This window comes from Mustelus asterias, chromosome 25 (assembly GCF_964213995.1).
Source record: "Mustelus asterias chromosome 25, sMusAst1.hap1.1, whole genome shotgun sequence".
Taxonomy (NCBI): domain Eukaryota; kingdom Metazoa; phylum Chordata; class Chondrichthyes; order Carcharhiniformes; family Triakidae; genus Mustelus; species Mustelus asterias.
Window position 1 is genome coordinate 4,033,301 of NC_135825.1, and position 72,089 is coordinate 4,105,389.

The window sequence follows — 72,089 nt, forward strand, 5'->3', positions numbered from 1 at the left end:
TAAGATGTTAAACCAAGGTCCGTCTGCCAATCCAGTGAAGATAAAAGATCCCAGGGCACTATTGTGAAGAAGAGTAAACAGACAGACAGAGTAGGCGGCGCGGTGGCACAGTGGTTAGCACTGCTGCCTCACAGCTCCAGGGACCCGGGTTCGATTCCCGGGGGCACGGTGGCACAGTGGTTAGCACTGCTGCCTCACAGCTCCAGGGACCCGGGTTCGATTCCCGGGGGCACGGTGGCACAGTGGTTAGCACTGCTGCCTCACAGCTACAGGGACCCGGGTTCGATTCCCGGGGGCACGGTGGCACAGTGGTTAGCACTGCTGCCTCACAGCTCCAGGGACCCGGGTTCGATTCCCGGGGGCACGGTGGCACAGTGGTTAGCACTGCTGCCTCACAGCTCCAGGGACCCGGGTTCGATTCCCGGGGGCGCGGTGGCACAGTGGTTAGCACTGCTGCCTCACAGCTCCAGGGGCCTGGATTCGATTCCCGGGGGCGCGGTGGCACAGTGGTTAGCACTGCTGCCTCACAGCTCCAGGGGCCTGGATTCGATTCCCGGGGGCGCGGTGGCACAGTGGTTAGCACTGCTGCCTCACAGCTCCAGGGACCCGGGTTCGATTCCCGGGGGCGCGGTGGCACAGTGGTTAGCACTGCTGCCTCACAGCTCCAGGGGCCTGGATTCGATTCCCGGCTTGGGTCACTGTGTGTTGAGTTTGCACGTTCTCCCCGTGTCTGCATGGGTTTCCTCTGGGTGCTCCAGCTTCCTCCCACAGTCCAAAGGTGTGCGGGTTAGGTGGATTGGCCATGCTAAACTGCCCCTTAGCATCCCGGGATGCATAGGTTAGAGGGATTAGTGGGATAGATATGTGGGGATACGGGGATAGGGCTTGGGTGGGATTGTTGCCGGTGCAGACTCGATGGGCCGAATGGCCTCCTTCTGCACTGTCGGGATTCTATGATTATTATTTGTGTCCTGGTCAGAATTCATCCTTTCACGAACACCGCAGTCAACAGCATCATTGGTTCCGTGGCTCAGTGCTGGTTGTGGGAGCTAGCTGTGCACAAATTGGCTACTGCGTTCCCAACAACAGGTGACCAAACCTCCGGAAAGCACATTGTTGGTTGAGAAGCACCTTGGGACATCCTGCGATATAAAAGCAAATCCTTCTTGGTGAGTTGGAATGAAGAGAGTCTCCATGGGCACAAAGTGACTGAATGGTTAGACCACCCCACTGCTTCGCAACCCAAAAGGTGCACAGGGCATTTAAATCACTCTTTGGTCACTAATCACAGGTCACGGATTTAAAATAATTGTCAAAAGGACTCGAAGTGAATTGAGAGAAAAACATTCAACATGAGTTGGTGACAAAAGCTTTGACAAAGGGTCATCTGGACTCGAAACGTCAGCTCTTTTCTCTCCTTACAGATGCTGCCAGACCTGCTGAGATTTTCCAGCGTTTTCTCTTTTGGTTTCAGATTCCAGCATCCGCAGGAATTTGCTTTTATATTATGAGTTGTTGCGATCCGGAATTCACTGCCAGAAAGGGCGGTGGAAGCAGATTCAATAGTAATTTTCAAAACGGAATAGGATTAAAAACAGGAAAGAGAAACATTTGCGAGGCTATGGAGGAAGAATCAGATATTCTTTTTAAATAGCTAGCACAGGGATGAGGGACCGAATGGCCTCCTTGTGTGCAGTCTGATTCTATATCAGTGAAAATGGCAGGTTCCCATAAAAACACACTCTGGTTCTGAGATGGAAATGATCAGTGATCGGATTAAATGCTATTAGCAGCTCTCCTGCACACTATCTGGTTACATCAAAGAGCTGGAAGATTGCAAAGCTTGACCTTCACATTGTCTTTCAGCCCCATCTTCTGCTTTGGTCGTGTCCTAAACCGATGTATTTCTTCTGGGTTCAGAGCTGCACACTGCAACAAACATCCTGCAATTCTGCCCGGCAACAAATAAAACAGCTTCCATTTATATAAATATTCCAAAGCGGTTCACAAAAGTGTAAATCCAACAAAATTTCACACCAAGCCACATGGCAAGACGTTAGGAAAAGGTGACTAAAATCAAAGAGACAGGTTTTAAAGAGGATCTTAAAGGAGAACGGAGAGAGGTGGAAAGGTTCAGAGAGGGCGTCCCAAGGTTTAGTGTCCAGCCAGGTGAAGGCACGGCTGACAATTAAAGAAATTAAGCTCTGGGATGAACAAGAGACTAGAATTGGAGTCATGCAGAGATCTCAGCGAGCTGGACGGGGTTACAGAGGTAGGGAGGAGTGAGACATTGGGGTGATTTGTAAATTAGAATGAGACGTTTGGAACTGAGGTGTTGCCAGGACTGAAAGCCAGGTGGATCAGCAAGTGCAGAAAATAAATGAATCTCTGACGCAAATTGAGGTTAATGGGAATGATCTTATAGCCACTGCAGAGGCACAGTTACAAAGAGATCAAAACTTGGAACTAAATATTCAGGATTATGTGACTTTGCGTAAAGACAGGCAAAAGGAAAGGGTGGTGGGATCGCTTTGTTAGTAAGAGATGGAATAAGCACAATATGATCCGTAGGGAAACATATCAAATCCTGATTGGACTGGACAGGATAGATGCAAGAAGAATGTTCCCAATGTTGGGGAAGTGCAGAACTAGGGGTCACAGTCCAAGAATAAGGGGTAAGCCATTCAGGACTGAGATGAGGAAGAACCTCTTCACTCAGAGAGTTGTGAACCTGTGGAATTCCCTATCACAGAAAGCTGTTGGGGCCAGTTCGTTAGATATGTTCAAGAGGGAGCTGGACGTGGCCCTTGTGGCTAAAGAGATCAAGGGGTATGGAGAGAAAGTGGGAGTGGGATACTGAAAGTGCATGATCAGCTATGATCATACTGGATGGCGGTGCAGACTTGAAGGGCCGAATGGCCTATTCCTGCAGTTATTTTCTATGCTTCTATGTTTCTATAAGAAATGATCTTGGATCAGAAGATGTAGAATCCATATGGGTGGAGGTGAGAAGTAACACGAGGAAGAAGACACTGGTGGGTGTAGCCTATAGACCCCAAAACAGTAATTATATCGTAGGACTGAGAATAAATGAGGAAATAATGAGGGCATGTAAAAAGGCAGTACCCATGGGTGACTTTAACCTTTATGTGGATTGTGAAAATCAAATTGGAGAGGTAGACATGAGGAAAAATTATTGAGTGTATTCGGGACAGTTCCCATAAGGCAATATGTTGTGGGTCCAACCAGGGATCAGACTATTTTGGATCTGGTAATGTGCAATGAGGCAGGTTTAGTTAACAACCTCAGAGTAAAAGGTCCCCCAGGAAACTGTGAGCATAACATGGTAAAATTTAAAATTTAACATTCAGTTCGAGAGTGAGAAACTTGGATCAGAAATAACTGTGCTAAACTTAAGTAAGGGTAATGACAACGGAATGCGGGCAGAGTTGGCTGGAGTGAACTGGGAAAAGAGTTTAGCAGAAAAGACGGTCGATCAGCAATGGCAAACGTTTATGTAAATATTTCATGACTCGCAACGAAGATATATCCCAGTGAGGAAGAAGGATTACAAGAAGGGGATAAATCAATCATGGTTAACCAAGCAAGCCAAGGATAATATTAACCTGAAAGAAAAAACATATCGCGTGGCAAAGATTAGCGGTAAGCCAGAGGATTGGGAACGTTTAAAAAAACCCAAAGAAATGGCCAAAAAATAAAAAGGAAAAAGATAAACTTTGAGGGTAAACTAGCAAGCGATATGAAAACAGACAGTAAGAGCTTCTTTAAACATCTAAAGAGGAAGTGAGAGGTGAAAATGAACATAGGCTCCTTAGAGAATGAAACCACGGAAAGGTCCACTGGCCTCGGGCGGGATTTTCCAGGAAATGGCAGAAGGGTTAAGTAAAGACTTTGGGCGGGGTTTTCCAGCCGCACTCGACTTCAAGTCCCACTTGAGGTTAACGGACCTTGGTGTGGTCCGTGTCCCACGTGCTACAATTTCCGTGGTGGGCCTTTTGTGTTCGGTAGAAGACATTGTTAACATTCTAAAAATACTAAATAATCAAGGGGCAAAAGGTGGGGGAGAGGAAGTAATTACAGTAACTATCACTAGAGACAAAGTACTAGGGAAACTAATGGGGCTAAAGGCCAATAAGTCCGCAGGATCTGATGGCTTGTGTCCTAGGATATTGAAGGAAATAACTACAGAGATAGTAGATACACTGGTAGTAATCTTCCAAGAATTTTCAAATTCTGGAAATGTCCCACAGGATTGGAAAACTGCCAATGTAACACCATGATTCAAAAGGGAAGGAAAAAAATCAGGTAACTATAGACCAGTTAACTTAACATCTGTCACTGGGAAAATGTGAGAGTCCATTATAAAAGATATAATAGCAGAGCATTTAGAAATACATAATATAATCAAGTACAGCTTCATGAAGGAGAAATCATGCCTGACAAATGTATTAGTATTCGTTGGGGTGGTAACACAGTAGGCTCGATAAAGGGGAACCAGTAGACATAATATACTTGGATTTACAAAAAGTATTTGATAAGGTAACACACAAAAGGCCGCTTAATAAGATAAGAGCCCATGGTTCTGGGGGTATCACATTAGCATGGATAGAGGATTAGAAAAATTAGACAGAGATAAAAGTCAAAGGGTTGGGGGATAAGCGGCGCATTTTCAAGATGTAACCTGTAACTGATGGAATGCCACAGGGATCAGTGCTGGGGCCACGATTATTTACAATATATATTAATGATTTGGATGAGGGAAGTGAATGTACATTGCCAAGTTTGTGCTTTGACACCAAAGTAGGTAGGAAAGACAAGTGGTGACACAATAGAACATAGAACATAGAACATAGAAAGTCACAGCACAAACAGGCCCTTCGGCCCACAAGTTGCGCCGATCACATCCCCACCTCTAGGCCTATCTATAGCCCTCAATCCCATTAAATCCCATGTACTCATCCAGAAGTCTCTTAAAAGACCCCAACGAGTTTGCCTCCACCACCACCGACGTCAGCCGATTCCACTCACCCACCACCCTCTGAGTGAAAAACTTACCCCTGACATCCCCCCTGTACCTACCCCCCAGCACCTTAAACCTGTGTCCTCTCGTAGCAACCATTTCAGCCCTTGGAAATAGCCTCTGAGAGTCCACCCTATCCAGACCCCTCAACATCTTGTAAACCTCTATCAGGTCACCTCTCATCCTTCGTCTCTCCAGGGAGAAGAGACCAAGCTCCCTCAACCTATCCTCATAAGGCATGCCCCCCAATCCAGGCAACATCCTTGTAAATCTCCTCTGCACCCTTTCAATGGCTTCAACATCTTTCCTGTAATGAGGTGACCAGAACTGCGCGCAGTACTCCAAGTGGGGTCTAACCAGGGTCCTATAAAGCTGCAGCATTATCTCCCGACTCCTAAACTCAATCCCTCGATTAATGAAGGCTAGTACGCCATACGCCTTCTTGACCGCATCCTCCACCTGCGAGGCCGATTTAAGAGTCCTATGGACCCGGACCCCAAGGTCCTTCTGATCCTCTACACTGCTAAGAATGGTACCCTTCATTTTATACTGCTGCTCCATCCCATTGGATCTGCCAAAATGGATCACCACACACTTATCCGGGTTGAAGTCCATCTGCCACTTCTCCGCCCAGTCTTGCATTCTATCTATGTCTCGCTGCAACTTCTGACATCCCTCCAAACTATCCACAACACCACCTACCTTGGTGTCGTCAGCAAACTTACCAACCCATCCCTCCACTTCCTCATCCAGGTCATTTATGAAAATGACAAACAGCAAGGGTCCCAGAACAGATCCCTGGGGCACTCCACTGGTCACTGATGCGATGAATTTTCCCGTTCCGCCCACCACAAGAATCGTAGTGGGCGAGGGGCGGACCATGGAAATGTCCGCTGGCCTCGGGCGGGATTTTCCAGTTTCAGGGCGATCGCGGCAAGAAAATCCCAAAGAGTTTACAGAGGGATATAGACAGGTTAAGGGAGTGGGCAAAAACTTTCCAGGTGGAATATAATGGAGGAAAATGTGAGGTCATGTACTTTGGTAGAATCATAGAATCCCTACAGTGCAGGAGGAGGCCATTCGGCCCATCGAGCCTGCACTGACTACAATCCCACCCAGGTGTTATCCCTGTATTTACCCTGCTAATCTCCTCGGTAGGAAAAATCAAAGAGGAGCTGAACATTATTTGAATGGAGAAAGACTGCAGAAAGCTGCAGCACTGAGGGATTTGGAGTCCTCATGCATAAATCACAAAAAACTAGCATGCAAGTTCAGCAGGTAATAGGGAAAGCAAATAGAATGTTGGCCTTTATTTCAAAGGGATTGGAGTATAAAAATAAGGAAGTCTTGCTAAAACGACACAAAGCAATAGTTAGAACAGAACTGAAATACTGTGAACAGGTTTAGTCCCCTGATCTAAGTAAAGAATTATTGGCATTGGAGGCAGTCCACAGAAGATTCACTAGGTTAGCCTGGGTAGGGAGGGATTCTCATATAAGGCGAGATTGAGTAGGTTGGGCCTGTACTCATTGGAGTTGAGAAGAATGAGAGGCGACCTTATTGAGACACATAGGATTCTCAGGCTAGATGGTAAGAGGTTGTTTTCCTTGTGGGAGAGTCTAGGGCCAGAGGGAATAATCTCAGAGTCAGGGGGTCACCCATTGAAGACAGAGATCAGGAGGAATTTCTTCTCTCAGAGGGGAGTGAATCTGTGGAATTCTTTCCCGCAGAGGGTTGTAGAGGCTGGGTCACTCAGTATGTTCAAGGCTGAGATAGGCAGATTTATAATCAGTAAGGGAATCGAGGGTTGTGGGGATAAGGCAGGAAATGGAGTTGAGTGTTATCTTATCTTTCAGTCATGATCGCATTGAATGGCGGAGCAGACTCGATGGACCGAATGGCCTATTTCTATTCCCACGCCTTCTGGTCTCATAGTCTTTAATTGCTGCGGTATGTCCCTATCCTCCTCTCTCCAACAGCAGACAATTCTCGGTGAAATCTCTCCATGTTTCTGAAGGAATGTGTGAGGAACATTCTACAGATACTCTGGTGGAAAAGTGATGCCAAGATATTGAACAATTCCATTTGCTTGTAAATTAACTCGGGCCAGAATTGGAGGAGCGCAGTGATTGCAGGAAGCTGTAAGGATGGAGGGCTCGGGAGGGGGAGGTAAAACCATCGAGGAATTTGAAAACAAGGGTGAGAATTTTGCAATGAGGGTCGACTGCGCAGGTCCGATGACTAATTGTGCATTGGGCGGGTGTCGCTGCAGCGTTGGTGAAAAGCTGGGACTAACCTTGGTGGTTTTGACTTTGTTTCCGGTGCTACAGCTCCAGCCGCTGAGATCTGGGAGAACCTTACACTCCTCACCCTCCAAACATGGTTCCATGTGGCACCACCACTTCTGAACAACGATGGAAGCTGTAATCAAGAGAAAGCACCCACAGTGAGACAGAAACTGAAATGAATTTCTCCCCATCACCTTCTCCCAACGCTGGGCTTCGCAATGAGAGAACACATCCTAAAAGATCCCAAACCTCTCCTGCTTTTACGATGCAGGGTGACTAACACTAATACCCCGTGAACAAACATTATTAATAATAAATTTTCATGGCATGAACACACAATTACAATGCATCTGCAGCCTTGGTACAAACTTCTCTTATATGTGCTATCTGACCTTCAAACCCCAGGTCAAATGATCCAACGTAGGGCAATGTGTACCATACAGTATCTAATACCGGAGTCTATAACCACAATCAATTATTATCACGGCATTTCCTTTTTTCAAAACCAAAAAAAACCCACTTCAGATTAGTTTCTGTTGGAACAAAACAGATTGTGAGTACAGCCTACTCAAGTACACAAAGGCCGGAACTTTACCACGTCGCCCACCCAGGAACTGGGGCGGGGAAAGTTCGCAGAACAGAATTCTCCGTTGGCCCCGGGTGAGATTTTACGAGCCTCGTCCAGGAAAGGTCATAAAATCCCAGCCAAAGTCTCTGATCTATTCTTTCGCCCTCTGTTTTGATCAGTTTGCTTTGCCTTTTACTCATCTCTGTATCTCTGTGGGATTTTTTTCACAATTCTTCCAATGGGTGTTCCGAATGGTGACAGGGGTGATTTTGATGTGTAAGGTTCTTCTCCAGCTCTGAAGCCTGAATGTTAACGGTCCGCCCACCCCGGGAATCGGAGCGGGCGAGGGGCGCGCCATGGAAAGGTCTGTTGACCTCATTTGTATTCTAGTGCCTTTGGTACATTGGCCTTTATAAATCGGAGTATCGAGTATAAAAGTTGGAGTGTTATGGTAAGGTTATATAAGGCATTGGTGAGGCCGAATTTGGAGTATTGTGTACAGTTTTGGTCACCTAGTTACAGGAAGGATGTAAATAAGGTTGAAAGAGTGCAGAGAAGGTTCACAAGGATGTTGCCGGGACTTGAGAAGCTGAGTTACAGAGAGAGATTGAATAGGTTGGGACTTTATTCCCTGGAGCGTAGAAGAATGAGGGGAGATTTGATAGAGGTGTATAAGATTTTGATGGGTATAGATAGAGTGAATGCAAGCAGGCTTTTTCCGCTGAGGCTAGGGGAGAAAAAAACCAGAGGGCATGGGTTAAGGGTGAAAGGAGAAAAGTTTAAAGGGAATATTAGGGGGGGCTTCTTCACGCAGAGAGTGGTGGGAGTGTGGAATGAGCTGCCGGATAAAGTGGTAAATGCGGGGTCACTTTTAACATTTAAGAAAAACTTGGACGGGTTCATGGATGGGCACGTGGAAAGTCTGCAGAGAGATTTGGATAGGCTGAGCGAGTGGGCAAGGATCTGGCAGATGGAATATAACGTTAGCAAATGTGAGGTTATCCACTTTGGAAGAAATAATAGTAAATTGGAATATTATTTAAAAGGAGAAAAATTACATCGTGCGACTGTGCAGAGGGACCTGGGGGTCCTTGTGCACGAATCGCAAAAACTCAGTCTGCAGGTGCAGCAGGTGGTCAAGAAGGCGAATGGAATGTTGGCCTTTATCGCGAGGGGGATAGAATATAAAAGCAGGCAGGTCTTGCTGCAACTGTACAAGGCACTGGTGAGGCCGCAACTGGAGTACTGTGTGCAGTTTTGGTCCCCTTATTTGCGAAAGGATATATTGGCCTTGGAGGGAGTGCAGAGAAGGTTCACCAGGTTGATACCGGAGATGAGGGGTGTAGCTTATGAGGAGAGATTAAACAGATTGGGTCTGTACTCGTTGGAGTTTAGAAGGATGAGGGGTGATCTTATAGAGACATATAAGATAATGAAGGGGCTGGATAGGGTAGAGGTGGAGAGATTCTTTCCACTTAGAAGGGAAACCAGAACTAGAGGGCACAGCCTCAAAATAAGGGGGGGGCCGGTTCAGAACAGAGTTGAGGGGGAACTTCTTCTCTCAGAGGGTAGTGAATCTCTGGAATTCTCTGCCCATTGAAGTGGTGGAGGCTTCCTCGTTGAATATGTTTAAATCATGGGTAGATAGTTTTCTGATCGATAAGGGAATTAGGGGTTATGGGGAGCAGGCGGGTAAGTGGAACTGATTCGCTTCAGATCAGCCATGATCTTGTTGAATGGCGGGGCAGGCTCGAAGGGCCAGATGGCCTACTCCTGCTCCTATTTCTTATGTTCTTATGTTCAAACTGACCTCTGTTGGTGGTTTGTCATGTTTCATTCATTCCCAACACCATCATGGGAATTTTCCCATCCTGTCCGCCATGGGAATCGTAGCGGGGGAGGGGCAGACCGGGCAAAGGTCCATTGACCTCTGGCAGGATTTTCCGGTTTTGGGGCGAACGTGGTTGGAAAATCCCACCCTGTGTCTGGTTTCCATGATGCAGGATGACCAAAACCATCCCTGCGAACTAACTTTATTAATAACACATTTTCACAACATGAACACACAACTGCAGAGCACCTGCAACTCTGTTACATCCTTCTCTTACATGTGCTCTCTGACCTTTGTCCCCCTCAGGTCAGGTGACCCCATGTAGTACAGAGTGCGTCGTATTGTACCTAACGCTGGTGTCCACAACCACATTTAATTATTACCATGACAAGACCTGGCACTAATCTGATTGTGACTCCAGCCTGAATCCTGACTCTAAACCGAACTTTAAACATAACCAAAGTCCCTGACCTCAACCCCAATCCTAACTTGGACACTTTTGAGATTTTGCTCATTTAAAGGCTTCAGTTTACCCCAGAATATTCAGCGGCAGCTGCACTCGATACAGAACAAGGTCCACACAAGAGAATCATAGAATCCCTACAGCGCAGAAGGAGGCCATTCAGCCCATCGAGCTTGCACCAAAAACAATCCCACACTATCCCCGTAACCCCACATATTTACCCCACGAATCCCCTGACACTAAGGGGCAATTTAGCACGGCCAATCCACCTAATCTGCACATCTTTCGGACTGTGGGAGGAAACCGGAACATCCGGAGGAAACCCACGCATATATGGGGAGAACGTGCAGACTCTACACAGCCAATGACCCGAGCCGGGAATTGAACCCGGGTCCCTGGTGCTGTGAGGCAGCAGCACAGACCACTGTGCCACTGTGCCATTTAACAATCATGAGGTAATCATGGTAATTTCCCCCCAAAAAAACAAAATCCATGGTGAATTATCAGAGGTTCCTGAGTCAGTGGGCTGCTTGATGAATTGTAGACAGCGATTCTAAAATCATTCATACACCATGGCTGAAACTCTCCCGTCTTGCCCGTCTGGAGATTATTGAGGGCAAGACAGAAAATTCAACGGACCAGTGGAAGGTCTGTTGAGTTTTGGCGGGAATTTCCAGTCATGGGGAACGGACAGCTGGAGAATCCCACCTCCTGGGAGCTGAGTCCACTAAAAGAACTGCCATGATCTTACTAAATGGCAGAACAGGCTTGAGGGGCCAAATGGCCTACTCCTGCTCCTAGTTCTTATGTTCTTACGAAGCTGAGTGACTTCTGACTGCTGATCACTCAAGTACAGTTACAGGGAGTTATATGCACACCCACCATGAAGGTCATTAATCGGACCAAAGGTCACTGAACTTCTGACAACTGCTTTCCCTCAGATGAATAACTGTGACAGAATTACTGATAAGTGGTAGCCCATTGGCTGCTTTCCAACACTATTACTTGTTAACGTTTCTCTTGGAATCATTATCTTCAGGGTTTATGCGGTGGTTTTAAATTCTGATGTTTGAGCCAATACTCATCCAATATTAGTTACTGTTAGTTACTGGTCGTTAACTATTAGTCACCAATGATTAATTATTGGCTACTCGTCCTTTCAGTTATATTTCGGCAGCAACAAAACAAAGATCAAGGCTCAAGCGCTGATCATCTGACCCACCTCTTCCTTAAAATCCGCCCTCTCTTTATCCTGCTCCCTGCCCACTATCCCTGCGCCAAGCAGGGCAAGGGGAAACTGAGGAAGGCATAAAATTGGTGCAATAATTGCCCATTATATGCAGCAGACAGAACTACTGATTATTCCTTATTGATGATGGAGCTCTGTGAACCGTTTGATAACAGGGTCAGGGCTTGTTAGCAATGACCCTTGATGGATATGTCACACAAAGGTTGGGGGTGTGACTGGATGGAAGCATTAGTCTTGTGGTTAGCAGGGATTCCTTTGAATTCATTCTCAGCATGAGGGCATGTTTGGCCAGAGCAGCAGTATAATGTGCATCCCCAGTTGCAGTGAGAAGCTGGAATTGAGCTTTCTCCTCAAGCCATTACATAGGAACATAGGAATTAGGAGCAAAGTGGACAATTCAGCTCTCCAAGCCTGCTCCGCCATTCAACCAGATCCTGGCTGAACTCTCCCTGGTCTCAAATCTCCTGTTGGAGATTTAATACAATTGGAGCCTTTGCTAAACCACTCCAGATGTCAGTTAATTCACAATTAGGTTGAGACTGGAGTCACATATAAAACCAGAGTGAGTAAGGAGGGAGGTTTCCTTCCCTAAGGGACATTTCTAAAACAACTGGGTTTGTACGGCAATCTGACAGCATCATGGGTAATTCTACTGGTACCACATTTATAAACCACATCCAAACTCTCAAACTGCCATTGTGGATCAGAGCCGCGGGATTACTAGTCCACTAACAGGACCAGTATACTTTGTTTAAATGTAAGTTCCTTTCCCTCCCCCTCTGTGGAAGAGGTTCAGTAATGCTCTCCAGGGCCTCTCTCATTCAACGAGGAACATTGACCTTCACCCAGGCATTTAACCGGTACTTCCTGATAGCCAAGCAGAAATCTATAAGGTTCCCCTTAGTCCCGCAACACTGCCCCAAACCAGCCCCGCAACAAAATGTAAGTAAGATCTCCATTGCGACAATCAAAGAGCATCAAACCATCTTCATCCAACAGCATCACCATCGCTGAATCTCCCACCATCAACATCCTGGGGGTTACCATTGACCAGAAACTGAACTGGACTAGCCAAATAAATACTGTGGCTACAAGAGCAGGTCAGAGGCTGAGAATCCTGCGGCAAGTAACTCACTCCTAACTCCCCAAAGTCTGCCCATCATCTACAAGGCACAAGTCACAAGTCGCAAGGAACAACAAAAGGTTGTGAATGTAGCCCAATCCATCACGCAAACCAGCCTCCCATCCATTGACTCTGTCTACACTTCCCGCTGCTTCGGCAAAGCAGCCAGCATAATTAAGGACCCCACGCACCCTGGACATTCTCTCTTCCACCTTCTTCCGTCGAGAAAAAGATACAAAAGCCTGAGGTCACGGACCAACCGACTCAAGAACAGCTTCTTCCCTGCTGCTGTCAGACTTTTGAATGGACCTACCTCGCATTAAGTTGATCTTTCTTTACACCCTAGCTATGACTGTAACACTACATTCTGCACTCTTTCGTTTCCTTCTCTATGAACAGTATGTTTTGCCTGTATAGCATGCAAGAAATAATACTTTTCACTGTATGTTAATACATGTGACAATAATAAATCAAATCAAAATTTGGATTCTTAAGGGGCTTGACAGGGTAAATGCTAAGAGGATGATGCCCCTCATGTGTGAGTCCAGGAGCAATGTACTCTCAGAATAAAGGGGCGCCAATTTAAGACTGAGGTAAGGAGGAATTTCTTCCCTCAGAGGGTTGTAAGTCTTTGGAACTCCTTGCCACAGGGAGCTGTGGGGACAGAGTCTTTGTGTATATTTAAGACTGAGATAGATAGATTTTTGATCAGTAAGGGAATTGAGGGCTACAGATAAGTGGACATGGGAAATGTTGGGTCAGCCATGATTCTGTTGAATGGTGGAGCGTAGGGTGGCACGGTGGCACAGTATTTAGCGCCGCTGCCTCACATTGCCAGGGACCCAGGTTCGATTCCCGGCTTGGGTCACTGTCTGTGTGAAGTTTGCACGTTCTCCCCATGTCTGCGTGGGTTTCCTCCGGGTGCGCCGGTTTCCTCCCACAGTCTGAAAGATGTGCTCGTTAGGTCCATTGGCGATTCAGGGATTTTCACAGTAACTTCATTGCAGTGTTAATGTAAGCTTTACTTGTGACTAATAAGTAAATTTAAACGTTTTCATTGAGGGGCTGAATGGCCTACTCCTGTTCCTATTTCATATGGTTTTATGGTCTAAGTGGAAATACTCTCCAATTCCTTGGATGGGTGCAGTTCCAACAACACTCAAAAAGTCATCCAGGATAAAGCAGCCTGTATGATTAGCACACCATTCAACACCTTCAACATTCACTCCCTCCACACAATGGCAGCTGTGTGTACCATCTACAAGATGCACTACAGCACCTTCCAATCCCCTGTCCTCTACCACCTTGCTGAACAAGAGCAGCAGACACTCAGGAACACCACAAGCTACAAGTTCCCTTCCAAGTCATTCACCATCCTGACTTTAAAACATATTGGCCGTTCCTTCACTGTTGCTGGGTCAAAATCTTGGAACTCCCTCCCTAACAGCACTGTGGGTGTACCTACACCTCATGGGCTGCAGTGGTTCAAGAAGGCGGCTCACCACCACCTTCTCAAGGGGCAACCAGAGATGGGCAATAAATGCTGGTCCAGCCAGCAACACCGACATCCCATGAATGGGTTTAGAAAAACAAATCACAGTGAAGGAAACTCTGTCCTCACCTCTGGAAAAGTGAAGGAAATAGAGTGACCTGATAGACATCTTAAAAGTTACCAAGAGGCTTGATAAGGTGGACGTTGAGACAATGCTGAACATTTGCTGGAGGAGTCCAAATCTAGTGACGCCACTGTGCCTTTAAGAAATGTACCTAAGAATGTTCTCTGCCATTATAAGGTGGCATGAGCTGCCTGTCCGTTTATTGCAGCAATATTTATTTTTAAATTGGGCCTAATGTAATGTTCTGGAGTTTTACGAGTTTTGTGACCCTTTTGAATTGTCGGGGGAAAGGCTGATTAACAGGTCAAGGTCAGGTGGTTCCTTCATAGAGGAATCCAAGGTTTGCTTTCAGTTTGTTAGAAGCTGTTGGATTCCAGACTAAAAGCAGTGTTTCTGTGTCTCTCCCTGGGATTGGAAATTTAGCTCTTGGTGGCTGGCTGGCTAGTAACTAGAGGCAAGGAGTGCCTTTGTCTCTCAAAGTGAGCTGAAAGTTTCAGGGTCAGAAGTCTTCTGCATTTTCAACTCACCATCCAAAGGAGTAAGCCACAGAGGGAGTTGGAAAGTTGCAAGATCCAGTATCACGTGAGCTTACTTATTTTCTGTGCTAAACTGAAACCGGGGTGTATGTTTGTTAGAATGTTGGTGTCGGACTCTTAGCTGTTAAGGTATGTACAATATCATGGTTGTTTTTTTCTTGCTTGTAATTGTGTGACGTTAGTGTACCTTTGAGAAAGGTTTTTTTAAAATCATGATCTCTGCAGCTCTCGCAGCGTCAGTGATGTCATTTTTGCCGACTTGACTGGAATTGTCCTTTATTATTGCTTCTTAAGTGGTTTAAATGGGATTGTTTGTGTTTACTCTGGGATTAGTTTTACGATCCTGCATTGTTAAGAGAAAAGGTCATATGTACATGGACAATTATTTTTCTTGCCAGTGAGTTTAAGGTTTCAGTTTTGAGAGTTCTGAGGCTGCAGTTTAGTTTTGAGTTTTAGCAGGGGCATCAAGCAAGAAAGAAGCTGAAGTCTCTCTCTCTCTCTCTCTCTCTGTCTCCTTATCGCCCTATTCTATTTGGAAATTCTGCTGGTTATCTCAAGGCAACATTTTGCCTTCCGGAAGGAAAGTGCAGGCTTTGAAAAGACTCAATTCCACTCAAGTGAGATTTTAATCTATGCTGAGTTAAGCCTGTGAAAAGGATTTTGTCCAGAAATGGTTTTGGCTTGTTGGAACAGTTTTAATATTCAATTAAGGATTAATACATTATTGTGATTGTTGTCTTTTGTTTTGTAATTGTTAAAAGGTTTTCTTTCTGTACATGTTAACTATATTCGTAAATAAACTTTGTTTCATAAAAGCTCCCGAGTGGGTCACTTGAATCATACCTGAAGTGAAACATTTCATGCTTATCCTAGCCAAATTCAAGATGCAAAACATATGGTTCAGGCAATCTCCATAAAGTACTTTGGAGTTTCTAGCCTGATCCATATCAATTGGTATAAGTTATTGCTACTTGTCTTATTATGTATTAACTGTATTCTTAAATAAACTTTGGTTGAGAAAAGCTCCCTAGTGGATCACTTGAATCATACCTGACCTGGAGTGAAACATGCGCTTACCCATACCAAAGTTCAAAGCAAAACCTATGGTCTAGGTTGACTTCATAACACACCTTAGACTTTCTGATCTGGAGTCTAACACTAATAAATTAAATAGCGAATTCAGGAGCAACTCTTTACTGGGAGAGTGCTGAGAATACGGAACCCACTATACAGGGAGTGTTTGAGATGAATAAGGTTTAGGGGAAATCGAGATAAGAGCCTAAGGGTGATAAATTGAAAGGTGGCGACGATGAGGGACTGCATTTGTGTGGTGAGAGTAACGAGGTTGGGGTTGTTTTTTCTAGAGAAGAGAAAGTTAAAAGGGGGATTTAATTGAGGCACTCAAAATCCTGATGGGTTTTGATCGAGTAAATAAGGAGAAAGCGAATGCGCTATCAGAAAGGTGAGTAACCAGAGGCCACAGATATAAGGCCATTGGCAAGAGAAGCAGATACAAGATGAGGAGGATGCTTTTACACAGCAAGTTATTGGGATCTGGAATCTGCTGCAGGAAATGGTGCTGGAAGCAAATAAGTTCCACAAGGAAATTAGACAAATACATGCAGGGCTGTGGGGAAAAGGCAAGGTGGGGGGCGGTGGAACTAATTGAGTTCATTTATTAGTTACAAGTATTCTTACATTAACACTGCAATGAAGTTACCGTGAAAATCCCCTAGTCACCACACTCTGGTGCCTGTTCGGGTACATTGAGGAAGAATTTATCATGGCCAATGCACTTAACCTGAAATCTTTGGACTGTGGAAGGAAACCGGAGCACCCGGCGGAAACCCACGCAGACACGGGGAGAACGTGCAGACTCAGCACAGACGGTGACCCAAGCCGGGAATCGAACCTGGGTCCCTGGGCTGTGAGGCAGCAGTGCTAACCACTGTGCCACCATGCCGTCCATTGGATCATTCCTCCAAAGAGCCACAACAGGCACAAATGGGCCAGAGCATTTTATTCTACGCAGAATGATTCAGTTGATATGGTGAGATGGCTGACAGGAGGTTCCTTCTCACTCAGGTACTAGACCCTTAGAGGGCATTGACAACCATGGACTTCCACTGGATTGGTCCATGCTTACGTTTGGTAAAGTGCGGCACTGGTTTGCCATTGCCTTCTTCAACGTGACTGACCAGAAAACTCTCCCACTCTTACCACCTGTCATCGGGTGTATCGGAATGATTAACAGGCTGATAATCAACCTGTTTGGCCACATTAGACACACACCTCCCATGACTTGGAATACTGTGTGATGCGCGATTAAATCACTCGGGAGGCTGGATCGTACCCGGGGAAATAAAGGCTTTTATTAGTAACAAGAATGGAGCACACTATATAACAATACAATCCCAGACTAAAGGGTCACCCGGCAGTGCAGTGACCTTTATACTCCTACAGGTAGGCGGAGCCAACCGGAGTGTACCACAGAACAATACCAACAGGTAGAACACCCCAACCCTAACCCCAACAGTGACAACAGTAACATATGTACAAGTACCCATAGTGCTAACCATCCATAGTTCAGTACCCATAGTGGTAACCATCTATGGTTCACCACACTGTGTGCAATTCTGGTCACCCTATTATGGAAAGAATATTATTAACCTAGAAAGAGTGCAGTAAAGATTAACCAGGTTGCTACCGGGACTTGATAGTTTGAGTTATAAGGAAAGGCTGGATAGACTTTTCTCCCTGAAGTGTAGGAGGCTGAGGGGTGATCTTATAGAGATCTATAAAATAATGAGGGGCATAGATCAGCTAGATAGTCAACATCTTTTCCCAAAAGTAGTGGAGTCTAAAACTAGAGGGCATAGGTTTAAGGTGAGAGGGGAGAGATACAAGAGTGTCCAGAGGGGCAATTTTTTCACACAGAGGGTGGTGAGTGTCTGGAATGAGCTGCCAGAGGTAGTAGTAGAGGTAGGTACAATTTTGTCTTTTAAAAAACATTTAGACAGTTACATGGGTAAGATGGGTGTGGAGGGATATGGGCCAAATGCTGGCAATTGGGAAATGCGGCATGGACAAGTTGGGCCGAAGGCCTGTTTCCATGCTGTAAACCTCTATGACTCTGTGACTCTACGACCATCAACCTTAGAGTGAAACTTGGACCCAGAGCTTCTGGGTCAGAGGTTGGGTTGTTACCCACTGTGTCACTATGGCAGGAGGCTCATGTGGAGCACAAACACCAGAACAGAAATTCTATCTCATTCCCTATCTGCCCGTGGTGTCAGAAATCTCACTTGCAATTCTTTCAATTTAGTTGGAACTTCTTACCATCGACACAGGAGGGGGCCGCTCGTGTTGTCCCAGCCACCTGTCCAGGAAAGCAAGAGCACTTCACTGTCTGCGAACGTTCCTCGATCTTGTTCTTGTTGCAGCATCGATGAGCAGCGATCACCTCACATGTTCCAGCTTTAACATGAACCACTGCAAAACACAAACAAGGGTGAAGAACTAACCCCTTCAGCACTCTCTCCATTGAGTAGTGTGCATCAGATTACCGCACACCCATGTGGGTTTGGAGATCCCGCACGATTTGACTGGATTATGGCTTGGTTGAGAGCACCCTTACTTCTCAGTCAGCAGGCTGCGTGTTCAAGTCCCACTCCAGAGATCCAGGCTGACACTCCCAGCGCAGCACTGGGGGAGTGCTGCACTGCTGGGCGAGACATTAAACTGAGGGCCCGATCTGCTGTAAAATATCCCACGGACACATTTTGAAGAGGTGTTCTCCCTGGTTATAGAATCCCTACAGTACAGAAGGAGGCCATTCAGTCCATCGAGTCTGTACTGACTCTCTAAATGAGCATCTTACCCAGGATCATACCACCTCACCTTACCCCCTTAATCCTGCAAGTTTACCATGGCTAATCCACCTAAACTACACATCGTTGGACTGTGGGAGGAAACCAGAGCACTCAGAGGAAACCCACACAGACATGGGGAGAGCATGCAGACTCCACACAGACAGTCGCCCAAGGCTGGAATTGAACCCGGGTCATTAACACTGCAATGAAGTTACCGTGAAAATCACCTAGTCACCACACTCTGGTGCCTGTTCGGGTACATTGAGGAAGAATTTATCATGGCCAATGCATTTAACCTGAAATCTTTGGACTGTGGGAGGAAACCAGAGCACTCAGAGGAAACCCATGCAGACATGGGGAGAACATGCAGACTCCAAACAGACAGTCACCCAAGGCTGAAATTGAACCCGGGTCCCTGGCGCTGTGAGGCAGCAATGCCAACCACTGCACCACCGTGCCATTCATGGTTTATGTACAATATTTATCCCCTCAATCAACATCACCACTGAAGATTATCTGATCATTATCACACTGTTCTTCATGGAATCTTGCTGTGCATAAGTCTGTTGCCATATTTCCTACATTGCTAAAGTGACTACACTTCAAAACGCTTCATTGGGAGTGAAATGCTTTGGAACATCCTGGGGTTAAGGACAATATTGAAATGTAAATTTTATTTTCTATATTTAGAAGGTATATTTGTTTATGAAAGATGACTGCAGGTTTCCACAGGAGGAGTTTCTGAAACACATTCTCCAATCTTCCTGAATCCTGGCTATAAATTCAATGATGTGGAGATGCCGGCGTTGGACTGGGGTAAACACAGTAAGAAGTTTAACAACACCAGATTAAAGTCCAACGGGTATATTTGGTAGCAAAAGCCACACAAGCTTTCGGAGCCTTAAGCTCCTTCTTCAGGTAAGTGGGAATTCTGTTCACAAACAGGGCATATAAAGGCACAAACTCAATTTACAGAATAATGGTTGGAATGCGAATACTTACAGCTAATCAAGTCTTAAAGGTACAAACAATGTGAGTGGAGAGAGCACCAAGACAGGTCAAAGAGATGTGTATTGTCTCCAGACAGGACAGCCTGTGAAATTCTGCAAGCCCAGGTAAGCTGTGGGGATTACAGATAGTGTGACATGAACCCAATATCCCGGTTGAGGCCGTCCTCATGTGTGTGGAACTTGGCTATCAGTTTCTGCTCAGCGACTCTGCGCCGTCGTGTGTCGTGAAGGTCGCCTTGGAGAACACTTACCCGAATATCAGAGGCCGAATGCCCATCCACCAGGTACACGGTACATACTCTTGCAACTCGGCCAACATTGTCTACCTGATACGCTGCGGGAAAGGATGTCCCGAGGCATGGTACATTGGGGAAACCATGCAGACGCTGCGACAACGGATGAATGAACACCACTCAACAATCACCAGGCAAGACTGTTCTCTTCCTGTTGGGGAGCACTTCAGCGGTCCAGTTTCCTCTCGCACTCCAAAGATGTGCTGTTAGGTGGATTGGCCATGCTAAATTGCCTGTCAGTGTCCCAAGATATGTCGGTTAGGGGGATTATTGGGGTAAATACGTGGGGTTACAGGGATAGGGCCTGGGTAAGATGCTCTGTCGCAAAGTCATTGCAGACTCAATGGGCTGAATGGTCTCCTTCTGCACTGTCGGGATTCGATGATTCTTGTACCTTTGAAGCGTAATTATTGCTGTACTATAGGAAAAACAATAACCAATTTGCATAAAGTTGCCACAAACACTATGATAATAACCAGATTGGGACGGCACGGTGGTACAGTGTTTAGCACTGCTGCCTCACAGCGCCAGGGTCCCGGGTTCGATTCCTAGCTTGGGTCACTGTCTGTGTGGAGTTTGCACGTTCTCCCCGTGTCTGCATGGGTTTCGTCCGGGTGCTCCGGTTTCCTCCCACAATCCAAAACTGTGTGGGTTAGGCACATTGGTCATGCTAAATTGCCCCTTAGTGTACCCAAACAGGCACTGGAGTGTGACAACTAGGGGATTTTCACAGTAACTTCATTGCAGTGTTAATGTAAGCCTACTTGTGACTAATAAATAAACTTTAAAAAAAAGATAATCTTCTTGTGGTCATTATGTTGAGTGAGGGATGAATATTGACCAGGAGACTGGGGAGATCTTCCTTGCTCTCACTTAAAATAGTGGTTGTGGGCTCTTTGATATTGACCTAAGAGGACAGACAAGACCTTTAATGTCGCATCAAAAAAGTGGCACCTCTGACAGTGCAGCACTCTCTCAGTACTGCACTGAGCGAGAACGTTTTGCCCATGGTACTGACTGTGCAAGTCAAACCACAGTTTTACTGAGATGTTTATAAAGAATGTTTATTGACTATATTCCACTTATCATAAAAATAATGCATTATTACAGGTTTGGTGACTGATGGGACTGTGATAAAAACTAAAACGGCTCCCCACAGACTGACTCTACTTCATTGCTTATTTTCTAAATGAACTTGGTACAATCTCGATCTTTGTGAGCTCAACATAATAAAAATCATCTCTCCGAAAGTGATTAGGAAGATTAAGTTTAAATAGTTTGTTGCTTTAACCCTGATTAACATTTAATGCGCCTCTGTACTATTGAGTCAATAGATTCTGAATGTGGCACGTACTTACTGCAACCCAGTACAGTGAGTGCTGCAGCGTTTAAACACAATTGTCAGGGAAAGCCACTGAGTTAGAGAACATTTTGCTCATCTGATCTGGTTGCTGGTTTTGGGTGGGGCCAATTTTCCTGGCCCTTTCTTGGGAAAAAGAGAGGACATGAGGTCATGGCCTCCAGCAACTAACCAATCAGCTGGTACCACTGAGAATGAGTTGAAAAGCCAGAGAAAGGAGTGATAGTGAAAGAGCTAGAGATAGAGTCAGAGAAACACACAGAAACATAGAGAGAGAGAGAGAGAGAGAGCAAGAGAAACACACAGAACCATAGAGAGAGAGAGAGAGAGAGAAACACACCGAAACATAGAGAGAGAGAGAGAGAGAGCAAGAGAAACACACAGAACACTAAGAGAGAGAGAGAGAGATCTGAAAACGCAGAGAGCTACAGGCAGACAAACACCAATACAGGCAAACAGAGAAAGGCAGAAAGAAGCAGAGAGAGAGAGGGAGAGACACAGACAGACAGAGAAATAGAGTCAGACAGACAGAGAGACAGAGACACATTTGCACAGACCAATGATGAAACACAGAAAAAGACAGCCATCCACAGATAGAGACTTAAGAAGATTGAGAAAGAGACAAACAGAGAGAGAGGAGGAAAGACAGGAGAGAACAAGAAATGGACAAAGTGTGATGATACTGTCTGTGCCTTTAAGAAATTTATTTGAGGCATGTATCATAGAATCCCTACAATGCAGAAGGAGGCCATTCAGCCCATCGAGTCTACACCGACCACAATCCCACCCAGGCCCCATTCCCGCAACCCCACACATTTACCCTGCTAATCCCTTGACACTAGGGTCAATTTAGCATGGCCAATCAACGTAACCTGCACATCTTTGGGCTGTGGGAGGAAACTGGAGCACCCAGAGGAAACCCAAGCAGACACGGAGAGAATATGCAAACTCCACACAGACAGTGGCCCAAGGCCGGAATTGAACCATTGTGCCACCATGCCAGCCCTTGTGCAGGATTGTTTCATTTAGCAGTTTTCTAACAGTTTTTCCAACCTGTGCCGCGGGATCTATAACCAGCATCCCCTATTGTTACTGCAGCAGTATAATTGCTAGAATGCTTGTTTTAATCTGGACTGTTGTTCTCTTTTTTTAGTGTTCCTCTGTGTTTTGCAGAGTAGAGCTTGATTAGGATGATTGACAGGGGACTGGGTGGAGCTAGGCTTACATAGATATTCAAGTCAGATGCCGCTTGGAGTTGTTAGAGACCAGTGCCTCTCGTTTCCCCTCTCTGAAGTTGGAAGTTGGAATCTGCACGGAAATAAGTCTCTCTGAGATTCTGCTGTTTGGATCCAAAGAAAGGATCTATGTGGGGTTGCTGCTAAATTGGAACAATAGAATAATGGAACCATTTCCATTCCCAAGTCAAGAGCTCAGAGTCAGGAAAGTTCCCAATTCTTCAGATTTTCATTAGGTGGGTCGGAGTGGGGGCAGGGCTATGCTAACTGGAGTTGGCCCATCGACCCCAGAAAGAGTTCAGAGTCAGCAACAAAGGTTGCTGGGACAGATTCATTAAAAGGCCCACTTCGCTGCTCTTAGACTTTGTCCCATTGATGATAAAATTAGCCCTTGTCGCTCATAACCATTCACCCCCACCCCACACACTTCCCAATCCCCACTCATGCCAACCCACCCACACCCTCCAAGTCATATTATGCCTCTTCTACGTACCCTCATTATCCCTCATACCCTCCATACTAACCAATGCCACTCTACGCACTCGCATAGCCCTTATATCAATGTAGTGCTAACTCATGCCAACCCATGATCCCCAACGCACCACCCTTTGCTCTTACATGTTCCAAGCAAACTCACCTAGCATCCACCATGGGCAGACCTCAGGAGCCATGTTGAGATGAAATAAAATACTGTTTGAAGTGTGTATTGCAGATTTCATTAAAAATAACTCATTCATAAAATCCCATTAAATATATTTAAATTCCTTCAAGTACTTAATGCCTTATGAAATAACATTTGCATTCATAGAGCTTCATCAAAGACTTAGTAGCCACTTGGAGCTGTCAATCAAATTGTACCTTACAGGGCCCCCCCCCCCCCCCACTGTGACAATGATAGGTTGTGGAATCAGTCATGCGGCACTAATGTTATAATGATAGATTTGTGTCAAGAGATAGCTGTGAAATTGCAAGCTACCACAGCAATGTTTTGTTTTTCTCCCCAAAATTGAGAAGACTATGATTTAAATGACTTGACAGTTTGATAGTTCTACTGAGCTTATCCACTTTTTATGCACATTCACATCTTCTCTTAAGAATACCAAAGAACATCTGGCTGCTCCCAAAGAATACTTACCACTCCAAAGGAGCAGATTACCTCAACCATCGGGGGCCTTACCGTTCCAAATAACTCCTGCAGGTTTAGACTTTTTCCTCAATTATGTTTTGAAAATTGAAGCAACAAAAATTGGACCTCTTTGAAGGCAGCTTCATTGTTATATGTACAGCAGCCTCTCTGAACCATCCCTGAACCCTCCCCCACACGCTCCCCATCTCCCTCCCCCACCCAGCGAGAATGGGGAGTCGGGATTTGGGGGTGGGACTTTTGGAATGGGGTCTCTGGCGCCGTTTTGACTCAGGCATGGAGCTCTCCCACCTCTGTGAAAAGAGCTGGAAAGATCATAAACCCTTGGTGAGAGAGATCATTTTTGAGCTCCAAAAATGAGGAGAGCACGGCAGAGAGATGGAGATTCTGAGGGAGGGGGAAATTCCAAAACTCAGGGGCAATCAAAACCAGGGAGACATGGGAGGCTAGAATTCAAGGAGCACAAAGGGATGTGGGGGGGGGATGGTGACAGAGATGGAGGGGGACGTGGTGGCCATGGAGGGATTTGAAAGCAAGGATGAGAAATTTAAAATTGATGTGTTGCTAGATCTGTAGCATAGAATCATACAGCGCAGAAGAGGCCCTTCAGCCCATTGAATCTGCACCAAGACACGAGAAACAGCTGACCTCCCACCTAGTCCCATGGGCCAGCACTTGGCCCTTGGCTCTGAATGTTAACGTGCCAAGTGCTCATCCAAGGATGTGAGGCAACCCGCCTCTACCACCCTCCCAGCCAGCGCATTCCAGACCCTCACCACCCTCTGGGTAAAAAGGTTTTTCCTCACATCCCCCTAAACCTCCTTCCCCTCACCTTAAACCTATTTATCTCAACATGAACAAGTGTGATGGGCGAACGGGACTTGGTGTGAGCTGGGACACCTGGGTGGTCGAGTTTTGGATAAACTCCAGTTTATGGAGGAGGGGAAATTTGATTTGATTTATTATTGTCACATGTATGAGCATACAGTGAAAAGTATTGTTTCTTGCATGCTATACAGAAAAAGCATACGGTCCATAGAGAAGGAAAGGAGAGAGTGCAGAATGTAGTGTTACAGTCATAGCTAGGGTGTAGAGAAAGATCAACTTAATGCAAGTTAAGTCCATTCAAAAGTCTGACAGCAGCAGGGAAGAAACTTGAGTCGGTTGGTACATGACCTCAGACTTTTGTATCTTTTTCCCGAAGGAAGAAGGTGGAAGAGAGAATGTCCGGGGTGCGTGGGGTCCTTAATTATGTTGGCTGCTTTGCCGAGGCAGTGGGAAGTGTAGACAGAGTCAATGGATGGGAGGCTGGGTTGCGTGATGGATTGGACTACATTCACGACCTTTTGTAGTTCCTTGTTGCCTTGGGCAGAGCAGGAGCCATACCAAGCTATGATACAACCAGAAAGAATGCTTTCTGTGGTGCATCTGTAAACGTTGGTGAGAGTCGTAGCTGACATGCCAAATTGAGAGGAAGTGCAGAGTTGGAGCAGTCAAATCTGGTCTTGGATGAGGATTTTAGCCGCAGATGAGCCAGGGTTGGGCAGAAGTGGCCTGAAATACGGAGGTGGAAATATTGAGGTGAGGGAGGAGATCTGCGGTCGAAAGCTCAACCCCGGGTCCAGTTGGACACTGAGTTTATGAACAGTCCTGTTCAGCCTGAGACAGGAGCTGGGTGTTGCTGCGCTCCGTGTCTGCGAGTGGATTTATTCACAACACAAAGGGCCTCGAGTTCAATTCTCACCAGAAAATTGTAAAATTGAATTAAATAAATCTGATCATTTATGGGCTGGGAGACAGGAGGAAAAACATAGTGAATTATGTCAGATTATCATAAAAACTCAATTGATTCAAAAATATCCTCCAGGGAAGGGGATCGACCACCCTTATCCCATCAGTCTACACTTTGTGGTTGACAGTAAGGTGCTGAGAGTAACTGGGGATAGGAAATAAATACGGCAGCAAATAAAAGTAGGATTACAGCAGCACGGTAGCACAGTGGTTAGCACTGCTGCCTCACAGCGCCAGGGACCGGGTTCAATTCCAGCCTCAGATCGCTGTCTCTGTGAAGTTTGTACGTTCTCCCTATGTCTACATGGGTTTCCTCCGGGTATTCCGGTTTCCTCCCATAGTCCAAAGATGTGCAGGTTAGGTGGATTGGCTATGCTAAATTAGCACTTAGGGTGGAATTTTCCCGTCTTGCCCACCACGGGAAACCGGGTTGACCACGGGCAGGATTTTCCAGCCTTGGGGCGAGCGTGGCCGGAAAATACCGGTGTGGGTTTGGGGGGATTAGCGGTCGAAACACATGGTGTTACAGGGATGGGGCCAGGGTAGGATGCTCTGTTGGAGAGTCGGTGCAGACTCAATGGGCTGAATGGCCTCCTTTTGCATTGTAGGGATTCTATGATCAATAGGGCGAGTTGTTGTTGTGAGATTACCAAAGCAACCCAACTGTTTCTCAAAATAAATTTACTTCTGAATGGCTATTTCATTATTTTACACGCGAAGCCTTAAGTTTATTTATTAGTGTCACAAGGCTCACATTAACACTGCAATGAAGTTACTGTGAAATTCCCCTAGTCGCCACAGTCCGGGTACACTGAGGGAGAATTTAGCATGGCCAATGCACCAAACCAACATGTCTTTCGGACGGTGGGAGGAAACCGGAGCACCCGGAGGAAACCCACGCAGACACGGGGAGAACGTGCAAACTCTGCACGCTCAGTGACCCAAGCCAGGAATCGAACCCAGGTCCCTGGCACCGTGAGGCAGCTGTGCTAACCACTGTGCCACCGTACCTCCCTCTTACCTATATTGTATCCAAAATGTTGTGTACACAAAGCTGTACATCAACATTTTCTACTGCCTCTTTTATGGTAAACAATTAAAAAACAATTTATTTCAATAAATGATCTGCTACAGACACCTCCAATCCCAGGTCACACTCACAAATGGCAAGAGAATTGACCTGAGATTTATTTCAATCAAAAATATTCTTGAACAAGATTGGATGGTTTGTGGTAATGAATTCAATTAAGTTCCTTGCAGACGGGGTCCTTGCGAGGTGTCTTACACAGTAAAACAATCTTGTTCATACCTCATAATCCCAGTGAAACACTGACTCCACTGTCAATTTAACTTTACTGGAATACTGACCAATGTGCTCAGACTTTGACGAGATGGGTACATGTTGATGAATCTCGCTGAGGGCTTTCACTTCTCTCTATTAATTATTCATTTCTTACATCTGTGTTCGGCAGAAGACATTTGATCCATTTGGGGTGATGGAGTGCCTCATCTGTCCTCTCTGGCAGGTGTGAAACATCCCCAGGCACTATTCGGAAGAGGAGCAGGGGATTTAACCCCAATGTCCTGACCAATATTTATCCCTCAAACTATATCACCAAAATCTGGTCATCATCACATTGCTGTTGTGGGAATTTGGGGTAACTTAGCTGCTGTGTTTCCCACATTCCAACTGTAACCACAATCCAACAGTACTTGATTGGTTGTAACATACTTGGGAATGTTGCTAAGAGAGGCGCTATATAAATTCAAGGGCGGCACGGTGGCACAGTGGTTAGCAGTGCTGTCTCACAGCGCTAGCTAAGGACCAGGGTTCAATTCCAGCCTTGGGTCACTGTCTGTGTGGAGTTTGCACATTCTCCCAGTGTCTCCGGGTGCTCCGGTTTTCTCCCACAGTCCAAAAATGTGCAGATTAGCTTGATTGGCCATGCTAAATTGCCCCTTAGTGTCCAAAGATGTGTAGGCTAATTGGATTAGCAGAGTAAATATGTGGGACTATGGGGACAGTGCTTGGGTGTGATGCTCGGTTGGAGATTTGGTGCAGACTCAATGGGCCAAATGGCCTCCTTCTGCACTGTGGGGACTCTATGATTCTAAGTCTTTTTTTTAAAGATAATCTCTATCAGTGGGTGTGGTTGCAGAGGAAAATGTTGGTCATAATAACAGGAAGAACTTCCCTGTTGTGCAAAATAATTTAATGGGATCTTTTATAACTACCACAAGGTCAAACAGGGCCTCAGTTTAATGTCTTATCTGATAGCTGGTACCACTGACAGTGCTGCACTCCCTCAGGATTGCATTGGGCGTATCAGCCTAGAACTTGAGCTCAAAGGTAGGATTTGAACCCATTGACAAAGATGACATCGACAAAAAGACAAAGGGATTGTAAATGATGGTGATCATGGCTAGGAAGGGTGCTGATAGCGGCACATAAAGTGATCAGAATGTGTATATACTGCAGAACAAAGATAAGCAGAGTGACTGAGGACAACCTGGAACAGGTAACATCGAGCATCGCTATATTCAATTGTTGCAAAAACCCATTTGATTCATTAACGCCCTTTAGGGAAGGAAATCTGCTGTCCTTACCCGGTCTGGCCTACATATGACTCCAGAGCTGCAGCAATGACTCTTAACTGCCCTCAGTTCAAGGACAATCAGGGATGGGCAACAAGAGCTGGCCTTGCCAGCAATGCCCACATCCCATGAAAGAATAATGGAAAACAGCCGTTGATGCTGTGTTTATGCCCCAGTTGAGCTTCCTCCCATCCATCCTCCTCTATTTCTACCAGTGTGGTTTTTTAATTATTTTCTCCCTCTTGTGTTCATCCCGTTTCCCCTTAAATGCATCGATACCATTCAGATCAACTACTCCTTCTAATAGCAAATCCCACATTCTTTCCGTGAAGAAGTTTCACCTGAATTATTTATTGGATTTCTTGGTAATGTCGGATATCTGGGTACAATCAACACGAGGCACTAAGAGTAATTAAACTTACAAGCTTTATTACTTGACGAGAAGTAAGGAGAACACACATTCAGCGCAATGCACTACAAGGTGTTCACCCGATTCATACAGATAATTAGCAGTTATAGTTAATTATAGCAAAGGAGAAACGAGCAAATTTACCCATAGAATCCCTACAGTGCAGAAGGAGGCCATTCAGCCCATCGAGTCTGCACGGACCACAATCCCACCCAGGACCTATTCCCTTAACCCCACATATTTACCCTACCGATCCCCTGACACTAAGGGGAAATTTAGCATAGCCAATCCACCTGACCTGCACATCTTTGGACTGTGGGAGGAAACCGGAGCACCCGGAGGAAACCCACGCAGACACGGGGAGGATGTGCAAACTCCACACAGACAGTGACCCGAGGCTGGAATCGAACCCAGGTCCCAGGTGCTGTGAGGCAGCAGTGCTAACCACTGTGCTGGCCCCTTTCTAATCCTTCATTTGCATATATAGTCCACCAATCATAGCATAGCTTTTTGCCCTTTCTTATCCAATAGAAAACTGTCTCCTTCATTAGCATAATATGTTAACATGTCTTTTTTTTGGTATTTGTCATGGTGACCTGTCTTTGTGGCCAAGGCCTGGAATGCAGTGTTTATGAAACTGACACAAGATTAGATTAGTCTCTTTCCTGAGTGCGCAACCACATTCTGTTTTTTTCCATTCTCGCTGACAAGAGTTGCCTTGTTGTTGTTGTAACTTAATTTCCGCACCAGCATCTGCAGTTTTTAGCTGCTTTTAACTATAGTTTCACAAGTCCCAGCAACCCCAAGGTGCTTTATTTGAAGTGAGCAGCCTTAATCTTGCAGAACAAAAGTGAATTAAATATTTGGCCATAGCTGGAATTACAACTTAATTTCCACAGTAACTATGTTATATTGAAGACTCTTCCCCACAATTGGAAACATTCTTTCTCTGCCTACTTTATCAGAACCTTCCAGCATTTCAAACATAGGAAAGGGGAGGAGTAGGCCATTTGGCCCCTCAAACCTGCCCCATCTTTCAACTAGATCGGTCGCCTCACCATAGGAAGGATGTGGAAAAGATTGAAAGGGTGCAGAGGAGATTTACAAGGATGTTGCCTGGATTGAGTGGCATGCCTTATGAGGATAGGCTGAGGGAGCTCGGTCTTTTCTCCTTGGAGAGACGAAGGATGAGAGGAGACCTAATAGAGGTGTATAAGATGTTGAGAGGCATAGATCAGGTGGACTCTCAGAGGCTTTTTCCCAGGGTGGAAATGTCTGCTACGAGACGACACAGGGTTAAGGTGCTGGGGGGTAGGTACAGGGGAGATGTTAGGGGGAAGTTTTTCACACAGAGGGTGGTGGGCGAATGGAATCGGCTGCCGTCAATGGTGGTGGAGGCGAACTCAATAGGGTCTTTTAAGAGACTCCTGGATGAGTACACGGAGCTTAATAGGATGGAGGGTTATAGGTAGGTCTAGAAGGTAGGGATGTGTTCGGCACAACTTGTGGGCCGAAGGGCCTGTTTGTGCTGTAGTTTTTCTATGTTCTATGTTCTATATCATGGCTGACCTTCTACCTCAACATCATTTTCCTGCACTTTCCCCGTATCCCTAATCTACTTAATATCTAGAAATCTATCAATCTCTGTCTTGAACATATTCCATCGCTAGGCCTCTCCAGCTCTCCAGGGTAGAGAATTCCAAAGATTCCCCACCCTCTGAATGAAGAATTCCTTCTCATCTCAGTCCCAAATGGCCAACCTTTGATTCTGAGACTATTTCCCCCTGGTTCTAGACCCATCCTGCCCACCCCCAGCTAGGAGAAAACATCCTTCCTGTCAAGTCCTGTGAGAATTTTGTAAGCTTCAATGTGATCACCTCTCATTCTTCAAAACCCTCGAAGACCTCGATTGGGTCACCTTTCAGCCTAATATTCTCAAGAGAAAAGTTTTCTTCAGAAACAGTTGTTCAGTGTGATACCTTCTGCTCTGCTTGCCTTCTGGATCACATACCCATCAATCTCACAAAGGAAAACATGTCTTAAAAAGTAGGCCATTCAGCCCTGCAGGTTTCTATTCAATCGTGACTGATCTGTATCTCAAACCCATTTTGCTGCATTTATTCCGTATCCCTTGATACCCAACAAAAATCTATCAATCACAATCTTGAAAGCTTCAATTGACATAAAACATCCAGAATCTTTTGGAACAATTCCAGATCTCCATTATCCTTTTGTGTGGGAATCTGCTATCTAATTTCACTCCTGAATAGTCTAGCTCCAATTTCAAAGTGATGCCCCCATTTTCCTTGTCTCTAGTTTCCCTCCACCTATTAAATCAAATCCCTTTAACATCTTAAATACCCCAATCAGATCACGCCTAAATCTTCTACGCTTAAGGAAATACAAGCCTTGCCTCCTCATCTGAGGAAGGATGCCCTTGCTATAGAGGGAGTTCAGCGAAAGTTTACCAGGCTGATTCCTGGGGTGGCAGGACTCCCATTTGAGGAGAGAATAGGTCAGTTAGGATTCTATTCATTGGAGAGGGGATCTCATAGAAACTTATAAAATTCTAACAGGATTAGAAAGGGTAGATTCAAAATGTTCCCGATAGTGGGGGAGTCCAGAACTAGGGGTCGTAGTTTGAGGATAAGGGGTAAACCTTTTAGAACTGAGGTGAGGAGAAATTTCTTTACCCAGAGGGGGGTGAATGTGTGGAATTCATTACCCCTGAAAGTAGTTGAGGCCAAAACTTTGTGTGATTTCAAGAAGAAATTAGATATAGCTCTTGGGGCTAAAAGGATCAAGGGATATGGAGGGAAGGAGAGATCAGGATATTGAATTCGATGATCAGCCATGATCAAAATGAATGGCAGAGCAGGCTTGAAGGGCTGAATGGCCTCCTCCTGCTTCTATTTTCTATGTTTCTATCCTCATAATTTAACCATTTGGCTCATTTTGGTGAATTTCTTTGCACCAAGGTACCGCATGGTAGGTTGTTGCATGAGGTTAAATCTCACGGGATCCAGGGTGAGGTATCTAAATGGATACAAAATTGGCTTCTTGACAGGTGATTGCAAATAATTGTTTTTCAAACTGGAGGCCTGTGACCAGCGGTGTGCCTCATGGATCAGTGCTGGGCCCACTATTATTTGTCATTTATATTAATGATTTGGATGAGAATATAGGAAGCATGGTTAGTAAGTTTGCAGATGACACTACGATTGGTGGCATAGTGGACAGTGAAGAAAGTTATCTCCAATTACAACGGGATCTTGATCAATTGGGCCAGTGGGCTGACGAATGGCAGATGGAGTTTAGTTTAGAGGTGATGCATTTTGGTAGATTGAACCAGGGCAGGACTTACTCAGTTAATGGTAGGGCATTGGGGAGAATTACAGAACAAAGAGATCTAGGGATACATGTTCATAGTTCCTTGAAAGTGGAGTCACAGGTGGACAGAGTGGTGATGAAGGCATTCGGCATGCTTGGTTTCATCGGTCAGAACATTGAATACAGGAGTTGGAATGTCTTGTTGAAGTTGTACAAGACATTGGTAAGGTCACACTTGGAATACTGTGTGCAATTCTGGTCACCCTATTATAGAAAGGATATTATTAAACTAGAAAGAGTGCAGAAAAGATTTACTAGGATGCTGCCGGGACCTGATGGATTGAGTTATAAGGAGAGGCTGGATAGACTGGGACTTTTTTCTCTGGAGCGTAGGAGGCTGAGGAGTGATCTTATAGAGGTCTATAAAATAATGAGGGGCACAGATCAGCTAGATAGTCAATATCTTTTCCCAAAGGTAGGGGAGTCTAAAACTAGAGGGCATAGGTTTAAGGTGAGAGGGGAGAGATACAAAAGTGTCCAGAGGGGCAATTTTTTCACACAGAGGGTGGTGAGTGTCTGGAACAAGCTGCCAGAGGTAGTAGTAGAGGCAGGTACAATTTTGTCTTTTAAAAAGCATTTAGATAGTTACATGGGTACATTGGGTATAGAGGGATATGGGCCAAATGCGGGCAATTGGGATTAGCTAAGGGGTTTAAAAAAAAAGGGCAGCATGGACAAGTTGGGCCGAAGGGCCTGTTTCCATGCTGTAAACCTCTATGACTCTATCATTCATGAGGGGCAGTGTCAAGAACTGAATGCTGTGTTCTAGATATAGATCATAGAATCCTACAGTGCAGAAAGAGGCCATTCAGCCCATCGAGTCTGCACCAACCACAATCCCACCCAGGCCCTTTCCCCATATCCCTACATATTTACCCACTAATCCCTCTAACCTTTGCATCCCGGGACACTAAGGGGCAATTTAGAATGGCCAATCAACCTAGCCCGCACATCTTTGGACTGTGGGAGGAAACCAGAGCACCCGGAGGAAACCCACACAGACACAGGGAGAATGTGCAAACTCCACACAGACAGTGACCCGAGCCAGGATTCGAATCCAGGTCCCTGGAGCTGTGAAGCAGCAGTGCTAACCACTGTGCTACTGTGCCGCCCTAAATGCCACCGATGCTGTGTAGAACTGAAGTCTTCCGAAATGTGGTTATCTCATGCCCAGAACAATAGAAGGTACAGATTTAAAATACGCTGATGATATATATCTTTACGTACCTGAGTGGCTTCGATGGTGGGTTGAAGCCAGACTCACTCTTCCCCAGATTGTTATCAGGCACACACTGAGCAGGATTATCCACTTGCCCACGTTTTGTAAGTAGTTCCCACTCATCCTGCAGGCAATTCACAAAAATAGAGATGAAATTAGATAAAATAATTACCCTTTCTCTCCCGAAGGCACTCACACTTACTGGGGTATGTTTCCAGGGCACCTGGGATCTTCCTGTACCTCATCCAGGTGGAAAACAGGAGTGAATTCTGGGATAATAGCCAACAATAGGGAGGCACAGAAAAATAATTGGTTGGGATTATGGGTGTCACCATGAGCACTTCTCACTCATCCCTTTGTTGCTCCTTTGAGAATGTGATGAGCCGCTTCCTTGAACTGCTGCAGTCAGGGGGGGGGAGTTCCAGGAGGTTAAATAAACAACAATGAAGGAATGGCCAATGTATGTCCAAGTCAAGCTGGTGTGTGAGTTGGAGGGGGAACCCGGAGGTGGTGGAGGCCACAGATTTGGGGGGAGGGGGCGCATTGGTGAGTTTCTGCAGTGGAAATGCTGAACCAATCTTATACCCACACACAACGGCCAGCCCACCAAGGGCTTGCAGGATCCAAAGGTGGTGTTTCACTGCCTTACTCAGGAGTGCTGAGGTTGATCCCAGCATCAATGCCCAGCATACTCTCTTAGAACAGCGAACCAAGCATTAACCAAGGATTCAAACTTCCGATCTACACGGCTCAACCTTCTAGCAGTTGGGGAAAAAAAACAGAACTTTATAAACTTTCATTTACTGATGCTGAACTCTGAAGACTTCTTGAAGAATTGCTGTACCGTTCTGACTCTTTCAACGCAGAGGTCATTATCTTTTATCTATTTCCATTTTTGTTTTGTCAACAACCAACATGGTTCAATAACTCCGAGATTTTGACATTTCCCCATGGATTTTCAATCGATTTACAAAAAGGAAATTAAGTTATGAAGAGGATGCACCATTTATAAGCAATGTAATGCAGCCTGATGTGATGGGGTTTGGAGTGACACTTTGAGTTTGCTGTATTAATGATGCACCCCATGTGTTGGAGCAGGGGCAGGATGGACAGGAAGCAGCAACTCTGGTCTTGGCCAGCCCGTCTGGGCCATTATGTCCCATGTTAGCGAAAGGTGAACAATTCTAATCTCCATGTTACACAAAGGATATAAAGGCACCAAAATGAGGGTGTAATCATAACAGAGAGGCTGTAACTATCAGGAAAGGCTGAACATTCTGGGACTCGTTCTCCTACAAAAGGGAAGGCTGGGGGGAGGGGGGGGCGCTGAAGGGGATTGCTAGGGTAGATGCAGAGATGCAGAGGGCGACACGGTAGCACAGTGGTTGGCACTGCTGCTTCACAGCTCCAGGGACCTGGGTTCGATTCCCGGCTTGGGTCGCTGTCTGTGTGGAGTTTGCACATTCTCCTCGTGTCTGCGTGGGTTTCCTCCGGGTGCTCCGGTTTCCTCCCACAGTCCAAAGATGTGCGGGTTAGGTTGATTGGCCATGCTAAAATTGCCCCTTAGTGTCCTGGGATGCGTAGGTTAGAGGGATTAGTGAGTAAATATGTAGGGATATGGGGGTAGGGCCTGGGTGGGATTGTGGTCGGTGCAGACCTGATGGGCTGAATGGCCTCTTTCTGTGCTGTAGGGTTTCTATGATTCTAAGATGATAGCCAATATTTTTCAGCCCCGACCACCAGCGAGATCCTACAGTCCCGGCGAAGGCAGTGGACTTTCGGCTGGCTCACAGCATCCACCAGAATGGAATCCGCCGTGGTGGGGACAGAAAATCCCAGCCTTTGTTTTTATTCATAGAAGAGTTAAAAATTAGGCACCAGAAATATAAGATATTCACTGATAGAGCCAGCAATGAGAATGTGCTACTGCAGAGAATGGGTGAGGTGAACAACATAGATATAGGAGGACTCTGTATAAGGACATGAGAGAAAAAGGAATGGAAGGACATCCTGGTGAGGTTGGAGCCAAAATGCATGCCAAATCCAACAATGCATGTTGCCCCAAATGATGCTCCTCAAGGCCAATAATTGATGTCATATCTAAATATGGATGCCACACCCAACCAGCTCTATTATCATAGAATCATACAGCACAGAAGAGGCCCTTCGGCCCATTGAGTCTGCACCAACATGTTAGAAACATCCGAACAGCCACCTAATCCCATCTGCTAACACTTGGCCCATAGCCCTGAATGCTATAATGTGCCAAATACTCATCCAGATACTTTTTAAAGGATGTGAGGCAATCCACCTCCACCACCCTCCCAGGCAGCGCATTCCAGACCCTCACCACCCTCTGGGTAAAATAGGTTTTTCCTCACATCCCCCCTAAACCTCCTGCCTCTCACCTTGAACCTATGTCCCCTCGTGACTGACCCTTCAAGTAAGGGGAACAGCTGCTCCTTATCCATTCTGTCCAAGTTTCTCATAATCTTGTACACCTCGATCAGGTCGCCCTTCAGTCTCCTCTGCTCCAATGAAAACAACCCAAGCCTTCATAACTTAAATGTTCCATCCCAGGCAACATCCTGATAAATCTCCTCTGCACCCCCTCCAGCGCCCTGCAGCGCCCCGCAGTACAATCACATCCTTCCGATAATGTGGAGACCAGAACTGCACACAATACTCTAGCTGTAGCCTCACCAAAGTTTGATACGACTCCAACATGACTTCCCTGCTTTTGTAATCTATGCCTCGATTGATAAAGGCAAGTGTTCCATGTGCCTTTTTCAGCATCCTACTAACATGTCCTTCCGCTTTCAGAGATTACACCCAACAGTGTCTCTCGTGCCCAACAAGGCATGCCACACTCAGCTTATTTTCACAGCCAACAGTGCACAATACAACTAACAATGCATGCCATGGTCAACAATGTGCTGCCAACAATGCATTTCCCACCCAATAATGCATGGCACATCTAGTAATAACGTGTGTGCCACCAACAATGCATATCACAACCCAGAAGCCATGACACACATAACACGGCGTTTGATGCCCAACAATGTATGTTGCCAGACAGTAAAAAACTTGCTGATTCAGCAAACCTGTCCCAAACTGAACTCAACATCATGATACCCAGAGTAACCTTCACCATGTAGTCATAAAATTCACTTGGAGAGACAAAGAATTGTGCTCAAAACCCCCGGCCAGTTCCTCTCATACCCTTAAGGTGATTAAACTGAGTCCCAGGAAATCACAGTGTCCGTGAGGTACTAACTCAGAAATGACCCACCTTTTGTACTGAGTGATATTATTCACGGGTTTATTATTCACAGCCAGTTCCTCGCGTACCCTGAAGGTGATTAAACTGAGTTCCAGGAAATCACAGTGACCTTAGGGTACCTTTTGTACTGTGCAATATTATTCACAAAAACGATCTAACCCAATTCTTTTTCATTGGTAAACAATGAAACACAGGAACCGGTAACTTGTTCCAAATCTTAACAACACCCAAGAAAACCTTCCTGATATTTATCATAGTCCTAGACTTATGTACCTCATATAGATGACCATTCACCTTCCTTAACCTGTCTAGCTCCTGTACTCTCACTGTACAGGCGCAGAGGGAGCCATTCAGCATTTTAACTACTTCAATTAAACCTCCCTGAAGACAGTGGGCGGGGTCGTCCAGCCCTCCTCCCTGCGGTGTGTTTAGCAGCTATGGAGGCACCCTGCCATTGGCCAGTGGTGGGATCTTTCCAGTTGCACTGCTGTCAACGGGGTTTCCCGCGGCAGGGGGGTCACCATCGGCAGGCAGGACTGGAAGATCTCACCAGCGGGAATGACTGGAAAATCCTGCCCTGTGTTTCCTTAAGTAGAAAGACACAAGTTGCTGAACCTACCCTTAGAACAAATGGAGTGACCTCTACTGCGCCAACAATGCATATCACAACCAGCAATGCATGTCACTGCCAATGTCGCAAACATATTCTGCCTGACAATGCAGGTTGCAAATATCAATGCATGCCAGAGGCAACAATGCAGGCCACAGTTAAGCATGCATATGACAACCAACAATGTTTAAAAGGCATTGCATGTTGTACAACATTATATATTGTAACCGGCAATGCATTCCACAACCAACAATGCACTCGATGGGCCGAGTGGCCTAATTCTGCTCCTATGTCTTATGGTCTTATGTCATAGTGTGCTACAAACTCAGGATTCCTCCTGCCTCACTAAAATCCTAAGTCCCAGCAAGAATCCCTGGAACAGTGCTGCCACAGTGCATCCTAACAGCCCGTCCCAACATCAATTCATTGTCCTCTTAATCCTGCCAATCCTCCTTTAAAGGAGCTGTCGGAGATTTGACTCATTTCACCAACTTCAGTCTTGTCAGGAGCACTGACGGATGGTACTTGTGAGAAGGGGACAAATATAGTTGTTGGGAAACACTGCAGTTTATGCTCTGGTTTTCAAATCATTTGTATTGGCTTCATGCATTATAGAAAAGCTGCAGCCAGCAGCAGGCTTCGACATGAGATTAACTAAATGTGCAGTGGGCTGGGTGGAAGGGAGCGAGAGAGTGCTGTTCCTCGTTAGCAGCTGCAATCTTATGGAGAGTGCATTAGCCAGTCGAAGCTCAATGCTCTCTTGAAGTGGAGCCAAACATATGGATGCATCTGGAAAGAAGCAATTCAATTAGGGACGATCTACAGGGAACCCGTGCCCTGCGATACGCATTAAACCTACAACAGCAGCTGCATAAAAACGAAGGGGAAATCGTCTGTGGTGCGGCCCAAATTGAATGTAGAGTATGGGAAGCTCACAATTACGGTGCGGCACTCGGAACCAAGAAGTCGTGGGTTCAATTCCCACCAGGACAAGGGCGGCACGGTGGCACAGTGGTGAGCACTGCTGTTTCATAGTGCCAGGGACCCAGGTTCGATTTCTGGCTTGGGTCACTGTCTGTGTGGAGTCTGCACGTTCTCCCCGTGTCTGCGTGGGTTTCCTCCGAGTGCTCCAGTTTCCTCCCACAGTCTGAAAGATGTGCTGGTTAGGGTGCATTGACCCGAACAGTTGCCTTAATTTCATAGTAACTTCATTGCAGAGTTAATGTAAGCCTTACTTGTGACTAATAAATAAACTTTAAAGATGTTAAATTGAATTCAATAAATATGCTATAAAATTACACAATGTTCAGCGCAATCTCAGAGTTTCATCAGAAGGAACTCTTCAAAATGCAGCTAAAGAAAATACAACAAAACTTACTCCAACTTATAAATCAAATGAAGGGTTTAATAAAGAAACATCATTACTCCAAACTTGAGGCCTCGCCCTGGGCCACTCCAAGCTCTCCACAATTCTGCATAGTTCCTTATTTATAGTGAATCAGATGGTCAGCTGACCATTACATCACTCTGTAATTGGTTCCATGTTTTATTCGGTCAGCTGACCCATACATCTTGTTCCCATTGGTCACATTACATCCAATCAAAGTTGTCACCGATTACATTCTAATACTCAGGATGTCTCAAAGCTGTATACACTCAGACTGTAGTCACTGTGATAATAATTTGATAATTGATTTGATTTATTAACATCACATGTATTAGTATACAGTGAAAAGTATTGTTTCCTGCGCACTATACAAAGCATACTGTTCATAGAGAAGGAAAGGAGAGAGTGCAGAATGTAGTGTTACAGTCATAGCTAGGGTGTAGAGAAAGATCAACTTAACGTGAGATGGGTCCATTCAGAAGTCTGACAGCAGCAGGGAAGAAGCTGTTCTTGAGTCAGTTGGCATGTGATCTCAGACTTGTGTATCTTTTTCCCAGTAAGAAGTTTAACAACACCAGGTTAAAGTCCAACAGCTGTTGGACTTTAACCTGGTGTTGTTAAACTTCTTACTGTGTTTACCCCAGTCCAACGCCGGCATCTCCACATCATATCTTTTTCCCAACAGAAGAAAGCGGAAGAGAGAATGTCCGGGGTACATGGGGTTCTTGATTATACTGGCTGCTTTGCCGAGGCAGCGGGAAGTGCAGACAGAGTCAATGGATGAACATGAGTAGGCCATCTGGTCCTTCAAACATGCTCCATCATTCAATGAGAACATGGCTGGTCTTCAACCTGGACTAAAGTTTAACGTTTATTTATTAGTCACAAGTAGGTTTACATTAACACCGCAATGAAGTTACTGTGAAAATCCCCTAGTCGCCACACTCCGGCGCCCGTTCGGGTACACTGAGGGACATTTTAGCCTGGCCAATCCACTTAACCAGCACATCTTTTGGACTGTGGGAGGAAACCGGAGCACCCGAAGGAAACCCACGCAGACACGGGGAGAACGTGCAGACTCTGCACAGACTGTGACCCAAGCCGGGAATCGAACTCGGGTCCCTGGCGCTGGGAGGCAGCAATGCTAACCACGATACCACCATGACGCCTAGTGTCCTGCGCTATCCCCACATCCTTTTGTTCCCACAGAATCCAAAAATCTATCAATCTCAGTCTTGAATACGTTCAGCAACTGAGCACCCCGTAGCTCTGAGAGATCGAGAATCCCAAAGATCCACAACCCTCTGAATCAACAGATTTCTCTTCATATCAATGCTGATTGGCTAACTCCTTATCCTGAAAGTATAAGGAGTTGGTACGGCACGGTAGCACAGCGCCGCACGGTACGGCACGGTAGCACAGTGCCGCACGGTACGGCACGGTAGCACAGTGCCACACGGTACGGCACGGTAGCACAGTGCCGCACGTGTGGCACGGTAGCACAGTGCCGCACGGTACGGCACGGTAGCACAGTGCCGCACGGTACGGCACGGTAGCACAGTGCCTCACGGTACGGCACGGTAGCACAGTGCCGCACGGTACGGCACGGTAGCACAGTGTCGCACGGTACGGCACGATAGCACAGTGCCGCGCGGTACGGCACAGTAGCACAGTGCCGCACGGTACGGCACGGTAGCACAATGCCACACGGTACGGCACGGTAGCACAGTGCCACACGGTACGGCACGATAGCACAGTGCCGCACGGTATGGCACGGTAGCACAGTGCCGCACGGTGTGGCACGGTAGCACAGTGCCGCACGGTGTGGCACGGTAGCACAGTGCCGCACGGTGTGGCACGGTAGCACAGTGCCGCACGGTATGGCACGGTAGTACAGTGCCGCACGGTACGGCACGGTAGCACAGTGCCGCACGGTACGGCACGGTAGCACAGTGCCGCACGGTATGGCACGGTAGCACAGTGCCGCACGGTACGGCACGGTAGCACAGTGCCGCACGGTACGGCACGGTAGCACAGTGCCGCACGGTACGGCACGGTAGCACAGTGCCGCACGGTATGGCACGGTAGCACAGTGCCGCACGGTATGGCACGGTAGCACAGTGCCGCACGGTACGGCACGGTAGCACAGTGCCGCACGGTACGGCACGGTAGCACAGTGCCACACGGTACGGCACGGGAGCACAGTGCCGCACGGTACGGCACGGGAGCACAGTGCCACGCGGTACGGCATGGTAGCACAGTGCCGCACGGTACGGCACGGGAGCACAGTGCCGCACGGTACAGCACGGTAGCACAGTGCCGCACGGTACGGCACGGTAGCACAGTGCCGCACGGTACAGCACGGTAGCACAGTGCCGCACGCTATGGCACGGTAGCACAGTGCCGCACGGTACAGCACGGTAGCACAGTGCCGCACGGTACAGCACGGTAGCACAGTGCCACACGGTACGGCACGGGAGCACAGTGCCGCACGGTACGGCACGGGAGCACAGTGCCACGCAGTACGGCATGGTAGCACAGTGCCGCACGGTACGGCACGGGAGCACAATGCCGCACGGTACAGCACGGTAGCACAGTGCCGCACGGTACGGCACGGTAGCACAGTGCCGCACGGTACGGCACGGTAGCACAGTGCCGCACGGTGCAGCACGGTAGCACAGTGCCACATGGTACGGCACGGTAGCACAGTGCCGCACGGTGCAGCAAGGTAGCACAGTGCCGCACGGTACGGCGCGATAGCACAGTGCCACACGGTACGGCACGATAGCACAGTGCCGCACGGTACAGCACGGTAGCACAGTGCCGCACGGTGTGGCACGGTAGCACAGTGCCGCACGGTGTGGCACGGTAGTACAGTGCCGCACGGTATGGCACGGTAGCACAGTGCCGCACAGTATGGCACGGTAGCACAGTGCCGCACGGTGTGGCACGGTAGCACAGTGCCGCACGGTATGGCACGGTAGCACAGTGCCGCACAGTATGGCACGGTAGCACAGTGCCGCACAGTATGGCACGGTAGCACAGTGCCGCACGGTACGGCACGGTAGCACAGTGCCACACGGTACGGCACAGTAGCACAGTGCCGCACGGTACGGCACGGTAGCACAGTGCCTCATGGTATGGCACGGTAGCACAGTGCCGCATGGTACGGCACGGTAGCACAGTGCCGCACGGTGCAGCACGGTAGCACAGTGCCACACGGTACGGCACGGTAGCACAGTGGTATGGGCGGCACGGTGGCACAGTGGTTAGCACTGCTGCTTCACAGCTCCATGGACCTGGGTTCGATTCCCGGCTTGGGTCACTGTCTGTGTGGAGTTTACACATTCTCCTCGTGTCTGCATGGGTTTCCTCCGGGTGCTCCGGTTTCCTCCCACAGTCCAAAGATGTGCGGGTTAAGTTGATTGGCCATGCTAAAATTGCCCCTTAGTGTCCTGAGATGCGTAGGTTAGAGGGATTAGCGGGTAAAATATGTAGGGATATGGGGGTAGGGCCTGGGTGGGATTGTGGTCGGTGCAAACCCGATGGGCCAAATGGCCTCTTTCTGCACTGTAGGGTTTCTATGATTCTATCACCCCTAGTTTTAGACTCTCCAGTCAAGGGAAACAACCATTCGGACAGTTACGTGGGTAAGATGGGTAGCGAGGGATATGGATCAAATGTGGGCAATGGGGCAAAAACTAGGCAGCATTGACAAGTTGGGCTGAAGGGCCTGTTTCCATGATGTAAACCTCTATGACTCTATAACCCATGAGCAATTACTCTATCATTCTAAGAATTTAATATATTTCAAGAGATCATCTCTATTTTTCTAAACTCCAGAGCATATACCGCATTCTACTCGATCTCTCCTGTGGGACAGCCCCCTCATCCTCGGAATGAATCTGGTGAACACTTGTTATCTCGCTTTTAAGACAAATATCAATTTCATTTAAATATTAAATGAAACTTAAACTATGGACGTTATTCTAAGTGTGGTTTCACCAAAGATCTATATAATTGCAGCAACACTTCCTCACTCCCATTCTCCAATCTCCCTTGCAAGAAAGGCTAACACACCATTTGCTTTCCTGGTTTCTTGCCTCGATGTCTTACAGATTCTTTGGGGGTGATCTTGTCTTCATCCCACCACTTGATGGGTGGGGTGAGCTGGTAAGATTGAGAGAGAGGCCCCAATGATTGCCTCTCAGGATCTTACCAGGCCCAGATTTCTGGCAAGATCAGCCTCACCCCCGGGAAGGGGACCTGTTGTGATGGCCTCACCGGTAGGACCAGAGGCCATTGAAGCCCGCGGGGGAGGTAGGGGGCAGGAGGGTGCATCTTGGGCTGCGCCAGCCCAGCACGCGGACAGTGCCAGCCTGGCACTCTGGCACTGTCACCCTGGCAACCTGGCAGTGCCCACCACTCACCCAACAACAACTTGCATTCATCCAGCACCTGAAAGATAGTAAAACGTCCCTCGGCACATCACGGGAGCATTGGCAATCAGAATTTGGCACCGCTTCATATAAGCAGGTAATAGGACAGGTGGCCCAAAAGCTTGATCAATGTGGTAGGATTTAAGAGGCATCTTAAAGTTGGAGAGAGAGGTGGAGAGATTTAGGGAGGGAATTCCAGAGTTTAGAGTCCAGGCAGTCGAAGGCCCAGCCGCCAACTCTGGAGCAATTCATATCAGGATGCGCAAAAGGCCAGAATTGCAGGAAGGTAGAGATTTCAGAGGATTTTGTGACTATGAGAGATTACAGAGATAGATAGTGGTGAGACCATCGAGGGATTTGAAAGCAGGGATGAGAATTTCAAAATCAAAGCATTGCCGGGTCGAGATCCATCCAAATCATATCAGACCACAATCATTAAGTTGAGATAGTGAAGGATGCTATAATAGATTGTGCTTTGCTCAAACAAGAATCAGAATCATAGAATGGTTACAACACAGAAGGAGGCCTTACGGCCCACCATTTCCACCCTAGCTCTCCTACTCGCATTCCGTTGCCTTTTCCCGCAACCCCACAATTTTCTTCTCTTCTAAGCCAATTATCTTTTGAAAGCTGCAGCTAAAATCTGTCTCCATCACTCTCTCTGGCAGTGCATCCCAGATCCCAGCCACTCGCTGCATGAAACAACTTTCCCTTTTGATGTCGTTTTTGGTTTAGCAAATCGCTTTAAATCTGATTCTGAACCCTTCCACCAGCAGGGAGAGCTTTGTAGAATAAAGGGTTAACCAGCCTCCCATCCATTGACTCTGTCTACACTTCCCGCTGCCTCGGCAAAGCAGCCAGCATAATTAAGGACCCCATGCACCCCGGACATTCTCTCTTCCACCTTCGTCCGTCGGGAAAAAGATATAAAAGTCTGAGGTTACGTACCAACCGACTCAAGAACAGCTTCTTCCCTGCTGCTATCAGACTTTTGAATGGACTTACCTTCCATTAAGTTGATCTTTCTTTACACCCTAGCTTTGACTGTAACACTAAATTCTGCACTCTCTCGTTTTCTTCTCTATGAACGGTATGCTTTGTCTGTAGAGCACGCAAGAAACAATACTTTTCACTATATGTTCATACATGTGACAATAATAAATCAAATCAAATCAGAAGCATACATGATGCTGATGTAATAACGATATCAGATCACATGGCTGAGAAGTAAGAGAGACCTGGAAAGAGGAGAATCTTGTGTAGGGGTCTAAATATGCAAATACTTGCTGTAAATAAAGAGTAATGGTTTTAGGAAACTGCCCGAGAATTGAGTGGCTTGCTTGGCCATTTCAGAGGACAGTTAAGAGTGAGCCATATTGCTGTGGGTCTGGAGTCACATGTAGGCCAAGTATACTTTGGGAGAATAGACAATGCCCAAAACCCCTGCCTAGGCCCCAACTATCCAACAAAACACAGACGGCATGGTGGCACAGTGGTTAGCGCTGCTGCCTCACAGCGCCAGGGACTTGGGTTCAATTCCTGGCTTGGGTCACTGTCTGTGTGGAGTTTGCACGTTCTCCCCGTGTCTGTGTGGGTTTCCTCCGGGTGCTCTCTGGTTTCCTCTCACAGTCCGAAAGACGTGCTGGTTGGGTGCGTTGGCCATGCTAAATTCTCCCTCAGTGTACCCGAACAGAATGTGGCAACTAGGGGATTTTCACAGTCACTTCATGCAGTGTTAGTGTCAGCCTACTTATGACACTAATAAAGAAATTTTGGACAAAACAAGTTTCTCGTTCTAGTGACCAGAAATGTTCACTCTGTTTCTCTATCCACAGAAATGCCAGAACTACTGAAAATTTCCAGCACTTTCTGCTTTTATTACAACAGTGTACTTGGAGCGACTATATCCGTACCTATTGATAATATCATCATTAGTGAAGGCATTAAGTGGGAGAATAGAAAGTCTCAGTGACAGAGCTTAGATCTTGTCGGGAAGAAATGAAATATTTGCATTGCCTGTCACGATCTCAAGACATCCTAAACCGTTTTACAGCCAATCAAATACTACACTGAAGTGCAGTCATAGGCCTGGCGCGGGAAACACAGCAACTAATTTGTGCACAGCAAGCTCCCACAGAAAAAATGAGGTGCTACAATTGAGACCAACCTGCAGTTTTGGGCTCCATAAACATAGAAACCCTACAGTGCAGAAGGCGGCCATTTGGCCCTTCGAGTCTGCACTGACAACAATCCCACCCCAGGCCCTTTCCCCACAACCCCACACATTGACCCCGCTAATCCCTCTAACCTATACATCCCGGGACACTATGGGCAATTTAGCATGGTCAATCAACCTAACCCTCACACCTTTGGATTGTGGGAGGAAACTGGAGCACCTGGAGGAAACACAGACATGGGGAGAACGTGTAAACTCCATACAGACAGTGACCCAAGTCAGGAATCGAACCCAGGTCCATGGAGCTGTGAGGCAGCAGTGCTAACCACTGTGCCACCGTGCTGTGCCATGAATATACCTGCACTGGAGGGAGTACAGCAGAGGTTTACTCTATTGGTTCCATCAGAGAATGTTGTCTTATGATGGGAGGTTGATTAAAGTGGACCTACACTCTCTGAAGTTTAGAGGCATGAGAGGTGATCACATAGAATAATGAAGGGGTTGAAAGGGTGGACACAGAGATTGTTTCCCTTGGATGGGGAATGTTTAACAAGGGAGCACAGCCCTAGAATGAGGCATTGATCATTTAGGACCAAAATAAAGAGATGGAAGGAGACATTTACAGTCAAAAAGCTGTGAATCTATAAAATTCCTCATCCAGGAGGACTGTGGATGCTCCATCATCAAAGAGATTTTAGACTGGGTGAGATAGATTATTATTCAATTAAGGAATGAAGTGATTAGGAGAAAAGGCACAAAAACAGAGTTGTGGCGGATGTTTAACTGTGCAGGGGAGATGGTCACACAATGGTAAGATCATTGGACTAGTAACCCAGAAACCACAAGCTAATGTTCTGGGGACCTGGTTACAAATCCCACCGTGGAGCTGGTAGAATTTAAAATTCAATTAATAAAATCTGGAATTAGAAACTAGACTCAGTAATGGTGACCTTAAAACTCATCTGGTTCACCAATGCCCTTTAGGGAAGGAAATCTGCCATCCTTACCTGGTCTGGCCTACATGTGACTCCAGATTCACAGCAATGTGGCTCACTCTGAAATGGCCAAGCAAGCCACTCAGTTCTAGGACAATTCGGATGGGCAACACTGAAATTGTCAACTTTCCGCGAAAGAATAAGTTGTTAAAAATTATCGTGAATGGCAGAGCAGGCTTGATGAATTGTGGTATGGTTTACCTCTCGTCCTAGTTCGATGCATTCTTACGAGGTAAATATTCTGTTTTTAGTGGTAGGTGCAGTAAGAAGTCTCACAAACCAGGTTAAAGTCCAACAGGTTTATTTGGAATCATGAACTTTCGGAGCACCTGATGAAGGAGTTACCTGATGAAGGAGCAGCGCTCCAAAAGCTCGTGATTCCAAATAAACCTATTGGACTTCAACCTGGTGTTGTGAGACTTCTGACTGTGCCCACCCCAATCCAACGTCGGCATCTCCACATCATGTTATAAGAACATAAGAAATAGGAGCAGGAGTAGGCCATCTAGCCCCTCGAGCCTGCCCCGCCATTCAATAAGATCATGGCTGATCTGACGTGGATCAGTACCACTTACCCGCCTGATCCCCATAACCCTTAATTCCCTTACCGATCAGGAATCCATCCATCCGCGCTTTAAACATATTCAGCGAGGTAGCCTCCACCACCTCAGTGGGCAGAGAATTCCAGAGATTCACCACCCTCTGGGAGAAGAAGTTCCTCCTCAACTCTGTCTTAAACCGACCCCCCTTTATTTTGAGGCTGTGTCCTCTAGTTTTAACTTCCTTACTAAGTGGAAAGAATCTCTCCGCCTCCACCCTATCCAGCCCCCGCATTATCTTATAAGTCTCCATAAGATCCCCCCTCATCCTTCTAAACTCCAACGAGTACAAACCCAATCTCCTCAGCCTCTCCTCATAATCCAAACCCCTCATCTCCGGTATCAACCTGGTGAACCTTCTCTGCACTCCCTCCAATGCCAATATATCCTTCCTCATATAAGGGGACCAATACTGCACACAGTATTCCAGCTGCGGCCTCACCAATGCCCTGTACAGGTGCATCAAGACATCCCTGCTTTTATATTCTATCCCTTTCGCAATATAGGCCAACATCCCATTTGCCTTCTTGATCACCTGTTGTACCTGCAGACTGGGCTTTTGCGTCTCATGCACAAGGACCCCCAGGTCCCTTTGCACGGTAGCATGTTTTAATTTGTTTCCATTGAGATAGTAATCCCATTTGTTATTATTTCCTCCAAAGTGTATAACCTCGCATTTCTCAACGTTATACTCCATTTGCCATATCCTCGCCCACTCACTCAGCCTGTCCAAATCTCTCTGCAGATCTTCTCCGTCCTCCACACGATTCACTTTTCCACTTATCTTTGTGTCGTCTGCAAACTTCGTTACCCTACACTCCGTCCCCTCCTCCAGATCATCTATATAAATGGTAAATAGTTGCGGCCCGAGTACCGATCCCTGCGGCACGCCACTAGTTACCTTCCTCCAACCGGAAAAACACCCATTTATTCCGACTCTTTGCTTCCTGTCGGATAGCCAGTCCCCAATCCACTTTAACACACTACCCCCAACTCCGTGTGCCCTAATCTTCTTCAGCAGCCTTTTATGGGGCACCTTATCAAACGCCTTTTGGAAATCCAAAAACACCGCATCCACCGGTTCTCCTCCATCAACCGCCCTAGTCACATCTTCATAAAAATCCAACATGTTCGTCAAGCACGACTTTCCCCTCATGAATCCATGCTGCGTCTGATTGATCGAACCATTTCTATCCAGATGCCCTGCTATCTCCTCTTTAATAATGGATTCCAGCATTTTCCCTACTACAGACGTTAAGCTGACCGGCCTATAGTTACCCGCCTTTTGTCTCCTTCCTTTTTTAAACAGCGGCGTAACATTAGCCGTTTTCCAATCAACCGGCACTACCCCAGAATGCAACGAGTTTTGATAAATAATCACTAACGCATCCACTATTACCTCTGACATTTCTTTCAATACCCTGGGATGCATTCCATCCGGACCCGGGGACTTATCCACCTTCAGTCCCATTAGTCTACCCAGCACTGCCTCTCTGGTAACATTAATTGTATTAAGTATTTCTCCTGCTGCCAACCCTCTATCGTTAATATTTGGCAAACTATTTGTGTCCTCCACCGTGAAGACCGACACAAAAAACTTATTTAAAGACTCAGCCATATCCTCATTTCCCACTATTAACTCCCCCCTCTCATCCTCCAAGGGTCCAACATTCACTCTAGCCACTCTATTCCTTTTTATATATTTATAAAAACTTTTACTATCATTTTTTATATTAATTGCTAGCCTAGCTTCATAGTCTATCCTTCCTTTCTTTATCGCTTTCTTAGTCTCTCTTTGTTGTTTCTTAAATTTTTCCCAATCACTTGTTTCTCCACTATTTTTGGCCACTCTGTACGCAGCTGTTTTTATTTTAATACTCTCCTTTATTTCCTTCGTTATCCACGGCTGGTTCTCCCTTTTCTTACAATCCTTGTTTTTTGCTGGAATATATTTTTGCTGAGAACTGAAAAGGATCTCCTTAAAAATCCTCCACTGTTCCTCAGCTATCCTACCTGCCAGCCTGCTCTCCCAGTCTACCTTAGCCAATTCATCCCTCATCCTATCATATTTCCCTCTGTTCAAACAGAGGACACTGGTTTGAGACCAAACTTTCTCCTCTTCCATCTGAATCAGAAATTCGACCATATTGTGGTCACTAGACCCAAGAGGGTCCTTCACAATAAGATCCTTAATTCTACCTACCTCGTTACACAATACCAGATCCAAAATAGCTCGTTCCCTCGTCGGTTCCGTAACATGCTGTTCAAGGAAACTATCCCGACAGCATTCTAAGAACTCTTCCTCCATTCCACCCTTACCGACTTGAGTCTGCCAGTCAATGTGCATGTTGAAGTCCCCCATGATTATTGCCGTTCCGTTTTTACACGCATCCCTTATCTGCTTGTTTATAGCCCTCCCTACCTCAACATTATTATTTGGGGGCCTATATACCACACCTACTAGTGTCTTTCTCCCTCTACTATTCCTCATCTCTACCCATAATGATTCCACGTTTTGTTCCTCAGAGCCTATGTCATCCCTCAGTACTACCCTGATATTATCTCTTATTAATAGCGCGACCCCACCACCTTTTCCTTCCTGTCTATTCTTCCTAAACGCCTGATACCCCTGGATATTCATCTCCCAGTCCTGGTCACCTTTCAGCCACGTTTCTGTAATGGCCACTAGATCGTACCCACTCGTGCTGATTTGCACCATCAACTCATTTACCTTGTTCCGAATGCTTCGTGCATTCAGGCAAAGTGTCCTTATTCCAGCTTTTATCTGGACCCGCTTTGATGAGTCGCGAACACCCTCTCCCTCTACTCCATTATCTAAATTACCGCCTTCATTCACTTGCACCCTCTCCTCTACCATTAATTTTGTAATTCCCCTTACCCCTGCATCCTCCACCCCATCAATTAGTTCCTTGATCCTAGTCAACTCTTCTAGCTCCCCTCCCCCCAACCTATCTAGTTTAAATTCTCCCCAGTAACCTTAGCCAACCTACCGGCCAGGATATTGGTCCCCGTGTGATTCAAGTTCCACCCGTTTTTTGTATACAGATCACCCCTGCCCCTAAAGAGGTCCCAATGGTCCAGGAACCTGAATCCCTGCCCCCTGCACCAGTCCCTCAGCCACACATTCATCTTCCACCTCACTCCATTCCTGCCCTCACCTTCCCGTGGCACAGGCAGTAATCCTGAGATTACTACCTTTGCTTTCCTCTTTCTCAGCTGTCTCCCTAATTCCCTGTACTCCCTTTTCATGACCCCTTCTCCCTTCCTACCCACATCAGCGGTACCAATATGTACCGCTACCTCAGGCTCCTCTCCCTCCCACCTCAGGATTTCCGGGACGCGACTAGCGACATCCTGGATCCCGGCCCCAGGGAGGCAGACCACCATGCGAGAATCCCGCCTACCTCCGCAGAAACGCCTGTCTGTCCCCTTCACCATCGAGTCCCCGATTAATACCGCCTTCCTCCTCTTTTCCTTAGCCCTCTGAGTTACAGGGCTGGACTCCACTGCGGAGACACGGCCACTGCTGCTTCCCCCAGGCGGGCTGTCCCCCCCAGCAGTACTCAAGCAGGAGTACTTGTTGTGCAGGGGCAAATCCACTGGGGTGCTCTCAACCACCCTAGCCTTACCCTTCCTGGCCATCACCCACTTGGCCTCCTCCCGTTGCCCTGGTGTGACCACCTGATGATAGCTCTTGTCTATCACCTCCTCATTCTCCCTCATCAGCCTAAGATCCTCGAGCTGCAGTTCCAGCTCCCTAACACGGTCCCTCAGGAACCGCAGCTCGACACACCCCTCACAGATGTGGATGTCCGGGAGGCCAGATGCCTCCAGGACCTCCCACATCCTACACTGGGAACAACACACTGGTTTCACACTCATACTGGACACTTTATGTCAAGTAAGACAGTGAAAAGTTAATAAGAGTGTAAGGAAACAAAAAAATAAATAATTAATTAAAGTCAGAAAACCCACTCTCTTACCCTCAGCCTGCTCCTGGGAACAAATCCCTGATATTAACAACTGATATTAAACCCAAACAACTGAGATTAAACCCAAACAACTGATATTAAACCCAGAACAACTGAGATTAAACCCAGAACAACTGATATTAAACCCAAACAACTGAGATTAAACCCAAAACATGGGTGGTGTTATGGGTGGCGTTAGTTGATAAATTGATATTGGCCAGCACACCAGGGAGAAATCCCACATTATTCTTTTCAGTTAGTGATCCTTCACGCCCACCTGAAATGATGGGGTGGCACGGTAGCACAGTGGTTAGCACTGCTGCTTCACAGCTCCAGGGACCTGGGTTCGATTCCCGGCTTGGGTCACTGTCTGTGTGGAGTTTGCATATTCTCCTCGTGTCTGCGTGGGTTTCCTCCGGGTGCTCCGGTTTCCTCCCACAGTCCAAAGATGTGCGGGTTAGGTTGATTGGCCATGCTAAAAATTGCCCCTTAGTGTCCTGAGATGTGTAGGTTAGAGGGATTAGTGGGTAAATATGTAGGGATATGGGGGTAGGGCCTGGGTGGGATTGTGGTCGGTGCAGACTCGAAGGGCCGAATGGCCTCTTTCTGTACTGTAGGGTTTCTATGATTTCTATGATAGATGGAGTCCCGGATTAGCCTTTCGTCTGAAAGGCAGCACCTCCGACAGTGCAGCACTCCCTCAGTCCTGGCACTGAGAGAGATTAACACTAGGGAGGCACAGTCAAATATGTTGGGAAATCAGACCAAAACTTTCACAAACAAAAACATCGCCTCCTAAAAATAAAAATAGATAATGAAATCATAAACAGGAAGCAACGATTAAAGAGCTACTTCTGAGAAGTTGATATAATTCCAGCTAATGCATCAGAAACAGGATTAGCAGCTATGTTGTTGCAAATATACAGTTGTCAGTGGCAACGGTGCACTTAGATTTTGCATACACTGATTGAAACAGAGGCAAGATCTACGCAAGTTGACAAGGAACCCGCTAGCATTGCTCTTACTTGTAATTGGTCCAATTAGTTCAGGTAAAACTATGAGTGATTGTTTGAGTAAATCATTAGTTACTTCAGTTAGAAACAGAAAGTGCGTGGAAATACTGAGTGGATTTGACACCATCTGTGGAGAGGGAAGGAGAGTTAACGTTCCAGATCGATAACTCTTTGTCGGAGCAGGTTCACATTCCACAAAGTGGGCTGAGGAAAACAGACACTCAACCCCCCCCCCGCCCCCAGGGAGCGTGGAAGGCCCAATTCCCCTCTCACTTCACACCATCCTGAAACTTTTCATAGGCATCTGAGATGAGAAATCATAATGAAGTTACCTGCCCTGAAGTAATAACTGCAGCAGACATGAATAGAGTTAGAGAGGTTTAAACACAGAGGAGGGAAAGGGGGTAATCTGTGAGTGGATGGATGTCAGTGCCCTCAGTACTGCACTGGAGTGTCACTTTTATTTTTGTTCTCATATCCTGGAGTGGGACCTGAACTCACAGCCCACTAACTCAGATTGAGTGCGCTATCCACTGATGCACAGTTAACAGGAAATACAGTTCTGCTACTAGCTGGAGGGTCAGTGTTGTCCAGGACGCCTATCTTTGAATGAGATCTGAGATAGATAGGTTCTTGATTAATAAGGGGATCAGGGGTTATGGGGAAAAGGCAGGAGGAGAATGGGGATGAGGAAAATATCAGCCATGATTGAATGGCAGAGCAGACTCGATGGGCTGAGTGGCCTAATTCTGCTCCCATGTCTTATGGTCTTATCCTTTTACATCCACCAGAGCCACCTGGTGGAGACTCAGTTTAAAGTCTCTTCCAAAACATATACTTTTGTCAATGTGGCACTCCCTCAGCACCACACAAAGAGTCAGCTGGATGTTGGAAAGTTGGAGGAAGATCTGAAACAAGAGTGTCACTGACTGAGGCCGGCTGAAAAAAACTGGGATTGTTCTGCTTCGAGTAGAGAAGGTTAAGAGGAAATGTAACAGTGGTTTTCAGAATTATGCTAGGTTTTGGCAGAGTGGACAGTGGACTGTTCCTAGCTGGCAGAAGGACCACCAGTAGACAAAAATGTAATGTAATTGGCAGAAGAAGCAGAGGGAAGAGGAAGAGATTTCTTTTTTCACAACGAGCAGTTGTGTTTTGACGGGAATGAATGTGTCGAGGAAGCTGATTCATTTGTAACTTTCACAAGGGAATTGGATAAACATTGGAACAGCAAGGAGAGTGGGGCTGATTGGCTAGTTCCGTCAACCAGTCCAGTGGGCTGAATGGCCAACCTGTGACACGGTAGCACAGTGGTTAGCACTGCGGCTTCACAGCTCCAGGGACCTGGGTTCGATTCCCGCTCAGGTCACTGTCTGTGTGGAGTTTGCACATTCTCCTCGTGTCTGCGTGGGTTTCCTCCGGGTGCTCCGGTTTCCTCCCACAGTCCAAAGATGTGCGGGTTAGGTTGATTGGCTGTGCTAAAATTGCCCCTTCGTGTCCTGAGATGAGTAGGTTAGAGGGATTATGTAAAATATGTAGGGATATGGGGGTAGGGCCTGGGTGGGATTGTGGTCGGTGCAGACTCGATGGGCCGAATGGCCTCTTTCTGCACTGTAGGGTTCTATGATCTATGATCTATGTGTGCTGCATGAATCTAGGATGGGAGAGGGGGTGTACTGCTCCTACCCAACCCCCTGCACTACCCCCGACCCCAAACCCACCACCTCCACTACCCCCCCACCTCCCCACTACCCCTCACCCCAACAACCCCCCACCCTCCCACTACCCCCCACTCCAACCCCCCCACCCCCCCACTACATCCCCACCCCAACACTCCCCACCCCCCACTACTCCCCCCACCCCAACAACCCCCACCCCCATTCCAACCCCCCCACCCCCCCACTACACCCCCACCCTAACACCCTCCACCCCCCCACCACAACCCCCACTACCCCCACCCTCCAATACCCCCCACCAACCCCCCACACCCCCACCCCCACTACCCTCCCTCCCCAACAACCCCCACCCCCCACTACCCCCCAACCCAACAACCCCCACCCCCCCATTACCCCCCACCCAACCCCCCAACACCCCCCACTAACCCCCCACCCCAACCTCTCCACTACCCCCTCCCCCAACACTCCCCACCCCACCGCTATCCCCCCACCCCAACAACCCCCACCCCCCCACTATCCTTCCACCCCAAACCCCCCATCCCTCCCACTACTCCCCCACCCCAACATCCTCCCCATCCCCCCACTACACCCTCCCCCCATGTAAGGAATGTTGGTCCCACCCCAACTAAGGTTCGAGAGGCTGCCCTTCAGTCTTGACCTGCTCCGGGTGTCCTTGAGGAAGTGATTGTTGGACATCAGCCCATCAGTGGGAGGATGTTCCACCCTCAAGAGTTGTGGCCGGCATCTTTAGCAGAGCCGGCAGTGAGTGGTGGGAGCTGCTGGGATGACAGGTAAGCCTGGTGATGAAGACTAGGCAGGGATGGCATCGGGACCCAGGTAAGTCCAGCATCTTGGACGGGAAGGCAATGGAGAACCCAGAGATGGAGGGAGGACAGTTTATCCTTGATACTTTAAAAAGATAATTAATGGGCAATTGAGCTTGTTCACACTCCAATGGACCCCAATATCAGACTGCCCAACATCATTATACAACTGGCGTAGGCAGGAGTTGGGGTGTTTTTTTAAACTACTTTGTTTAAAAGGTGGGATATTATGGGGGAGGGGGGTGCGGGAGGTGGGGGAAGGGGGTGCAGGAGGTGGGGGAAGGGGGTGTGGGAGGTGGGGGGGGAGAGGGGAGGTGGGGGAAGGGGGTGTGGGAGGTGGGGGAAGGGGGTGCAGGAGGTGGGGGAAGGGGGTGCGGGAGGTGGGGGAAGGGGGTGCGGGAGGTGGGGGAAGGGGGTGTGGGAGGTGGGGGAAGGGGATGTGGGAGGTGGGGGAAGGGGGTGCAGGAGGTGGGGGAAGGGGGTGTGGGAGGTGGGGGGGAAGAGGGGAGGTGGGGTAGGTGGGGGGAGGAGGGAGGTGGGAGGTGAGGAGGGGGGAGGGGGATGGGATTTTGGTGCCAGGTGGGAAGGAATGAAAGGCGGGGCTAATATCTTGCGGCGATGTTACATAAACGCACCTTCAAAGATACAATTTCCAATTTTTCTTTATCTAAGTGGATTCTCAAAAGCGGAAACCCTCCAGCAACAAGGATGGGGGGTCGATTTTCTAACCTTTCCCACCAACCCATTATAGGGAAGGATACATGGCAGGCGGGAAGATGGCGGGCTAACCACCTGTCATATTTGACATGCCACCCTGCCTTCTGACTGGGGGTCTGCGGGGGGGTCTGCGGGGGGGGGGTCTGCGGGGGGGTCTGCAGGGGGGGTCTGCAGGGGGGGTCTGCGGGGGGGGGTCTGCGGGGGGGTCTGCAGGGGGGGTCTGCAGGGGGGGTCTGCAGGGGGGGGTCTGCGGGGGGGGTCTGCGGGGGGGGTCTGCGGGGGGGGTCTGCAGGGGGGGTCTGCGGGGGTGGGTCTGCGGGGGGGTCTGCGGGGGGGGTCTGCAGGGGGGGGTCTGCGGGGGGGGTCTGCAGGGTGCGTCTGCGGGGGGGTCTGCGGGGGGGGTCTGCGGGGGGGTCTGCGGGGGGTCTGCGGGGGGGTCTGCAGGGGGTCTGTGGGGGGGGGTCTGCAGGGGGGGGTCTACGGGAGGGAGGGGGTCTGCGGGGGGGCAGGGGGATGGGGTTGGGGGAAGCGGGAGAAAGTCCAGCCCTATGAGTTTGCAGCTGCAAGGGGTTGTGCGATTTTCAGCCCTCCTCCCCTCGGTCTATCGGGTTCCTCGCACACACACAGCATATTTATCTGAGACAGAGTCTGACAGTGTCGGCAGCCATGTCTGAGCCTGAGATGAAATGGCAATTTAGCATTTCAGAGAGAATGGGAAGATTAATATTGAAACTTTCCACTAATTAACTTGTCAGCTGAGTCGAATGTTAAGAGAAGCCAAAAAAACCTTAATTGCATAATGTGTCTAATTTTTAGTTCAGTCACAGTAATGATCATTAAAATCATTAATTAATAATCAGAGTTTAGGAGCTGCAAACATTATCCAGTCTTTAACCTCCTACTAACCAGTCAGCAGAGCTTCCTCCTGCCACTGTTGCTGCTCGCTGCAGATTTTAATCTTTAAATGTCTATTTTCTCAGTAGGGTGAGGTTACCAGCCAATCATACCATCAACATGCAACACAATGACCTGATTAATGTCTAGTACAAACAAAGTCTCCAAGAGGCTCCTTTCCTCTCTCTGCTACAAAAAAAACATTGTTTTGCAATTATGACATTTATTGACTGTATTGTATTTGAGACCATTTCTCTATCACAAGCCCACCCAACCTTCTCACCGTCTGCCAAGGGTTGTACAAGAAGAAGAAAGGATACCAGGCAAACCAACAAAGATTATTAATACCATCCTGTTGAATAAGTGACTCTGACTTAACCCAGAACGCAGTGTTGGAGATGGCCATGTATTCACCTCCGGGGCGGCACAATGGCACAGTGGTTAGCACTGCTGCCTCAAGCACCAGGGACCTGGGTTCAATTCCCAGTTTGGGTCTGTGTGGAGTCTGCATGTTCTCCCCGTGTCTGCGTGGGTTTCCTCCGGGTGCTCCGGCTTCTTCCCACAGTCCAAAGATGTGCAAGTTAGGTGCATTGGCCATGCTAAATTACCCCTCAGTGTACCCGAACAGGCGCCGGAGTGTGGTGACCAGGGGATTTTCACAGTATCTTAATTACAGTGTTAATGTAAGCCTATTTGTGACACTAATAAATAAACTTTAACTGTATTCAGAATGTTTGTATTGCAAATAATATGAGCAAATAGTAACAAAAAAGAGGCTATTGGTCCATTTAGTTCATCGCTGCATAGTTACCTCCACCTCAGCATCTAACTGACCCCAACACCCAACACCCCCCCATGGCTTCCTCAAATCCACATCCTCCACCAACTGGAAGGATTAGAGTAGCAGGTACATGGGAATGTCAAACCTGGGTTCCCCTTCAAATCACACTGAACTGTGGCATATACCACCCTTCCCTCATTGTCGCTGGGTCAAAATCCTGAAACTCAGCCCCAACAGGCAGTTTCGTCACCACACGGACTGCTCTGGCTCAAGGAGAAGGTTCACCACGGACCTTCTCAAGGGCAGCAAGTTGGGGAATAATTGCCCAAGATGCCCACACCCTGAGAATGACACTTTTGCCGCCCCATTCAAATAGGTAAGTTACTGTCAGTGGAGCAGTCAAATGGCACAGGACCTGCTAAAGAGTAGCCGGGACCCGTGTTAACAGAGAAACCAATTCTGTATAAGCAACTCAGCTCTGACAAAGGGTCATCCAGATTCAAAACGCTGGCTCTATTCCCTCTCCACAGATGCAGTCAGGCCTGCTGAGATTTTCCGGCAGTTTTTTGTTTTTGAGCCAATTTTATATCTCCGTAACCAGTCAGATTGAAGAATTGTTAATAAACAATGCCGAGTTCAAACTAGTGAGTGCTAATTAGAATATTTAAAATCAGTCATAGAATCATTATAGCACAAGAGGAAGCCATATAGCCCATTGAGTCTATGCTAGCTCTCTGTACAGCAATCCAGTCAGTCCCATTCCTTGATTCTATCCCGGTCGCCCCGCAAATTTATTTCCTTCAAGAGCTGATCCAATTTCCTTTTGAAATCCTTTACCATCTTCTGGGTAGCACAGTGGTTAGCACTGCTGCCTCACATCTCCAAGAGACCTGGATTCGATTCCCGGCTTGGGTCGCTGTCTGTGTGGAGTCTGCACGTTCTCCCCGTGTCTGCATGGGTTTCCTCCGGGTGCTCCAATTTCCTCCCACAGTCCAAATGTGTGCGGATTAGGTGCATTGTCCTTGCTAAGTTGCCCCTTAGTGTCCTGGGATGCATAGATTAGAGGGATCAGTGGGGTAAATATGTGGGGTTACGGGGATAGGGCCTAGTTGGGATTGTTATCGATGCAGACTCGATGGACTAAATGGCCTTTTATTTATATATATGACTCCAGGTCTTCTCCTGAGCCCTTTTCAATTACCAAGGCTTCTCCTGAGCCCGCTTGGATGACCAGGACTTTCCCAAGCCCTCTTCAACTACCAGTGTTCCCTCTGAGCCCTTTTCCCAGCTCATCAGAGGTAACGGCAGCACCTTAACTGCACCGAGTTTCTTTCCTCTCCACCTGACTCTCCTGAAACAGAGTGCCTCAAGAAGAGTTACTCACTGACCCATGAACCTATCGAGACATTCCCAGAGGCTCCCCCCACCGCCTCTCCCCCCCCCCCCCCCCCCCCCCCGGTTATTAGGCAGGACCCAATGTAACAAGCATTGGAACATGCTGTACCTTAAATATTACAACCTCCACAGATGACCATTTTAACACCCAGGAACACACAGATCAATGGATTTAATGACAGTTTCCATGTCCACGACTGCCACGTCCGGCTCATCATCATTATTTAAATTCAAACTTTATTCAAGCATTTTTTGAAATCTCTGACCAGAATTAAATTCAGAAGAAATGAGATGCCACATTTATAAAAGTTTATTTCTGGTTTCTCGAGAGGTTATCTGATATCAATGAAGAGTTACTGGGCCTGATATTGCTATCAAGGTGTGCCCATTTTCGGGCGTGAAAACTTGGTAAAGTCGGGCGTGAGGCAAGTAGCACGATCCTTTACCAAGACCCAAAAATGGCCACGGTCGGGACCGCGCCCGAAAAGGGCGCGACGGCCATTTAAATGCATTTGCATGCATTTAAATTGACTTAATGGGCTGCACACCCAACCTTACTGGCACTTCCCCCTTTACCACCGTGTTTGCCCATCCAGATTTGGCACAAAACAGACATGCTCCACAAAAGTCCGTGTCGGGCGCTCCTGTTAGTGAGGAGGTAAGTGCCAAGAGTCCAACAGCTCTCTGCTTGAGATTAGTGGAGGGAAACGGGGGTCCGCAGACATTCTGACTGAGATCAGTGAGGGGGAAGGGGGGGCCGCTGCCCCTCTGACTGAGATCAGTGAGGGGGAAGGGGGAGGCAGCGATTGGTGGGTGGCGGGAGGGTGGGGGATAAGGGGGTCAGTAATTATAGAAGATTTTATTATAGAATTATTATAGAAACCCTACAGTGCAGAAAGAGGCCATTTGGCCCATCGAGTCTGCACCGACCACAATCCCACCCAGGCCCTACCCCTATATCCCTACATATTTACCCACTAATCCCTCTAACCTACGCATCTCAGGACACTAAGGGGCAATTTTTTAGCATGGCCAATCAACCTCACCCACACATCTTTGGACTGTGGGAGGAAACCGGAGCACCCGGAGGAAACCCACGCAGACACGAGGAGAATGTGCAAACTCCACACAGACAGTGACCCGAGCCGGGAATCGAACCCAGGTCCTTGGAGCTGTGAAGCAGCAATGCTAACCACTGTGCTACCGTGCCGCCCTGATGTTGTGGGGGCTGGGGCAATGTCTGTAGGGTCAGGGGGGAGGCATTATCCAGCCCGGGAGGGATGTGGCAGGGGAGCAGCATTCTCTTCTTTTTCTGCACATGCGCAGTTGGAGGCGCCGATCGGAGCTGCAGGATTTCGGGTGCCCCCACCCACAGGCTTCTGCAACGCGGTTCGGAATCACTGATATTTTTGCAGGCAGTGTGCGCATGAGAACGGGTCTAAAAGTCGGATCTGAAACACTCCCAGTTTCAGGTCCGCCCAGCACTTAGAATCAAAATGGTAAAATAGGGCCCAGTGTGTCATTAAAAAGGAATTCCGACCGCAATGACTCAACTTTCTATGGTGAGTTTAGCCTATATCAAGGACACCTGTTCAGGGATCTCTTGCCATTCACTACATTCCCATAGTCAGCCAGACAGCAAGATCTCAGGTGGAGACGTCGGAACATTGGAACAGGAGAAGTCCACTTGTCCCCTATGACTCTATGACTCTGAGTGAAGCAATTACTCTTCATCTCAGTTTTAAATGGCCTACCCATCATCCTGAGATTACGTCCCCTGGTTTTAGACTCGTCAACGAGGAGAAACTACATTCACCCTGCCACGCCCTGTAAGAATTTTATAAGTTTCAATGAGGTCACCCTCATTCTTCCAAGCAGCAGGGAATACAGACCCAGACTCAAACGTTCCTCTGTCACCCCAGGGATTAATCTGGTGAACATCGGTTGCACTCCTTCTATTCCAAGCATATTCCTCCTTAAATAAGGAGACCAAAACTGTGCATAACACTCAGGTGAAATCTCCCCAAAGCTCCATGTAACTGCAGCAAAACACCTTGCCTGTAATCAATTCCCCTTGCGATAAAGGCCAACACACATTCATATTCCTAATTGTTTGCTGCACCTGAATGCTAACTTTTAGCAACTCATGAGCAAGGACACCCAGCTCCCTTTGGACACCCGCATTTCCCAACCCCTCACCATTGAAGAAATATTCCGCCTTCTTGGTTTTTCTACAAAAGAGAAAATCTTCACACATATTCACGTTATTCTCTATCTGCCATGTTCTCGCGCATTCACTTAGCCTGTTGAAGTCCCCTTGAAGCCTCCTTGCATCCTCTTCCCAACTTGCATCCACATCCAGTCTGGTGTCATCAGCAGATTTGAAAATATTACAATTGCTCCCCGTATCTAAATCATTCTTACGGTTTGTGAACAGCCAGAACTGAACCTTGCAGTACCCCATTAGTAACAACTGCCATCCTGAGAGTGATCTGTTCATTCCTACATCCTACTCTCTGTTTTCTGTCCGTAACCAAATCTTAACCCATACTAGTATATTTCCCCAATCCTACATGCTCTCATTTTATTTACTAACCTCTTGTGTCGGATCTTCTCAAAAGCCTTCTGAAAATCTGAATACACCACATCTACTGGGTTCTTCTTTCTCAACGCTACAAGCAACATCCTCAAAAAACTCCAACAAGTTTGGCACTTATTTTTTCTCTTTCATAAATCCATGCTGACTCTGCCCAGTTTGACCATTAGTTTATAAAGGTCCAGTTATCACTTCCTTTATAATAGATTGTAACATTTTCTCTACTATTGACATCAGACTAGCAGGTCTATAGTTCTTCATTCTCTCTCTCTCACTCCCTCCCTTCTTAAACAGTGGGGTTACATTTACTACTTTCTAGTCTACAGGAACCTTTCCAGCTCCATAAAATGTTGAAAAATAATCACCATGCATCCACTATCTCTCTAGCCACCTCCGCCAATACTCCGGGATAAAGCTCATTTGGCCGAAAGGATTTATCAACCTTCAATCCAGTTAAATTTTTGAGTACTAACTCTTTACTAAGATTAATTTCTTTCAGTTTCACAAGTCTCTTGGTCACCTAGTATTTCTGGGAGATTTTCTGTATCTTCTTCTGTGAAGATAGACGCAAAGTAACTGTTCAGTTTCTTTACCATTTTTCTGTTCCCCACTATAAATTCTCCTGTCCTTGCCTGTAATGGGCCCACATTTCTTCTAGCTAATCTTTTCCTTTTCACATATCTAAAGAGGATTTTACAGTCTGTCTTTATGTTCCTCGTTAATTTGCATTTATATTCTCTTTTTCCCTTTCATTCAGTTTCCTAGTCCTCCTTCGCTGGGTTCTCATAGAAATCATAGAAACCCTACAGTACAGAAAGAGGCCATTCGGGTCAGCACTGAGGGAGTGCCGTCCTGTCAGGAGGTGCTGCACTGTCAGAGGGTCAGTGCTGAGGGAGTGCTGCACTGTCAGAGGGTCAGTACTGAGGGAGTGCCGCACTGTCAGAGGGTCAGTACTGAGGGAGTGCCGCACTGTCAGAGGGTCAGTACTGAGGGAGTGCCGCACTGTCAGAGGATCAGTACTGAGGGAATGCTGCACTGTCAGAGGGTCAGTACTGAGGGAGTGCTGCACTGTCAGAGGATCAATACTGAGGGAGTGCCGCACTGTCAGAGGGTCAGTACTGAGGGAGTGCTGCACTGTCAGAGGGTCAGTGCTGAGGGAGTGCCGCACTGTCAGAGGGTCAGTACTGAGGGAGTGCTGCACTGTCAGAGGGTCAGTACTGAGGGAGTGCTGCACTGTCAGAGGGTCAGTACTGAGGGAGTGCCGCACTGTCAGGGGGTCAGTACTGAGGGAGTGCTGCACTGTCAGAGGGTCAGTGCTGAGGGAGTGCCGCACTGTCAGAGGGTCAGTACTGAGGGAGTGCTGCACTGTCAGAGGGTCAGTGCTGAGGGAGTGCCGCACTGTCAGAGGGTCAGTGCTGAGGGAGTGCTGCACTGTTAGAGCTACTATCTCTTGTGATATCGTGCGCATATTCATTTAAGGGAGCATATTGTTATGGACCAGATCAGAAACTCCAAGGTATTTTATGAAGTTTGTTTAGACCCCAACTTTATTTGATTTTTGGAGGATGAGGTATTTCACTCAGGTACAATATAATTGACCCACTTTTATTAAGATAAACTTTATTTAACAACACAGTTAAAATATAAGAAAAATTAGCATAACTTTTACCAATTGAAATACTTAAATGTGACCAAGTATAATTCTGAAAAACTAATTATCTCTATAGTTCCAATTTAAGCAATATCCTCACAGGCATACATCTTTCTTCAGAATCTAAACAGATTTGCTCACATGGATACAAGATCTCCAGCCTTCTAACCCCTCTGGACAGAGATCCAGACAGACACCTGTCTTCTGACTCCCATACAGCAGTCTCCAGAGAAAGATCTAACTTCTAACAGCAGAACTTCAGAGAAAGAGACCTATTTTTTTGGCAAATCCCAGTCTCCAATCTTCAGAGAGAGAAAGAGCTACTTCTCTCTCCAGATCCTAAGTAGCAACTGAACTTGTTTTTACTCTGTGAGCCTCGCCAGTCACATGACTTTTCCTGTCAGTCAACCTAATCAAGCCATCTCCAAAAAAAAGCACGGGAAACACTAAAATAGCAGAACAGCATTAGTCCAGATTAAAACAAGCATTTTGGCAATTAAGATCAATTATGCTGCTGTAGTAACAACATTGAAGCTGCCCGGTTACAGACAAAGTGGCACCGATAATTGAACTGACACCTAAAACAAATCCTGCACAGGAAACATGACACAAATACATTTCTTAAAGGCACAGTATCGTATCAGTACTAAAATCACAATATCTTAAACTATTGTCAGTCATTATATATCAAGACAGGGTGTGATGTAGGGGAGGGATAAGATGCACCATATTTAGCCTCCTAGTTAAATCTATCTGTATATAGCCTCATCCTCAAACAGCGAACCCACGTCAATGTTTTACTGATCCGTATGTATGATTGTGCTGTTACCATCGCACAGAAGAATGTAATATGGTGGCAGCATGGCAGAATGAATTCTGAAGAATTGATTAAGCTGAATATAAACCTCAATCCTTCACGCAGTAAAAGGAAAAGAGTGGTGTGAAAGTAAAACAGCCACCAAGCCTCAGCATGTGTAAGGATTCTGCAGCTCTGTACGGAATCTAAACATACTGAATTTTCAATCTGGGATTAAACCTCCCAGCCTCCCATCCATTGACACTGTCTACACTTCGTGCTGCCTCGGCAAAGCAGCCAGCATAATTAAGGACCCCACGCACCCTGGACATTCTCTCTTCCACCTTCTTCCGTCGGGAAAAAGATACAAAAGTCTGAGGTCATGTACCAACCGACGCAAGAACAGCTTCTTCCCTGCTGCCGTCAGACTTTTGAATGGACCTACCTTGCATTAAGTTGATCTTTCTCTGCACCCTAGCTGTGACTGTAACACTGCATTCTGCACTCTCTCATTTTCTTCTCTATGAACGGTATGCTTTGTCTGTATAGCGCGCAAGAAACAATACTTTTCACTGTGTGTTAATACATGTGACAATAATAAATCAAATCTAATCACCTCACTGCAGCCAGCAGGTAACAAGTCACAGTGAGATTGTTCAAATCGGGGAGAGCTTAATTAGTAAAAGTCTAACTATTGCAAAATGTGCTGCAAAGTCTGGGCTCTCACTGTGAGCAGAGCTTACGGACAGGAGCGAGTCAATTATTGCTGATTCTGGAGACTGTGCTGGGAAGTAGAATACATCGAGTAACCGCAAGAAGCGAGTCAAAAAAAGCTTTTATCACTTTTGCATTCATTTTTGAAGTCTGTAGGCATTTTCTCACCAAAATATTGGACTGTGGGTAAATCATAGAATCATAGAATCCTACAGTGCAGAAGGAGGCCATTCGGCCCATCAAGTCTGCACCGACCACAATCCCACCCAGGCCCTATTCCCGTAACCCTACATATTTACCCAAGCTAATCCATTTGACACTAAGGGGCAATTTAGCATGGCCAATCCACCTAACCCGCACATCTCCGGAGCACCCCCGGAGGAAACCCACGCAGACACGGGGAGAATGTGCAAACTCCACACAAACAGTGACCTGAGGCTGGAATTGAACCTGGGTCCCTGGCGCTGTGAGCAAACGTGCCGCCCTAAATCTTAAGAGTTAAACTGGCAAAATATCAAAGTGCTCAACAGAGTGTCACCATTGTAGTCAAGCAATAGTCTATAACTGGCTAAGGCAGCGGCCACTAAAGGTACTTAGGACTAAATCAAATAAAATAGCTGGAGGGAACTTGCATTAATGTCAAAAGCTCCAGAGGGTGGCATGGTGGCACAATGGTTAGCGCTACTGCCTCACAGCACTAGGGACCTGGGTTTAATTCTGGCCTCGGGTGACTGTGTGGAGTCTGCATGTTCTCCCCGCGTCTGTGTGGGTTTCCTCCGGGTGCTCCAGTATCCTCCCACACTCTAAAGATGTGCAGGTTAGGCCGATTGATTATGCTAAAGTTGCCCCTTAGTGTCCCAAGATGTGTAGGTTAGGCGGATTGGCCTTGGGAAACGTGTGGGGCTATGGGGATGGGATGGGGTAGGGGGCCTGGGTAAGATACTCTCTCTGATGGATAGTCGGTGCAGACTCAATGGGCCAAATGGCCTCTTCTGCACTGTAGGGATTCTATGACATTCTATGACATAGCATTAAAAATCCTGCAAAAAGGGAAAAGGTGACCACAAAATCTCCAACGCTCAATTGGAAAGCAATGAATCTCCTATCTGCGTTTACTCTGCTCTGACACTGCGCCAAGCTGTTCTTGCTGGACCTCAATTATTTCTGCACCAGGTAAATAAGCCATTAAAATTCAAATTGCTGGGGGCAGTGAAAGCCTCCAGAGGCTGAATGTGTCGGATCTATCCGCTGAACATCTGAAAAATTACAAGTGAAGCTTAGCTTCAGAATGCACATCTGGAATTCATGTCCTTCAGGCGACAACCAACAGAGACCATTAACCAATTTATAATGAGATTAGGGGTGTGACTGCAGCTTCCTGGCAGCAGAGCCAACCGACAGAATAATCGAGCTTGTGATAGCATCTGCCCCAACGGAAGCATTCCAAAAAGACCTCTTGGGCCAACCCAACTGTTACAGCATGGAAGCGCTGCTGCAAAGCGGATACATGTATGAAGCAATGCCAGTGGGTAGACTGGGTCCATAGGCTATACATAATTCATCCACCATTGGCGCGATAGCCAATGCAGGTTAGCCCAGTAAACAATGCGGGTGGTACGCCCTCATACACGCAGCCAAGAAAGAGCTCAGCTTTTAACACTGCATGCAAGTCATGTGACACCAGAGGGGCTCGACAGGTATTAGTCCCGCGACTTGCAGCCAATCGGCGAGCCTTTAGCGTGACTTTTAGTGGTAGTTATTGCCGGCGCAGACTCGATGGACCAAAGGGCCTTTTCTGCACTGTGTGACTCTATGGCAAGCGGCAGAACAGAGATCAGGGGTGAGATTCTCCAGCCATTCACACCGGCGGAATTCTCCAGTTCCGCTGCTGTGCACGGAGATTTTTTACCGAGTGCACATTCTCCATTCTCGCTGTCAGCAGCGACGGGGTCGCTGAACGGCCAGAGAATTCCGACCCAGATATGCTACACTTAGCCGCCTAGTTAGACCAATCTGTACATTGTCTGATCGTCAGATAAAGAACCCGCATGATTGCTTCACTAGTCCTTGTGTTTGATTTGTGCATTTATGTTGAACAGAAGAAGGAAGTAACATTGTGCGATATTAAACTGAGGCCCCTCTGCTGTGGTGGGCAGACATTGAAGGTTCCCTTGCTTTATTTGAAGAGTTCTCCACAGTGTCCTGTCCAATATTTATCCCCCAATCAACATCACTAAAACAGACCCTCCAGCATCACCTTGTCGTTTGTGGGAGCTTGCTGTGCTCAAATTGGCTGTTGTGTTTGGCTTTGTAACAATGGTGATTACATTGCAGAAGTATTGAATTGATTGCTGAGCTTTGGGATATTTGAGGATGTGAAAGGCACTCTCTAAAGATCTCTCTTTCCACTTTGATATTTTTTTAAAAATTGACTCCTTGCCTTTTGAACCTGCCAATATAGTTATCAAACATCTCAAACACCACCATTCACACCTTCCAGCTTCTCTGCAAAAAAAGAAATTCGACATTTAAAAATTCATGTCAAAGACTGCATTATTCTCTGATTGGAAGGTAATATTTCGGTGATATGCTTAGCAAGTCCCTCCTATATAAATGTATTTAAGAAATTCGACCTTTGTGTAAAAAAAAACCGTGTTATGATTTACGACGTGTCATTGAATTCTTGCTGTATCACTTCCAGCCAGTTAAGAATTAAAAGTCTCAGTGAGACTGAGTGCGGCAGAAACCGAACATTTTTTTCCACAACCGCTGTCTCTGGAAAGGATCTGAATTTCATTGTGAGTTAATTTCCTGTGGAAGGGAGATAGAGCTTTAATATAGACAGACAAGCTAAGACATTGAGCTGATGAGGAAGAAGTAATTGTAGCCAGGGTATTAGTGGAGACGATTCCAATCTCAAAGGCAACTCAATTTCCGTGGACCTTTCAGAGTGAGAACAGCATCAGGCAAGCTGCGATTAACACTAGGAGTGGATGCAAAGCTCGCAATAATCTTGGGAATGCCATCCAGATGGAAGGAAGGCTTAAAAAGCATAAATACTGCAACCTCCAGCCAGTCCATGCTTCCCTCCTGTTTCCTGATCAGAGGCAGCGAAAGATGAAACAAATGATTGTGCTCTACCTATTCCTGTAGGAAACACAACAGAAGAAGTGGCCCAATAAAGTAATTGCCATGGGCATCATGGAGTGAAACAGGCAATTCAGCCCATCAAGTCTGTGCTGGCCCTCGAGCCACCTAATATAATGCACAGAGGAGACCAAACGAGGAACTAGGTGACACTTTGTAGAACACTACCGCTCAATCTGGCAGCATGACCACAACCTTCCTGCCGTTTCAGTTCACCAGCTCACTCTCACGCCCGCATGTCCATCCTCGGCCTGCTGCACTGTTCCAGTGAAGCCCAATGCAAACTGTCGGAACAGCACCTCGGCTTCGGCACTTTACACCCATCTGGACTCAACATTGAGTTCAACCACTTCAGACGGTGAACACTATCCTCCATTCTATCTCTACCTTTGGCCAAGTGCCAGCCTGTGTCTGCTTTCCACGGTTCCTCTTGGCAGACGGAGGTATCTGTTATTATGCCATTAACATTTACTCCTACTTACTTACTACAACCATTGCCACTCCAGTTGCCTTTCATTCCATGACATCTTTCTCATTTAATATCTTCTGCCTTCTAAGCAAGCTGACCTTCCTGTGTTTAAAACAAGACAAAACCTTTCTGCCTCTGTTTAATTCTGAAGAAGTCATATTGGACTCAAAACTTTAACTCTGTTCCTCTCTCCGCAGATGCGGCCAGAACTGCTGAGCTTTTCCAGTACTCTCGGGTATCATGTTATATTACATAATATATATAACACTTTGCTCACACCTTACACTTTGAAATATCCCCCCAACCTCACCTCATCCTTCCCTCTGAATCGGAATGTCAAAGGTCCAGTCTCACTCCAGCTCAGCCGTCCCTCCGAGCACAGCATTAGGGAATGCTGCACTCTCAGAGTCTTTCAGTGAGGCCTATGTGCCCTCTCAGGTGAAGATCCCACAGGCGGTATTTGAAGAAGAGTGGGGGAGCTCTCCCTCAATCATAGAATAGAATTATAGAATCCCTACAATGCAGAATGAGGCAAGTCAGTCCATTGAGCCTGCGCCGACCACAATCCCAGCCAGGCCCTATCCCAGTAACCCCCACATAGTCACCCCACGAATCCCCCTGACACTAAGGAGCAACTTACCATGGCCAATCAACCTAACCCTCACATTTTTGGAATGTGGGAGGAAACCCACGCAGACACGGGGAGAACGGGCAAACTCCACACAGGCAGTGACCCAAGCCGGGAATCGAACCCGGGTCCCTGGCGCTATGAGGCAGCAGTGCTAACCACTGTGCCACCGTGCCGCCCCAATCAATAGCACAGAAAATGAGAAACTATCCCCCTTGACGGAAGAATCTAGAACCAGTGGACATCAATTTAAGGTGATTGTCAGAAGAGCCAATAGCAACATGAGGAAAATCTATTCTATAGTGGTTGGGATCTGGAATGCCCTCCAGATGTGGTGGAGGCAAATTCAATCATGAGGTGAGGCACTCACTCGGAGGGGCGCTCCAAAAGCTCATGCTACCAAATAAACCTGTTGGACTTTAACCTGGTGTTGTGAGACTTCTTACTGTGTTTACCCCAGTCCAATGCCGGCATCTCCACATCATGACTTTCAAAAGAGAATTGGATCATTTTCTGAAGAGAAAGAAATAGCAGGACTGTGGGGAAAGGGAGGGTGAGTAGGACCATTAGAGAGGCTCATGTAGAGAGTGGGCACAAGCAAATGGACCCTGTCTAGGCTGCAATGATTCTACGCTGATCACATTGCCATTTACCATGACATCTACACGACTATATTTTAAAACTATTTCATTTAGTATTTCTCGCAGGGGATGTGGGCGTCGTTGGCAAGACCAGCATTTGTTGCCCATTCCTAATTGCCCTTGAACTCAGTGGCTTGCTCGGCCATGGAAGAGGGGAGTTAAGAGTCATTGCTGTGGGTCAGGAGTCACACGTAGACCCGACCAGATTTCCTTCCCTAAAGGAGGCCATTCAGCCCATTGAGTCTGCACCGACCACAATCCTACCCAGGGCCTATTCCCGTAACCCCACATTTTTACCCTGCTAATCCCCCTGACACTAAGGGGCAATTTAGCCTGGCCAATCCATCTAACCCGCACATCTTTGGGCTGTGGGAGGAAACCGGAGCACCCAGAGGAAACCCACGCAGACACAGGGAGAATGTGCAGACTTCACACAGGCAGTGACCCAAGTCGGGAATCGAACCCAGGTCCTTGGTGTTGTGAGGCAGCAGTGCTAATCACCGTGCCACCGTGCCACCCCATTTCTAGCCTCCCATCCATTGACTCTGTCTACATTTCCCGCTGCCTCGGCAAAGCAGCCAGCATAATTAAGGACCCCACGCACCCCGGACATTCTCTCTTCCACCTTCTTCCTTCGGGAAAAAGATACAAAAGTCTGAGGTCACGTACCAACCGACTCAAGAACAGCTTCTTCCCTGCTGCTGTCAGACTTTTGAATGGACCTACCTTGCATCAAGTTGATCTTTCTCTACACCCTAGCTGTGACTGTAACACTTTATTCTGCACTACATTCTTCCCAAAGGTAGGGGAGTCTAGAACGAGAGGGCATAGGTTTAAGGTGAGAGGGGAGAGATACAAAAGTGTCCAGAGAGGCAATTTTTTCACACAGAGGGTGGTGAGTGTCTGGAACAAGCTGCCAGAAGTAGTAGTAGAGGCGGGTACAATTTTGTCTTTTAAAAAGCATTTAGACAGTTACACGGGTAAGATGGGTATAGAGGGATATGGGCCAAATGCGGGCAATTGGGATTAGCTTAGGGATTTTAAAAAAGAAAGGGCAGCATGGACAAGTTGGGCCGAAGGGCCTGTTTCCATGCTGTAAACCTCCATGACTCTATGCACTCTCTCCTTTCTTTCTCCATGAACAGTATGCTTTGTCTGTATAGCGCGCAAGAAACAATATTTTTTACTGTATGCTAATACACGTGACAATAATAAATCAAATCAGATCAATGAGTCTGTCAGACCATTGGACTGCTCCTGCTCATTCCTAAACTTGATAAATAATCATTCCTGCCTCACCAATGGAGCAGCTCAGTCTGGTAAATTCACATCGAAATAACCTCAAACCTCTTGTACCTTTGTGATCCCACAACACCAATTGCTTTCAATAACCCTCTCCACTGAGGCTGAACAGGGTGGCAAACCCTCCAGGCTTGCCCTGGACACCCTTGGAATTAAAGACTAACCTCAACCGTTACTATGTGAGGAGAAACCCAGGAAAAGGGTAGCCGGGTTGGGTCGGGGTAGCCAGGGTGTTCAAGGAGGTGGTCAGTGGGGTATGGGGCGCAGGGTGCTGGGGGGGGATGGGAGTGTAGTAGGGAGGGTCAGGGATTTGAGGGAGGAACCGGGGTTCAGCGTGAGTGGGGTCCATTGTGCAGTTGGCCAGGAGTTAGACTAGGATTTTTCTGCCTGTCCTATCCTGGGTAACTATGCAGGTTAATACAACAGAACCATCCAAAGTCTCCGATTCTAACTCAGAATTGAAGACTTGTCCTGGGAAGTGGGGAATTGCCGGTCGAAAGTTCAATCGTCCCGAGCGATTCTTCATGAGCTGTGCATTCGATCTCCAGCAACCGGCCGGAGACTGCAAGATCCGGGTCAGTGTATCTTGTTTCTTCATTTCATTCAACATTTCCCCTTATTAGTTCGAACAATATTGGAGCTGGGAACAGGGTGATGAAGTGGAGAGGATGTTTGAGGCAGGATAGATAGGTTCTTGATTAATAAGAGGATCAGGGGTTATGGGGAAAAGGCAGGAGAATGGGGATGGGAAAAATATCAGCCTTGATTGAATGGCGGAGCAGATTCGATGGGCCGAGTGGCCTAATTCTGCTCCTATGTCTTATGGTCTTATAGGATGTCTCCTAGAGTACATCCAATCTGTGTGGTCACCCTGAACAACAACTCTCTGGACCACTATTCTCTCGAGATGGGAGGGGCATCACTCACCCTCATTCACTCAACTTCACTCACTCGCATTCATTCACTCATCCTCACTCACCCTCACTGACCCTCACTCACCCTCACTCACCCTCACTCACTTACCTAACCGGCAGTGGGGGGTACAACGAGAGGCAGAGAGATCTGGACTGAGTCCTGATGCCTATTGGCACCAAAGTCTGGGGAACAGCGAGAGCCAGGGCAATGCACAGGAAGCGGGGAGACAGGGGGAGAGCGTAGGGAGAGCCAGAGCAAAGCACAGGAAGCAGGGAAACAGGGGGAGACACAGGGAGAGCCAGGGCAACGCACAGGAAGCGGGGAGACAGGGGGAGAGCGTGGGGAGAGCCAGGGCAAAGCACAGGAAGCGGGGAGACAGGGGGAGAGCGCGGGGAGAGCCAGAGCAAAGCACAGGAAGCGGGGAAACAGGGGGAGACACAGGGAGAGCCAGGGCAAAGCACAGAAAGCGGGGAGACCAGCGGAAAGCAGGGGGAGCCAGGACCCCTCAGTCTCTCGGGCCTCACACTCACTCTGTATCTCCCCCTCCTGAAATCCTCTCCTGTTCCCTCTGCAAACTCACAGCTGCTGGTTTTGATTGCTCCTCCAATCACAGTCCGTGTCTATCCCAAATTTGCTGATGATAGGCTACCACAAACACAGGAGAGTAACGGCCTGTGATTGGACGGGCAGGCCTTAGCGGAATTTTTCAATTTCACTTCCTGATCTAAGCAGCATTTTAAAAAGTGGTTCTGGGGGGTCACAGAACGGGGTCTTTGCAGATCACAATCCAGCCCGAGAGGGCCATGGTTTACAGAAACCTGGCACAGGTACATTTAAAGGGAAATTAGATTGCTTCATGAGGGAGAATGGAATTGTAGTGGGGTGACACAGTGGCACAGTGGTTAGCACTGCTGCCTCACAGCGCCAGGGACCTGGATTCAATTCCAGCCTTGGGTCACTGTCTGTGCGGAGTCTGCACGTTCTCCCCGTGTCTGCGTGGGTTTCCTCCGGGTGCTCTGGTTTCCTCCCACAGTCCAAAGATGTATGGGTTAGGGGGCTTGGCCATGCTAAATTGCCCCCTAATGTCAGGGGGACTAGCTAGAGTAAATGCGTGGGGCTAAGGGGATAGGGCCTGGGTGGGACTGTGGTCAGTGCAGATTCAATGGGCCAAATGGCCTCCTTCAGCACTGTAGGATTCCGTGGATTCTAATGGGTTTGGGTGAGAGGGCATGCAGCAGTTGGACTGAATGGCCTGTTTATTTGCTGATCATCCAAGGCAAGACTTTTCCCTCAGAACTATTGGAGGCTCATTCACAATTCACCATAAAGACCACCAGGACTGAACCTCGCTGATAAATAGTCATAAAATACTGCAGATGCTGGAAATCTGAAATAAAACACAGAATGCTGCAAATTCTC

The 72,089-nt window shown here is 47.2% G+C and overlaps 1 protein-coding gene across 1 annotated transcript; it reads right to left on the minus strand.

Annotated features, from left to right (window-relative positions):
• Nucleotides 1–7,076: 7,076 nt before the first annotated feature.
• Nucleotides 7,077–33,156, minus strand: tafa3b (TAFA chemokine like family member 3b). The gene is made up of 3 exons (XM_078241929.1): nucleotides 33,042–33,156; nucleotides 18,055–18,207; nucleotides 7,077–7,462 (listed from the first exon to the last, which is right to left on the minus strand). Exons 1-3 carry the CDS (start codon nucleotides 33,154–33,156, stop codon nucleotides 7,077–7,079), a joined length of 654 nt encoding a protein of 217 aa, XP_078098055.1.
• Nucleotides 33,157–72,089: the final 38,933 nt, after the last annotated feature.

Excerpts from the sequence above, each read along its gene's own strand:
- tafa3b (XM_078241929.1), bottom strand. The coding sequence starts at position 33,156 with ATGAGTGGGAACTACTTACAAAACGTGGGCAAGTGGATAATCCTGCTC. Across the intron at positions 18,208-33,041 it reads CCACCATCGAAGCCACTCAG|TGGTTCATGTTAAAGCTGGA; the intron begins GTACGTAAAGAT and ends TGTGTTTTGCAG. Across the intron at positions 7,463-18,054 it reads GGCCCCCTCCTGTGTCGATG|CTTCCATCGTTGTTCAGAAG; the intron begins GTAAGAAGTTCC and ends TCTTGATTACAG.